We start from the raw sequence: 51,414 nt of genomic DNA, 5'->3' as shown, positions 1-51,414 counted from the left end.
GGGTTCCTTACATCATGTAAAACCTGTGAGTTATTTTGTCCATATATGTCGAAATATTGATCGGATTACTTTAAGGTCGAGTCGGGTCACTTTTTTACGCATATAATTAAAAACCCCTGTCATAGTGATAACTGATAAACCCTTAAAAAAAACCTTGACCATAGTCAACTCACAAACCCTTGAGAAAAACAGAGGAATAACACATTTATAATCATAATAAACTAATGGTGAAACCAAAATGAAGAAAAATCAGCAACAAAAATACTAGTACATTGGCAATTTAATTGTAGTTTATTTTACAAGATCAAAGTAAAGAAATGGATTTAATATTAAATAAATAATGTGCAGTAATTTAATTAAATACGGAATAATTACAAGACGATGATGAAAATTAGTGGGTAAAATGAGAGAGAAACGAGCAAAATGAAAATTCTTCCAGTAAATTTCTTCTTCCCATGATTTATAATTCCCAGATTCCATTTTTTGCAGTGAAATCTTGTTGAAGAAAAAGAAATTCCACCCTAATTACAAATGGTTGAAGTTATTAAGAAGATGAAGGAGGTGATAACTGATAAACCCTTAAAATCCGATCAATAGTTAGAAAAATATCGTCTTGTGTATATCAAGATGGGAGATCCATATTTCCTTACAAAATAGATTGCTAGATTAAGATTATATTGTATAAGATAAGAAAGTAAAGAGCGCAGAAAATGATCAAAACAAGGTCTAACCCCCCTCCCCCAACACACACACACACAAAAAAAAAAAAAACTCCTAATCGGTACAGAATAGAGGTCCCTAACCCAATACACCTCATCCCTTAATGCAATGCCTAAGGGACTACAAACACATTCACCATTCATCTACCTGCATCCCTTAATGCAATGCCTAAGGGACTACAAACACATTCACCATTCATCTACCTGCATCAATGTCCGTCCGTCTTAGTCAACTAAACATTGCCAGAAAATTGCAATAAAAATCACAATAAAATCGTAAATATAAACAACAATTTAATACAGAATTAGAAAGAAAATAAACATATCTAATCCAAAAACTAAAAATCGCAACAAAAAATTTAAAAAAAATTAGAGAAAACAACCAAAAACAGTGTTAGCAGGATTCATTGATTATATCAATCGACTCCAGTTTACGCTCAAAATTTGAATAATTCGGCAAACAAATTGGGTTTTCTACCTTGCATGATTATATCGACCGACTACGATTATTGATTATATCAATTCAAAGGCGAAATTTTACCCAAAAATGTTAAAAAATCTCTCAAGTTTTGATAATAATTATTGCTTAGAAATATCAGGTGATAACTGATATCTAGTGTTAACGAAAAATATCAGAAAAATTACCTGGTGGTTGGTAGCCGACGCATGAAGGACGGCTGAGGGGAACGGAGGGTGGCCGGCGAAGGGTGAGTGGCGGCGGGTAGGACCTACTTTCTCCTTCTCCTACTTACTTTGTTTGACAAAAAATAGAAGTAAAACTAGAACCCTAAAATTACAAAATTGAAAACCAAATCAACGACAAACCCTAGGTTGCGAAGAAATTCGGTAGATTAAGAAGACCACAATGGCCCAAATCTTACCTCGAAGCTGCTTCAATGGAGGTGAGAAAACTCAAAATGCGCTTCAATGGAGAATAGAGAGCACGAGTTCAATGGAGGAGAGATATGGAGATAGAAGGAGGTGCATGCAGCTGCTTCAATGGAGTGAGAGAGCTCAAAAACGGCTTCAATGGAGAAGGTGGGAATTCGGAGGTGGTGGCCTAGAAGAGAAGGTGAGAACGAGCTGAGGGAAAAAAACAAGTTGAAAAATCAGGGGGAAAGAAAAGAAGAAGAAGAAGAAGAAATACGAGAGGCCCGGTTTTTTTTAATGGCACCGGTTCAAACCGGTGCTAACTACTATAGTGGGCATCGGTTTAAGACGAACCGGTGCCAACTCTATTACTTTCTTCGGTTTTTTTTTTATTTTTTTTATCTTTTGGTTGGCACCGGTTTGAACCGGTGCTAATTAGATTAGTTGGCACCAGTTTTGGTTGGAACCGGTGCCAACTCTGAATTTTCTAATCCCGCCCATTTTTTTTGGCACCGATTTTCAAGAACCGGTGCTAAAGGGGGGGTGCCTATTTCAAAATTTCTACTAGTGTGCCTAGAATGGATTAGGAGGTTTGTGATGAAGAGAAACACTGAGAAATGGGATGCAGTGCAAAGGCATGAAAGGAGATTTATGCCTTATGTTGACAAGGTCTTCCAATTTGTGTCAGAATTGGCTAACAAATGTGATGTAATTCCTTGTAGGCTAGACATTTGAGAAGTGGACTATTACAATGATAGATATGTAGTCAATTTGGAGGAGAGAACATGTAGCTGCTTCAGATGGGAGCTCATTGGGATCCCATGTGCACATGCTTGGGCTTGCATAATCAAGAAAAGATTCAGGCCAAAGGACTTTGTTTATGATTTCTACAGCAAGGACAAATACTTAGAGGCATACACACCATGTATCAGACCTATGCCTGGCATGAAACTATGGGAGAAAAGGTCTGACATGATGCAACCCATACCACCTGTGATTAGGAAAATGCCTGGCAGATCCTCCCTCAAGAAAAGGAAGCAGGAAATTGGTGAGAGGGAAGAAGCTGTGGAGTGCCAAAGAGCTAAGAAACTGACAAAGTGCTCAAATTGTGGACAGTCAGGGCATTATAAGAACAAGTGCAAGAATCCACCTCCATCCAAAGAGATTAACTTAGGTGGAAGACCCCATCAATGAGCCCCTGTAATGTATTACAAAGGCAGAAGAATTGGGAAAGAGCTGTGAAAAAGGTATGTGGGGACTCAAGCTGTTTTGTATCTTTTAAGGTAATAAACCATGGTCTAAATGTGTTATAATTTGTTTTAATTTTTTTTCTCAGGGTAAGATTAACCCTCAAACTGGCACATCCACATCACAAACTGCTCCATCTCAGCAAAGCTCACAAGATGCAGCTTCTGGTCCACCACAACCTACTCAACCAACCCCAACATCCCAGCCCCTGCCTCAGACAAATGACACATGGAAGTCCAAGGCAGAACAATCAAAAGCTAAGCTTCCAATTAAGTCAAAAATGAAGAATCACCCAGTGTGGAAGCCATAGATTATGATGTGATTTGGTTTCTTTCTGTTTTTTGTGTTAAGAACAATCCTTATACATTTTGTGGGGCTACATGTACTTCAACCTAATATTACATTGTTGTAGCCTATATTTTATTATGTGTGATGAACAAATCCACTTTGGCCTTGTAATTATTTTGGATGATGAAATGCAAGGTTTTTCAGTATGAATGTGCTCAAAATTTATGCATTGTAAAGGTAGTCATCAAAAGACCATTCCATTTCATTGTCACGACAATATTATTACAACCTAAAATTAATAAAGGTTAGTATTTGCACTCTGTTTACATGCCAAAATCTGTGACATATGCCATATATACAGTGCAAATGAAATACCTATGATTACCTAATTGCCTACTACATCATTTTCCTTCCTAAATACACTAACACAATTCCAATAACAACAACCATCGCCACCTAAATCAGTCCTGATATACCTTCCCCGTCACCTGCCTTTGCCTTCTTCATAGCAGTACAAAGTGTCTTGCATTTCTTGGTAAGTCTTTATTTTTCAATCTCCACCCTAGCCTTTTGGTCTTGAAGCAGGCAAACCTGTTGTTTTAGTAAAGCAATCTCATTTTCATCAGCTTTTTGTCCAACACAAGTTCATTAGTGACAACTCTCTGGCACTCAAGTATTTCTTCATCAATCCATTTGAAAAATTTGCATCCTCTTCTATCACATGCAGCATCATAGAATTTACTAGCCAAAAATCTTCTCCCAGGGTTTTTTGTAGTCCACGACGTCTCCAATTTTGGTGGAATTCCACAATTGCACTTATTTGGATGATATTGCTTAGCGGAGTGATATGAAGAATTGGACATCCTACCAATTACAATGTCAATTAGTAATTAAAATGCTTCATAATTTAATCTCAAATACAAAATAACTGATTCTCATAACTCAATTGAACCCCCAAACCCTAGAAATCAAAACCCCCAATTTTGATTGAACACGTAAACCCTAATTTGAGGCAGGCAGATTTCAACCCTAATTCTTTTAATTGCATTCAATTAAACCTTGTAAACAAGCGCGAAAAACAATGAATTGCAAGGAAAATGTGAAAGATTACCTGAATTTGTGTTGCTTTGCTTGATTTCTTCAATCAGATTTTTTGGGTGGTAATGGAGGGAAAAGAAATTACAGAGGAAGACATAAGGTAGTTGGGGGGAGGAGTTAATTAGGTGGGAAAGTTAAAAAGTGGGCTCCACTAACGGTGCAATTGGACGGAAAACGTTAATGGGTAGTGCTACCCAAACGTTTTCAAACTTGCGGGTAGTTGTAAACAAATAAAAAAAAGGGAAATTTGCCCAAAATAACACGAACTTTGGCCGGTTCGCCAATAATAACACCACCTTTGAGTTATTCCAAAATAACACCAACTTTGGGGGGTGTCTTCCAAAAATGGTACAAAAAAAATGGTAACCGGATTTAGGAGGTAATATTGCTGACGTGTGTTATGTCTTTGCCAGGTTGTGCGTTGCTTCCCCTTAACCATCGAACGTGTAATTAAATTTTGCACACCTAACTCCTGTCTCCCTCTTTAATTCATTTCCCTCCATATTTCACTCTCTTTCTTCGTCTTCGAACCATTTTATCAGAGGATCTCAGAGCATATTCAATTCCTCATTTCGTCATTTCCCTTTGAAATAATCAGAACTCAATTCCGAAATTCTACTGCTCCCAAAGAAAATTGCATTGAAGTGAAGTGAAGAGAAGAGTGAAAAAGTTGCGATCTTTGGTTCCCAAAATGCCCAGAAAGACGAAGAAGAAAGGTTCGTGTTTTTTTAATTTCTTTGTTTTGTTTGAATTATGATTGTTGGGTGGATTTTATGTGTTCTAATTTGAATATGGATGTTCGTATGTTTAATTATGCTGGTAATTGTTAAAGTAGGTTTAATAATTAGGTTGATTTGTATGGTGAATTATGTTGTTCACTCGATAAATTTTCTTGTTAATTGCTGAATTAGGGTTAATTACTTGAGTGTTTGTTTGTAGTCTAATTGAGTTGTTTAATTCTAGGGTCTGCTGCAAATACTCATGTTTTTGATAATGTGACTGTTCGATTCTGGTATGGGGGTCAATTTAAGCATGTTCGTAATGGTGAAATGGTGTATAAGGGTGGGAGTTATATTAACTTTGATGTTGACCCAGATGAACTTTGTTACTGGGACTTAAGGGATTATGGTAGTAAGTGTGGGCTTGCTCATGTGGATGCTTTGTTTTACCAAATGCCTGGGTTAAATATTGAGAAAGGTTTGAGAGTAATTCAAGGGGATGCTGAGGTGTTAGAGATGGGTAAGTTAGCTGTTGTAAATAGGAGTATTGTTGTGTATGCAGTTCAGTTTGAGAGAGAAGTGGGAGAAGGTTCAAATGCTGAAGTTGTGGAAGTTGATGTGGGCAACACAAGTCAGAAAAGTACTTTGTTGAATGCTGACCCCAAAGTTACCATATCCAAAACAACAGGCAAGGTACTTGAGAAACCCCCACCCAAACTGAACAAAAGAAAAAAATTGACCACAAGGAAGGGACCACAAACACAGGTGGTGAAACCCTCATTGACTGAAGAAGATGCTTCCACTTCACCTATAAAAGCATCTACCACATCACCCAAAAAAACATCTATAACTTTACCAGAAAAAGCATCTGACCTTCCCCAAAAAAAAACAAAAAAACAGACTCAACCCCCCTTGAAAATCACTTCAGAAACTCAACCCTTCACTCAAAACCAGTCTCTTCATCTTTCTCAATTCCCATCCTTAGAGTTTGTTTCTACTGGTGAGTTGCCTGATGTTAACACAGATTTCAATGATGAATTTGAGTGGGAGGATGACAGACCAGAGAGCCCTTTGAAATGGAATGAATTAGTTGCTGATGATGAGTCTAGTGATGACAGTGATCCATTATATGATCATGAGTATCAGAAGTTTTGTGAGGGTGGGGAGTTTGAAGATGATGATGAAGATGATTTTCAGTTTGAGGTAGATGAGAGCATAGAGAAAGAGAAGGAAGGTGATTTTAGTCTATCTGACATAGATCTAGAAGGTGAAGGTGAAGATCTAGAACAAACTGATTTCTTTGAAGATGAATCTGATGACATTGATGATGAGATTATTGAAGCAAGGGATAGAGTAAAGAGGGTTAATACAAAGTTACTTGAGATAGTGAAGGGATTGCAAGAAAAAGTTTGTAAGGAGAAGGAGAAGGAAAAGGCAGTTGATGAGGAGAGGGAGTTTGAAGTTGATGAAGAGAGGGAGAACTCAGTTCATGAAGAGGTTGCAAGGGATGTAAACCTAAGTGACTGTGATGAAGATAATGACATTGATACACCACCTGGTAGTAGTGATGAATTAGAAGGGAAAAAGGGAGAGTTAGTGAGCCATGAAACTGATTTCAGTAAGTTTCATTGGAAGGTTGGTCAGAGGTTTGCTAATGCCAGTGACATTAAGGATGCTGTCACTAAGTATGCTGTATTACAGGGTAGAGATCTAAAGTATAGTGTGAGCTGGAAAAACAGACAAAGGTTGGGAGTGAAATGTGTTGGTGAATGTCCATTTTATTTATATTTTTCTGTGCATTCTAGAGATGCAACTTGGCTAGTGAAGAGAGTAGTTGGAAATCACACATGCCATAGGAACATGAATAGTAACAGGCAGTTGAAGTCCAGTTGGGTGGCTAGGCAGTTGCTTGATGTGTTCAAAGCTAGGCCACATTGGCCAGCTAAGGAGATTGTAGACACTGTAAGGAGGTCTTACAGAATGATTGTCAGTAGAGATTTTGCTTACAAAGTAAAATACCATGCACACAAGATGTTACATGGCTCTATGAAAGAGCATTATATGAAGGTGGAGAGGTACTTGAAGGCATTGAAGGAAGCAAGTCTTGAAACAGTGTTGGACTTGGTAGTTGCTCCACAACCTCAGAGTTCTACCCCAATGTTTAGTAGGATGTTCACTTGCTTTGATGGAGTTAAGCAAGGGTGGACAGCAGGGTGTAGGAGAGTGATAAGTGTGGATGCTGCATTTTTGAAGACATTTCTTGGGGGTCAGATATTAACTGCTGTTTCCAGGGATCCCAATGAACAGTTGTAGAAAATGGAATATGGTAGGCATTCCTTGCTGTCATGCCATAGCTTGCATTTATTTTGTGAACCAAGAACCTGAGGTATTTGTTGATGAATGTTACAAAGTTGAGACTTATAAGAAGGCCTACAGTGGTTGTATACCTCCATGTGAAGGTGAGAGGTATTGGCCAAGATGTCCATGCAATTTGGACCCCCCTCCTATCAAGATAGGTCCTGGTAGGCCAAGAAAGAACAGAATTAAGCACCCTCTTGAGAATCCTAAGAAGCCAGGGTCATTGAGTAGGGCAGGAGTAGAAATGACTTGTAGCATATGCAAGAAGAAGGGTCATAACAAGAGAGGCTGCAAAGACAAGGATTCTGTTGTCCCTGATGAACCAGCACCCAAAAGACCCAAGGGAAGACCAAGAAAGACTGCCCCATCTACTGATGTAACCTCACATGCCCCATCTACACAAGCAACCCCAACACCCACCCTGACACAGACTGCATCATCTTCAACTCCTGCAACACAATTTGCCCACCATACTGCTACTGCACAGCCAACTCAACTAGGCAGGGGTGGAAGAATGATACTTGGAGGTCAAGGTGCTAGAAGTGTCAGTCAAAGCAGCACCAGAGGAAGAAGCTCGGCTGGTAGAGGGTCTACAACTACAAGTAGGGGAAGAGGAAGGGGAAGGGGAAGAGCACAACCATCAGGAATTGGGATAATGTTTGCTGATGATGGAAGCCCAATTGTTACAGTAAGAATTAGTACTCCCCCTTTCATTTTTGTGTTTGCTTTGTTTTTTTTTTTTGGAAAATAAGCCAATAACTTTGTAATTTGTGTGGCAGGCACCAAGTACCAGACCAAACACAAGATCTATCTCCCAGATGCAGCAGTGATCAAGTGAAGATCTTATGTGCCCCATTTCTTTTGTACTTACTAAGTATGCTTTTGGTCTAAGTGTGTAATTTGTCAAACAATTTAGTTGTTAAACAATGTTAGAGATCTTATGTAATTAAGTATTGGAAACAGTTGCAGGTATTTTGGAAACAGTTGCATGCATTATTGAAACATTTGCAGGCATTATAACAGTTCTGCCTTTGTCTTTTGATATTGCTGTGGTTGTGTTTTTCAATTTGTGCAAATAATTTGTGGTCTTTTAACATTGCTCTGGTTTTGTTTGTTTTTCATTTTGTGCAAATAATTTGGGAAATTTGTGGTCTTTTGATCTAGCTCTGGTATGTCAATTGTACACTGCTATTGCAATTATGATGAAAATCAATTAAGTACAAAATACAACAGCAAACATTACTCATTAAACATTCAATTAAGCATCCATTAATCAATTACACTGATTGCTTTTTATTTCCACATAAAACATTCAACATACATCCTCATTTCTTCCTTAATCAATAAAGGAAGATTACAACACCAAACAACAACCAAGAAAACAACAATGCTAAGTACAACGTTTTTTCATTCCTACCACACTTCATTAAATCAATCTTCATTACAACTATTTCATTCTTCAACCCTATGATGTCTTCCTCCAATTTTCCTTTCTTTAATTGCAATTTCTTTATTTTCTCATGTGCGATTTTTTGTTCAACCTGTAACTCACCAATTACGGTTTCCTTTTCCAACAACTTCACTTCATAATCTTCCATCTCAGCCTGCTCATTCACCCACTTGAAAAAATCACATTGAGTGTCCTGCATCCAGTAAATATGAACAATAAACAACACCAAATTAGGGTAATTACAATTACATATCCCCAAATTACAATAAACAAAAAAAGATGCAATAAACAAAAAAAGATGCAATAAACATAGGACAATCAATCACAACTTACTGGCCACATAGGGCAGCCGTAGAACTTCATCCCCAAATTAGGGCCTTTTCTCACAGTTTTAATCAAAGCTTCATTCCCACAATTGCAACGAATTTTCGAATTACCCATCCTTTTTATGCTAGAGGATGAACATGATTGGTTCGAAATTGACCTTCTTGTAGCCATTGATTAATTTTTTAAGAGCACTAAAATTGATACAACACGAACGATTAAAGAGAGATGAAGAGCAGAGGAAAACAAAGAACTTGAAGATGAAGAAGGAGCAACAAATTAAGAGAGAGGAAAACAAAGAAACAGAGGAAGAAGATGGAGCAACGACTACTGAGAGAGGAACAACAGAGAATGAAGAAGAAGGAAGAATAAAGGGCTTGGCATTTTTTTCTAACGGTTATAAAGAAGAAGAAAGAACACGTTGGATGGTTAAGGGGAAGCAACGCACAACCTGGCAAAGACATAACACACGTCAGCAATATTACCTCCTAAATCCGGTTACCATTTTTTTTGTACCATTTTTGGAAGACACCCCCCAAAGTTGGTGTTATTTTGGAATAACTCAAAGGTGGTGTTATTATTGGCGAACCGGCCAAAGTTCGTGTTATTTTGGGCAAATTTCCCTAAAAAAAAATGGGTAGTTCTTCACAAATGAGTCTATCTTTCGGGTAGTTCTAGACAAATTTCCCTTTTATTGTTACCGTGTATTTTTTATAGACGTGTGGGTCAGTGGGCGAGACATATGGTCAATCAACATACGAAGTATAAGTAATTGAATAGATACATTTTTTCATTAAAAAAATTGAACATATACATTTGTTTATTATTTATTTTACATTACAAAAACACATATAAATGCACGAATAGGAGTTAGAAACACTCATGAACAAGCTTATTCAAATTTAGAGATGATAAAAAATCGGTCCAGGCCGGGCCTTATCATAATTTCTCATGCCCAAACCCGCGAAAAAAGTAGCGGGCTTGTCGGGCCAAAACGGGCTTTTCTCGGGTCGGGTTCGGGTTTTTAACTAAAATTGCGTTTTTAGGCTTGCCCAAACCCGCCTTATTTTCGGGCCGAGCCGATGTTGATCACCTCTATTCAAATTTAACTAGTTCTTGGGTCCGTTTTATGTACGGGTTGTGCATGTGTTATTATTTATACTGAAAAATTATAAATTACTTGAATAACTTTTACAATCTTGTGACATCTTGTAACGTTACACTTAATGATATTTATATAGTATATATACGTATAAAAAAACTGAATATTAAACTCCTTGTTACGAGTTTACGTTATTTAGGTGATGTTGTTAAAAAAAAATGTTATTTAGGTGATGGAAAAAAAGATTAATTAGAAATTTAGATAGGGCCAATAAAAAGAAAATTATATTATTATAAAAAAAATGTAAAAGGAAAGGAGGATGCGTGGCAGCTCGGGTTTGTGTAATTTATATAGTAGTACTGAAGTATAGATATAGATATTACTCTGATTTCATATTTTTAGTCAAGAAGGAGAAAATTATATAAGGCCTTGTTCAGTTCACCTTAAAAAAATAATATTCAGTAAAAATAATTTCAGTTCAGTAAAAACAAGTTCAATTCAGTAAAAATAATCAGTAACTTTAAAGAAAAAATGTAATAGAGAATTAGTAGAAATAATTTCAGTTCAGCAGAAATAATTTCATTTCGTAAAAATAATTTCAATTCAGTAAAAATTATTTAAGTTCAGCAAATATAATTTTAGTTCAGTAAAAATAATTTTAGTTCAGCAAAAATAAGGTGAAGTGAACGAAACCTAAATCTCAATTCTCAAATCAACACTCTATAATTAAAGACAATAAAATAAATAAAAATTCTAGAAATGAGTTGTATTATACTCCCTCCGTACTTTATTATTTGCTTCACTTTCCTTTTTACGGTTGTATTTTGTAACTTGCTCCATTTCTTTTTTTGCAAAATTTTAACACTATTGCTCGTCAACCGCTTGGGCTCTGCGTTTCAATCTTTTTTTTTTAGGATAATAGTTGAATGGTGTAACCATGCTTGTATGATTGAATCATAAATTATACAGAGTACTTTTTACAAAGCAAAGATTCACAAAATCAATGAAATAATGAAACAAATGGGGTGGAGGTGAGGATCGAAACCTGATCACACTGGGAATACCTTTTTTTTTTTGGAAAGGAAGATCAATTCATTAATAAGAAGCCATACGACATTTATAAAGGAGATCAGAAACAATTAATACTATGAAAATTGAATCAAATAACAATTGTAATTCTATAAAACTACTATCGCGAGTGAGAATTGACATTGATGAATACCCTTGTCTCTTGAATCACTGTCCTCTGCAGCCTTCTTCTACAAGGGGGCCTTGCGATCTTTGGTAGTTGTTTAATTGAACTTAATTGTAGTCGTTGATCTGACAACCGATTCAACGCCGCACGAACCACCATCAACAAAATAGAACTTCCGATGGCAAAAGAGAAATCATCTACACCGATGAAAACCATCGCAAGGATGAGATCTATTATTATAAGCGATTAAAAAGGGATTTTGGGGCTTACCACTGATCAAGGAACTAGTAGTAGCCCCTACCAATATCCACGAGGGAGATCAAGGAGAGAGGGATGAAGGAGAAAAAAATAAGGGAGAAGGGAGAAGGGAGAAGATCGAAAGAAAACCCAAAAAACTAGAAAATCCAGGCAAAAACTAAAAAAATACCCTCCCAAGAAAAAACCTAGAGGGACATTCCTCCACTCCTCGATCCTTATAAGATTTACTCAATTGTGCATAATACATGTATAGTAACAAGATTGCAAATTTCCAATAATACAATTGCTTAGATTCCCAAGATCCTAAATTATATTCTTGAAATAATACGTAGTGTAGTATACTGAGTATAGAGTACTCGGTACGAGCAAACGTAAACGATAAAAATTAGCTAGATTTTTTTCGTGTGCTATTACCTCCATGGACTCCATTAGTCCATCCGTAACATGTGATTGTTACGTACTCCATTCATGAGAGAGTACTTGGTACGAGCAAACAAGTATAAATGTGTGATATTAGTACTAAATTACTAGTATCATAGTATGTGCTTATTTGGTAAATTTCTTGTATTTGTTTAGCAAGGTAAGTAATTTTCACCTGTACTGTCTAATACTATCTATCATTCCTTAAAACGGTGGTGAAATTTCCGCTCTACCATTAAAACTCTAACAATATAATTTTTCGTAAAATTTTAATCTATGTTGTGGACTTGTAAAATATACTCTTTTGATTTCTTAAAGATCGTTTAATTCCAATTTTTTTGTGGTTCTTAAAGCACTTCTTATATTGTTCAATACTCCGTATCCTTATATTTGTACGCCTAAAAATTACTCATCATCCTTTCTAAAAAAAGCAAAAAAAACTCATCATCCTTTCTAAAAAAAAAAATTACTCATCTTTAATTATATTACTCCATATGCCTTATTTATTGAAACGAATCCAACAAGATTGTTTGGGATTATATTACCGTGAGAGTATAAACTATAGATTGGCTGAGTTCGTGTTTCAACATGGGAACCCGTGATTGACTCATTGGTTGCTTGCTTTAGAAAACGACTTGTCATCTTCTTTAACCGAACCCACCACCCCCACCACCAAACGACGTCGTATTTTTAGGCGCATTTTAGCCTTCACACTATAGAGTAGAGTATCATTCTCTCCCCTGCTTTTTTGGCTTTCTGGGTATTTTAATGGAATTGTCAGAAAATACCTCCTTTAAAATCCCAGGTTATAGATAGAATAACATGGAAGAATGAATGATTAGAGTGATGGGTTTCTAATAGAATTTCCGTACTCTGTTGTTTTGTTTCAATTATACCCTCTTCACATTCTTTGTAAAGTCCACTCTTTTTTTACTTCTTTCAGCTCCATTTTCAATTCTGGTAAGTTTTAATTACTGATTTATTTTCTGAATTTTGATTTCATTGGTGAATTACTTAGATTTTTGGAGTTTTATTATAGTTATGGGATCTGTCGATCTATTGTGTTAAATCATTAGATTGATTGATGTATTGGGGGTTTTGAGTTATGTTGTTGATTTGGGGTTTACTTACTGATTACTCCCTGCTTGATTAGGTTTGTAAATTTTGGGTAAATTTGGAAACTACTTGATTAGGATTGAAAATGGGGATTTGTGGAAATGTCCAACTTAAGGAGTTCATTCACATAAGAGGGTATTTGAAATTTATTTCATTTGAACATGCTGTAATGAATTTGTGATGGAAATCTATGTTCATTTTAGGGCTTTTGATGTTGATTTGAAGCTTAATTTGAATTTTGCATGATTGTTCACTGGTTTGTATTCTCTTGACGTGAACAAGAGTTGCATTTTCTGTTGCCTGCGAAATTGCGGCAATAAGATGGGGCTGCTTCTTGCCATTACTATGTGATATTGTTGCACTAAAGCGGTCTACTTTCGTGTCGCCTCTAATGTTAATTGATTAACAGCAATGTATCACTGATTGGTGTTCTGAATGCGGGTGTTTCTTCTAATTTATTTTTTGCTAGAGTATTTGGAATACCAAGTGTTGCTACAATTGCCATTTGGAAGTAAGAATTGCCTATTTTGATTAGTGTTTGAATAAGAAAAGGTGAGAATCATTCGACATACTGGTGTAGTGCTAGGCATTGTAGTGGTTGCTCAAGCTTACACCAACATATATGGCGGTCCATGATCAGTCTCCCTAGGAATTTAACCACCAGTGGGATACTAATCTTTGTTTCAGTTTTTAGGGCTGAATGGTAATGCATATTGTGTGTTTTTTTTAATTGTTCACTTTTTAATTGTGCGCTTTTTTTTTTTTTTTTTTTAATTGTTCACTTGATGCATTATAAAATGTCTTTGATGGACTTCAGAAGCTGTCTAGCATATGTATCAATTGATTATTGTTGGTGGCAAGGGCGCGAGGCCCCTTGGGAGTTGGGGGTGGGGGAAGAGTTAGAAGATGTCCAACCTCAATGTGCCCTGGGGGGGGGATGGATGAGATTGTGAGAATGTGAAATACAATTCTTTCCAAGCACAACTGGGCATACATATTATGTGCTGAGGAACGTATTAACTTTTTTTAGTTTTTATTTGCAGGTGAGGCAAGGCTAAGTTGTCAGCTTGTGACATGGGTGTACCTGGGAAATGGATCAAGGCACTGGTTGGATTTAAGAAATCAGAAAAGTCTCCATCTTCAGAGAAAGATGAAAATGTGGGTTTATTTTCTTCAGCTCTTGTTCTCATTTCTGACCTTAGCCTCTCTTTTTGGTTGGGATGAACCTGCATGTATTTAACTCTAAATGCCTTTAGCCTGCATGTATCTAAAATTCTAAATGCCTTCAAACATAATTTTTAAAAATTGAAAATGCGAGTATTAACTATCTTACCTACCCTTGGGAAGTCAGGAAAAAAGATAGAGAGGATAAGATCTTTGTCCTGTTAAGTGTTAAGTGCTATTGTGCCAATTATCTCTTCTCCTTGCGTGTTTCAAAATAGGTAAGAAAATATTAATGTAAAAGGTTGGAGGAGTCCAAAGTTTGGACAGTTTGAAAGAGCTCATAAATCTTTTCATATGTGTTATTCAGGCTTTAATAATGTGTTTGTGCCATAAAAATTCAGATGTGCAGAATATAGGCACGAGAATGAGTAAAACTGTAAAAGAGAAACATTCTCTACCTTTGGCAACAAAGATCTGATAGCTGATTTTGTAGTTGCTTAGCTGCTAAATATTTATCTGCATTTTTTATTATGATTTCTGTAATCTACTGTATCTATTAGATTGCAGATCATATGACTAGTCATAATTTGCAGTGCAACTATGGCCTGTCTATTTATGACATCGAAATAAATTTGACTTAAAAAGCAAGGAACATCATGGTTTTTTGGTTGCATTTTTTGTAATTGATACTCACTTTCAGTTCAATTACTCTAAAGTGACAAGTAAATAGCATACTGAATTTGGTAATATTGTATGGTGTGTAAGTTATGACTTATGTACTTACTGTTAGTCACACGCCCACATGGGGGTCTGATTCAGATGCTGTGTATGGAAGCAAATTTCATCAATCTATTTTCACAAGCTTTGGAGTTTCACTTCTCTTATTACCATTATTGTCTAATGACACACTGATATTGCAGAGAGCAAGAGCTGTTGGTAAATATCGACATCGTAGAAACCATTCTATTGAGATAGATAATCAAACACTTCAAGAAGAACAAGGACAAAATAATGACCTATCTGGGAATGCAATTCCCAGGCCGGTTTCTGATACTGCTACCTCCCCCTCTACTTCTGTCCAAATTCCTTGTGAAGCTGAAGAACAGCAGAGAACCAGAGAAGAATGGGCAGCCACATACATACAAACTGCTTTTCGCGGATTTCTGGTACAATATTGTTATGCTTCCTTGATGATTCATATGTTTTCATTCTGATTTACCAGAACTCTAATTGATTCCCTCTTCTAATACAAAGAAAGTGAGGATTCCTTAAGATGATACAGTGTGGTGGGCATTGTCTTGGTATGCTGCATCTGGATACATGCTCATTTTGGCACCAACTGAAACTCCTTGCATATTTCTGAATACTAATTCTCTTATAATCCTTGCATCATCTCGAGATCAAAATTTTGAAACTATGACTGTTTGATGCACCCTTCCATATTGGCAGATATGCTCTACTGCTGCTGTTGTAATAGCCCTAGATTGCTGGCAATTTAGTTCAAACTGTTTGATACACATATAGGTGATCATTTTGATCTCTGAAATTGCATTAATAGGCCTGGTTTGTATGCGTAGAGGAACTGAAGGCTTGAAGGAAATAAGAATGAGAATAACTTTTCCCCTCTTTGTTGGATTTGATTGCTCAAGGATCCTTGTTTAGAAACTTAAATATGACAAGTAGTAGGATCCAGTGTGTTGAAGTAAGTTTTGCTTGATAGAAAGATGTTCCTGAAGATGTATGCATCTAAATGTGTTCTGTGGTCCTACAATTATTTCTTGAACACGGGTAATTGTCGTTGTAAAAGAGAATCTTTAGTGCCTACCAAATTCAGCTTCCCGGTGTGGCAGTGTTTTAATGCCTCAACTAAGTATCCATGGTTAACTGTGATTCTTGTGTTCTATATCAGGCTAAGAGAGCTCTGAGAGCATTGAAAGGATTGGTAAGACTGCAAGCACTTGTTAGAGGGCATGCTGTGAGAAAACAAGCTGCTATAACTCTACGCTGTATGCAAGCTTTAGTGAGAGTTCAAGCTCGGGTACGAGCAAGGCGTGTGCGTTTGGCTTTAGAAAGTCAAACCGAACAGCAGAAAGCTCATCAACAACTTCTACAGGAAGCACGTGTTCGAGAAATAGAGGTGATTACTTGCTCCATTGTCAACGACTATTATCTCTTTTGTTGCTTTGGGACTGTGATCTGGAAACCTTAATTCTTCTCCGGGGTGCCATCATTACCTTGGATTAATTTCATGCTTTTATAGCACAAGATTTTCAAGCATGGTATTATAATATACATGTGGGTAACTAACTCTATCCAACATTTGAAAAAAAAAAAGCAATTTGGGAAAGCATAAGAAGTGAAGAAGGCAGTAGCTCACAAATTCATTACAAAATTTTAGTTATTTGTTCCCTTAAGTTTGGAATATTGCCAGTAGATTCTATTTTGCATACTATGGCGTTTTATAGTCAGTGCTTGGTTTTTGGTAAAGCATGAAGCGTTTTGAAATAGTAGGATGTTTACGCGTCAGATCGGGCTGAAGCATGACTATATATCTTACTGAATGTTTATGAATTCAGGAAGGATGGTGTGACAGTGTTGGCTCTGTAGAACAAATACAGTCTAAGTTGCTAAAGAGGCAGGAGGCTGCTGCTAAGCGTGAGAGAGCAATGGCATATGCCCTAGCTCATCAGGTATAACTCCATTGATAGTGTAACTGATTTTCTTAATGATTTTTCCTTATTGGATTGGTTGTAGAATAATATGAAATTGCCGCCGTCTTTAATTAGCTTGTGAAAATGCTCATGTTGTTAAGAATGAGAGTAGACAACATGAAGCATGATAGTTCCAATTTGGTCCTGCAGCCATGCCACCAATGTTTATTTTGAAAATCTAATGTGCTTGTAATTTCGCAGAGTAATAAATTACCCTTTAGAACCAATCTTTTCCAGTTAGTTATACTGTGATTCGAAAGAGAACAAAAAATCAGGGAAAAAGGTCAATTCGGTTATGTTAGATGGATATAGAAATTAATTTAAAATCTGGGAAGGGGGATGGGATGCGGTGTGGGATGGAGTGAGGTGCAGAAATTCTATTCTGCTGGTGTTATGATAGCTGACAGAAAGTTTACCCTCGGCATAGAAAAACAATCAAATTTGTTATTTGCTTGTGTAAAAGTTACTAATCATCATGTGGTTTGCTTGGTGCTTTATTTCAGTATCTTATTTAGGTGATTAACCTTTGGGTTTGGATCTGATGTAGTGGCAAGCAGGATCAAGACAGCTAGCTGCTGCCTCTTCTGGCTTTGAACCAGACAAGAACAGCTGGGGTTGGAATTGGTTGGAGCGATGGATGGCAGTCCGTCCCTGGGAAAACAGATTCCTTGACATCAATCTGAAGGATGGTGTGAAGATACTTGGTAATGAAGATGCTGAAGGTACCAGTGAGACTAAATTACAGCCGAAATCTTCTGGGAGGAAGCCCCTGTCAGCGAATCTCCCTGCACAAAAATCCACCCCATCTAACTCTGATGAATCTTCGACTGGCAAGTCTGCAAACACCCAAGACGTATCCAATTCAGTGTCAGCTAAGCTTAAATCCAAACAAGTTCGTGAAGTCCCCATTGAAGAAGCTAACTCAAGACCTATCGCTGGCTCACGATCCCGCAGTAACCCAAAAGAAAGAATGATAGTACAGGATGCAAAGCCCAAAAAGCGTTTGTCTTTGCCTAATAATGGTACGTTGGTGCTTTCTTAAACTATGCATCTCTTATGATGCCATCCACCTCTTTCATCTACCGATGTGTACCTAGTCATCTTTATCTTAATATCTGTGGGTAGATGGTCATAATAAAAACTTAAAAAGCATAGGCTGTTCTTTTCCTAATTGGAAACTAGGGCTCTATAGTCCTGTCAAAAAGGAAAAAAATGGAGTACTAAATATAACAATTGATCCCTTCTCAACCACTTAATTTAAGTGGGATTATTTATGCACATATCTTTTATAGATGGAGTTTATACATATTGGTTTCTTTAGTAAACATTGACGCGTGTGTGATACTAAAATACTTGACCAGGAAATCAAGGAGCGCAAACAGCCAAGACAGTTGCTAAAATTTCTGGTAAAAAGAATCCTGGCACACGACAGCCAATCAAGGATAAACCAAAGTCGGATGGAGTTGCTGTAAAGTCTGCCCAACAGGCCATCGATGTTTAATCCGACTGCACTTGTGATATAAGAAGGCCATCTTGTAAGTTATCAGCTCTCTCATTAGTTGTAAATATAGTGTGGCATGTAGCATGATAGGAGAGGATGATCTTATCCTACTACTTCTAGTGGAACTCCTTTGAGGCTTTGTGTAAGCGTTATAGAGAATATAAGCTCATGCCCTAATATATTGAAATAAATATGGCGAGGACATGCAAGTTTTTTTTTTTTTTTTTTTTCTTTTTCAAGGTGTTATATTTTGTGCAATTTTTTCTTTCTTTTTTCCTGGTGCATTGTAGTTCTAGTTGGAAAATTGTTGTATAATTTATCATGTGTAATATGAGTAAAATTAGTCTTTGAATCTGTCCTTGTGTAAATTTATCTGGTGGTGTTCAGTTTTATACTTTTATGCAGTTTTGCAGCTTCATCAATATTTTCCAGCAATTTCCCATGTACAACAGATTGTACAATGTACATGGTGCAATTAAGGCTGTATATTTTCCATGTGCTGTTTTATTGTATCTTGTTAGTACACGGACCCAAAAAATAGCTACGGTTATACCTTACAAGTTACTAACAATGGTACAACCAGTTATACGATAAAGACCCTCTCCCTCGTGAATATCAAAGTTTTTTTTACAGGATTGGCAATACGGAGTATAAAGGAGGCATCAATGATCAAAAAAATTTGTGCATTATTTTAATGAATATCGTAAGTGGAAAACATATTAAAAAGGAAAAATTCATGGGAACAATCCCATCTTTAGGTCATTCTTTTTTAATAATCCCACCCTTTAGATTAATACTAGATGGAAGCCCATGCGATGCACAGTTTTTTCATCTAAGATTTTTAATTATTTGATTTATTATATTTAATAATTTCAGACAAAATTACAAAAGTTTAATATTAATTTTTTTTTTACTGTAATTTATAATGAATTTATTAAATATAAATAAATTGTATATATAATATTTTTTCCGTTGTATAAAATCTTTAATGTGAAATGAGTAAAACATATTTTGTAATTTATAGGATGCTCAATGAGTAAAAACATATGAGAAGTTTTCTTCTTGGTCAACAAAATCAGTTCATGTAGGAGTAAGATGCTCAATTATCTATGGTTGTACGTACTCTATGGATGAGTAAAACATCTGTGTTGAAATCTTTACACTCGGATATGTATATAGATCTTGTTTGAATGGTTTCAATATAAATTTTATTAATATTCACTTTTTATAATTTTTACAATGTTGATTATTAATCGTTAAAATTGTATGTGGACAAGTGTGATATACTATACAAGAAACGCGTCAATAAAAAAACGAAAATAGTAAATTTGTAAGTATCATGGCCTATATTAAGGTTTAGTATGTACTTCCGTTTTTTTAATTAGTTGACATCGTTTGACTTTTACACTATTCACAAACTACACTTTAATTAGCTTTTGTAATTTATATGAGTAGCTATGATAAAACATATTTTGTAATTTATAGGATTAGTTACGATAAAACATTTTTTGTAATTTATACGGTCAAAAATTTTGAAGTTTGACCCATTTATTTGCAATGGGGCAAAAAAATAGTAAAAAAAAAGATTACTAATCTAAAGATTATCCCATTTAAACAACTGCTCGGAGTAAAAAATATGCAGCACTTAATTCAAAATAATATTTCTTAAGCTGAATATTTTTATAACCTATCAATCAACTACCACTAATAAGCAATAACTTTCTAAATACTTCGTATATTTATTTTAGGCAACTTCTCTTATATCTTTTGAATAGCAGAATATAACGACCCCTATTTTCTAAGAAATAAAGTTTCCTATTCGTTGTCATATTCCAAGTATACAATCCTATTAAGGTTTGACTGCTTCTTTATTAGATTAATTAATTAATAATAATTTAAACCCTATATTATTCATCTATTCTTGTATTTATATAATAATAATAACAATATAACGTTTACCTCTTCCCTTCAAAAACCTTAAACCTTTGATTCTTCCGCCTTCCCCTTCACCAGAAACTTTAACAATGACCGCAAAGCAATTTCACGATTTTCTAGCGGAGATTAAATTTAAGATTTTTGATCTAATTTACACTATTAATCGAAATAACACCGTTAAAGAATTTCAAGATTTTCCAAAGGATGTTCAGTATAACATCCTCAAAAGATTGCCGGTAAAGTCTCTTATACGGTTCATGTGTACCTCAAAATCCATATATTCCATTGTTACTGATCCAACTTTCGTGGATTTATGGCATACCACTTCCGATATGGAGTATCATATCTATTCTCGTTGCACTTTCTACGACGAACAAACATTTTTGCTGTATAAACATCTGTCCGGTACAGGTAATGCGATCACATATAAGAAGGAGTTCACTAATGTCCCGGTTGGTGGAAGCCATTATGTTATTGGTTCTTGTCACGGATTGGTTTGTTTTGCTAATGTTTTTCATCATCAAGGTTTAACCCTAATTTTTTGGAACCCGTTTTTAGGTAAATCATTAAGCATCCCTATTACCCATCTTACTGCCAATATACGATCTCGTGCATTAGGGTTTGGGTATGATAGGCGGTCTTTAGATTTCAAAGTTGTTAGAATCGGTGTTCTCCCTAACGACAGCAAGCATGTTTGGGCAGAAATCTATACACTCCATTCACATACTTGGAAAATAGTACACGGATCAATTTCACGTCCGGTATCAAAAATTATGGAGCAAGGAATTTTTACAAACGGGGTTGGGGTTATACACTGGATTATGGAAATTAAGTCTACACGTAAATATAAAGGGCAAAACACCACTGAGTATGTTATAGTGACATATAATCTAGCCAAAGAAGCTTTCGGAGAGATTAAAGTTCCGAAACATATTTTTCATAAATACATGTACCTAACCAAACTTGTTATAAGCGGAGAGGAGAAGCTTGCAATATATCACAACGATAGGTTTTGTAAATTGTGGGTGATGGAAGAGTACGGCGAGAGTGATTCTTGGAAGAAAATTTTTGGCATCGATTGTGGAGATGCATATGGGAAGGTGTTAACTAGTCTAGCTAACGGCAATATTGTGGTATCAAAGAGTGATGGAAGTTCGATATTATATAGTCCAAAAAACAAATCTGTCCGTCCATATAAAAAAGAGTTCGCCATGCTCGATTATGTAGGGCCTTACGTTGAAAGCCTTGTTTTTCTAGGGCAACAACGTCTTGGAGGATCTTGATGCTTAGTAAGGAAGATGGTGAGGTCTTTGGTGACTAGATGTTATCTACAATCGTAACTGCAACCATGCTTGTTTACTAGAACCTTATTAGTGGTATTTATTTGGATTTCATAATCAATTTTCATTGTGTAAACACAAATTTTAAATATGCAAAATATAGATTCAAAACAAGTGCAACAAAATATTGATTTTATTAATTTGAGAATATTGGGTACAATCTCTAATTTTGTCCTCTGATTCGATCTCCACTTTGACATAATTCACGGATTGACTTGATTCTCGAACGAGGGCTGTCGAAGCTTGATCTCAATCGAAGATTTGATGCAGAACTTTGACTTATGTTGATGTAGACCTTTGACTGTTCGTTGTTGATGTAGACCTTTGACTTGAATTCTTGATTGAGGGCCGACGAGGCTTGATTTCGATCAATGACTATTTGATATAGAGGTTGAACTGGTATTCATGATGATTTGAAGTCCTCCTTTCCTTTGTGTTGAGGGCCGTCGAGGCTTGATCTCTTCCACGGGTGATCTTCTAGAGTAGAACGACACGTCGAATGCTTGTTGTTCTTCTTCTAGGTTTTGAGATATTTTCTCTGGAAAGGTTTAGAGTATTTGATGAGAGGTTTTCTCTGGAGAGGTTTAGAATATTTGAGAGGCTTTTCTCTGTATTTTGATTCTCCTTGTTTTCTCTAGGATTTCCTCTCCTCTCCTCTCCCAAATGAAATAGGGAGAGCTCTATTTATAGAGTGAGACACCCTTAGGGTTAGGGTTTGATGTGTATTGAATTGGATGTTGGACTTGACAATAAAACCAAACTAAAATGGGTTAATTTAATATATTCACCCAAATTAATTTACTTTAATTAAATGTCAATAATAAATGAGCCAATAGTTTGACCTTTGACTCACATAATATCCAACGTGACACTTAATTAAAATTTTCATGCCTACACATTGTCTATAAGATTTGGTGTCTTTAACTTTACTTTTTTGATGTATTGCTATACTATTATATGTTAACTAAGGTTTGGATTATATTTTTATTATAATTGATTATTATAGCTTTCAAGGCCTTGTTTGGTTGCACCAAATTTATGTAGGCACTTAAAATTCCTAGGAAATGTAATATTGATGTGTTGTTGGTAACCAAAAAAAGTCTTCGTATCAGTGGTATTTAGTTTCTATTCATGATTTTATTGTTACAATAAAGGTTTATGTCCTTTGTTTGATGATTTTCTTTGTGTATTTTTATAAAAGTATTTTTCATGTGTTGATTATAATTTTTTTTTATTTATTGTTAGGAAGTTCAAATTCAATGGAATTTAGTCAATCTAATCGATAATTCAGGGATCTTTAATTTTAATGCTAGTTTCTCAACAGTTTGATGCTTAATTATTCCTCTAATTTTTACACGTCCTAGCGTGTAGCTTGTAAATAGTAAATAGTGTATGGGTTTGGTTTCAGAAGTTAGTACCACACTACTACAAAAATGGCCAAAGAGACCTATAATAAGAGACCTGTTGGTTAATACAACATGTCTCTAAAATGGCAAAGGCCCCACATAAGATAGAGGGACGAAAATAAGAGACCTGTTGTTTTGCTGACTGGTCTCTTATGTGCATAAGGTTGGCTTTTCTTTTTTTTTTTTTTTTTAAAAAAAAAAATACCTTTTCCCTTCTTAATTCTTATTCATTTATATAGTTCATTATTAGTCATATGACTCTCTCTTTCCTCGTTCCCCCTTATATGCCTCTTTCTCTTTCACCTTCATCAATTGACTCACCTCTTAATCTCTCATTTCATTTCTCTCTCTCTCTCTCTCTCTCTCTCTCTCTCTCTCTCTCTCTTTTTTAAACTCCCAGAGCGATTGATCGCGCCACTAAATCCTCCTCATTAACGGCGCGCTACTGCATCCTCCTCCTACGCCGGCATTGCCTTAAATGTCAATTTTGACCATAAAAACTCTAAATCTAAAGTCTTATGGTCAAATTTACTCAAATAATTCTACAATTGAATTAGTTTTGGAAAGGTATGTTTCCATATCAATTTAATACTGAAAAGTTTTTGGGTTGGTGACTAGGTGTTTCTATGGCGGTGGTTTTTGAGTTTATTTATTTATTTAAAACAGGTTGTTTTGGTTTAGATTGGGTAATTTTTTGGGTTTTTCGTGGGTGGCTAGGGTTTTACGGGGATTGGGGTTGCTTTTCACTAGGGGTTGGTTTTCACGGGGTTGGGGTTGGATCGGTTTATTACGGTGGTGGGGGTGGTTTTTACGGGGTCGGGATGGTTTTCACGAGGGTGGGTGTGGTTTATACGAGGGTTTTTGGGGTGGTTTATACGGAGGTTAGGGTGGTTTGTACGGGGTTAGGACTTAGGGTTAGTTTATACGAGATTGGTAGTTTTGGGTTTTTGTACAGGGTTAGGAGTTTTTCTACGGTGGTGTTAAGTGAGGTTAAGGTCTTTGTTATTGATAATATTTTCTTGGTTTTTTTTTTAAAATATTAAATTGAGTATATTATTTCCTTTGCAGTTTGGCTCAATTGATTTCTTGAAAATTGATGATTTTTCTGGGTTTATTTTGGATAACAGGATTGATTTAGGTGCCTAAGAGTTGATTTTGGTGAAGGCTGCAAATGTGATAATATATGTTTAAATTGATTTATCCCCTTAATTTTGCTATTAATGATGTTCCTAGGTGAAAAATTTGATGTTAGATTGTGACAAGATTTATAAATTGAAATGCATTTAGCTACGCAGGAAGAGGAAGCTAGAGATGATTTGTTGCTAAATCAGTTGGTAAGGTTGTGTTTATGTTGTTGATGTCTAGTTTTTAAGAATTATAAGTTTTTTAAAAAAAAAAAAAAAATTGATTCTCTTAATGGTGTACAGGAGGATGACCAATTCAAGAAACTCGCTTAGCTAATGTATGGAGGGCTAAAGAAATTACCAAGGATGTGTTGAATTCACTTGCTGCATAAAAATGATGGGAATGTTGTTAGTTTTGGTAACTTGTAAATTATTATTTCCATTAGTTATTATTTACTTGTAATTTATTTCCATAAATTCTCTTATGTTAAATTATTGTTCGTATATACTTGTAAATGTAACTACTAGTAAATTCAATAATTATATAAGTTTATGTAAATTTATCTAATTGTTTGGTTATGCAATTTTCAATTTTAGTAGAATAATTACAAAATAATAAATATATATCGTCGGATTATTTTAAAATAAAATAAAATAAAGAGACCTGTTATCTGACAAAATAGGTCTCTTTATGGCTCTCAAAGAGACCTGTTGTGTTAAATAATAGGTCCCTTCCCCTTCTTAAATGTATGATGTGTATACATGCAAAGAGACCTGTTACCTTACTTAACAAGTCTCTTATTGATTACAAAGAGACCTATTCAGTTGAACAGGTTTCTTTTGCAAAGAGACCTATGAGCTCGACCTCCTCTAAATAGGTCTCTTATGTCATTTCCAATGGGTCTTTTTGGCCTTTTTTGTAGTAGTGCCACTAACTCTAGACTACCTAAGTCCCTAATCTTTGGGCTATTTTATAAGTGGTAGTCTAGTGGTAGTTGATTTGCGCTTATTCATATTGTATATTTGTATGTCAGATAGATACTACTCTGTAATATTGATATGATATATGTTGCATATACAATTACGGAGTATTATCAAATGAGATATGAGTCATGATATCATTGCATTATATAAGACAAGTTTTATAAACCTTAAAAGAATACCACTACCTAAATTTGATAAAGATGTTCGAAAAGGCGGGAAGTCCCCAGCATAAGAACTAACGTAAACCATAGGAACATGAACTAAAATCAACATGATCTCAACATGAACAGGAACTCAGATCAGGCAGAATATGGAGTAAAACAACATGATCTCATCACAATATAATCCGGACAAAACATGACTCATTGTAGTAATAAAACTCACACAAAACACGTAATGAAGAATATAAAAACCAAAGCATGGACTCAAGTCAATTAAAATCAGAAGCTGAAATTAAATTAGGGTGAAGAAAATTATACGCTGCCTATTCGCCCAGATGGATGAAATTTGCGATCATGATACTTGAGAAAACCGAGGTATGCTGGATCAAATTGGTCCTCATCAACCACAATCCCAGATGTGATCCTTTTGTCGCCATCTTTTGTTTCTTCAGAAGGGAAGATCATTTTGGTTGGGGGATTTGCCACCTTTCCTTCCCTATAAGCCTCCTCATACTAATTTTGGTGGTTTAAAGGTGGGACTTGTCGGTTTGACAATTGGCACGCTAGAATGCCAGATCTCTTCCGAATCCACCACCTTTTCCTCCCCCTTTGCCCCCTGAATAGAGTTGAGGGCCCTTCCCAGACATTTGAATGAAAAATCAGACAATACCTCCCTAGCTTCACCTGATTTGTAAAATCCAAGAGGCCATGTTGGAACAACAAGTGTGTAGTGTGTGAATTTTGTGAAAAAACTCAAAGTCCCACATTGGTGGGAAATGAGAGTTTTACTCTCTTTATAATATAGAGAGTGGGCTAAAGGGGTGTGGCCCTTGGGCTACCCACATTTTGTGGAGAGGGAAGACCTATATGGTAAACCATCTATCACACACACGCGGGCTGGGTCGGGTCGGGTCGGGTTTATTAAATAAACTTATTTTTTGGACAAGGCTAATTGCGTGATTAGTTCCTTGATTTTTGCTAAACGTTTTTGACTGATTACATTTGACCGTTTTTCAAAACTGATTAATGGAGCGTTAATCATGCAAACGTTTTCACTGATTTTTTGCTAAACGTTTTGCCACGCATTAATCTTCTGTAACCGTTTTGAACGTTCAACTTATGACCGTTTTAATTGCGTGATTAGTGCCTAATTAAACAGCAGCAGTTACGTTGCAATTTTTCCTATAAAAGGCGTGTTGATTTCCTGTTTTTTATACACAACGAATACAGAAAGCAATCTTCTTCTCCTCTCTATTTTTCCTCACAAAAACAAAACCCTCGAGCAGTTTCTTTTCTTTTTTTGGTGTTTAGTTGCCCGGTGGTTTTGTGCAGTTCCACCGGTATAATTACAATAGAGGAAGGCTGTTTTATCCTGGGGAACATCCGGTTGTTGTACGAGCTGCTTGCACAAATTAAAGGGCAGTACCGTGAATGTTCTAAAGAGAGCGACATAGTCCGCGACTCAGTCTATTTCCCGGTAACTTTGTTCTGTTTTTATTGTTTACAGCAGTTCGGTTAATAACAGGCCAAGGTTGTAATACTCCGTATTTTTATATATAAATTATTTATTTTAATTTTTTTTATAAATTAAAAGATTCATTTCATTTTAAAAGAAATTAATTACTTACGGTAAGATGAAGGACCCTGATGAATTGGCACCCAAGCAAATGTAGATCGATTAGGCTAATGTTAAACCTGAATAACTGATCATTTGTAATTGAAGGTTTTATCTAGTGATAAAAACTAAGATACTTCATTTAAAATTTATTTTGACAATTGTGCATTTTGTGAAAATAAATAAATAATTTGAAATACTTTTGTATATTTGGATTTTTTTAATATATAGTACAAACTATTTATAATATACTAATATTCAATAAAATTATGTATAAATTATATTGATAGAGTTACACTATAGAATTTACCACACAAAGATGTCAATAAAATCAGTTGTACCGTACAACCAGGCACCAGCTATCATATACAGAGACACAGAGTATTTACTCACTTGCATGAATTTTTGCTCATTTGCATACAATTAGCATTATCCTATTCATTTGCATACAATTAGCATTATCCTATTCATACGCATGGATTTTTGCTCATTTGCATACAATTAGCATTATTTTTTTCCTATTCATTTGTACACCATGAACAATTTTTAAAATTTAAAAGTGGAGGAAGTGAAAGTTTATGGGAATTTCAACTTTTCATAAAATATGGGAAGTAACCAAGCCTCCCCTTGATCATTCAAAAATTATGAGACTTTTAAATTTTCATATTGCCAACCAAACAAGTTTAGAAATTTCATTAGGGAAATAACTTTTCATAAAATGCAATTTCTTACGGCAATTTAATCCCCATGTCAATCAAACGAGTTCAAAAATACAGTTCGATATTTGATTTTTTCAATTAAAATTGGCATACCGTCTTACAAAATTGGTCTTACTAAGACGATGCTACACAAATGTTTATGGTAATTGAAACGAGATAACTCTAATACAGACGGAGTAACTAATAAGGGTTAAAAAAAAAAAAGGTAAAAAAAAAAAAAAAAAAAAAAAGGAAAGAGCAAGTAGGGGGCAAAAGGACAAGAAAGGAAAGTTATGATATCATCAATTTATTTACTTCCTCCCTCCATTCCTATCTCTCTCATTTTTTTTATCCCTCCACCTTCCTTTTTCCTTTCTTCCTTCCAACTCTTGAACAAATCTTCCCTTTTTTTCCCCCTTTTTTTTCCCAGAAAACCCAAACAACCCCTCTTCGTTTTCTCTCTCTTCTTCACCTTTCACTCTCCTACTTCCACCAATCTCTAATTAACAAACAATCAATCAAACCCCACAAAAAAAATTCATAAATTGATTCATCAATTTCCCCAATCTTTATTCAATTGAATTGAAGATTGATTGTCAAATTCACCAATGTTTTAATCAAATTAAATCCCCTTTTCTCAAACCAAAATTCACCCAATAATAATAATGGTCCGGATGTTGCAATCCCACTACATTTTGATCTTCTCTCTAATCTTATCTCTTCCAATGTTCTACTTCTTTGCTCCTCATTTTCTCTCTCCTCACCCTCGCCAACTCCCAATTCCTCGCCCAGATGAACTGGAAGATCTTTCCCTCTTCAATCGTGCAATTTCATCTTCATTGTCTTCGCCATCTTCGTCTTCAACCTTTTCGTTTTCCAGATTAGGGTCTCACAACCCAACTTTGAAGATCGCTTTCCTGTTCCTAACACACACTGATCTGTTCTTCTCACCTTTGTGGGATCGTTTCTTCAATACTAGTTCACCTAAAGTGTTCAACATCTATGTTCATGCTGACCCAGATTCTCATCTCAAAGACCCAGGTGGGTTTTTCAATGCTAGATTTATACCAAGTAAGCACACTGAACGATCTTCTGCTACTTTGATTTCTGCTGCTAAAAGATTAATGGCAACTGCTATATTAGATGATCCTTTGAATTTCTATTTTGCGTTGGTTTCTCAATCCTGTATACCGTTACATTCGTTTGATTATGTGTATAAGACCCTTTTAGGTGGGGGGATTAAGGGGAATACTTTCGGGTTTCGACATGTTCGTCATAAGAGCTTTATTGAGATTCTTGACAATGAGACTATTCTTCCCTCGAGGTATGTTGCTCGAGGGAAGAATGTGATGATGCCTGAGGTTCCTTTCGATCAATTTCGGGTCGGGTCACAGTTTTTTGTGTTGACTAAGAAGCATGCTTTGATGGTTTTGAAGGATAGGAAATTATGGAGGAAGTTTAGGCTTCCTTGTTATAAGACTGAATCTTGTTACCCTGAAGAGCATTACTTCCCTACATTGTTGAATATGAAAGATCCTAATGGTTGTACTCAATATACTCTTACAAGGGTTAATTGGACTGATAGTGTTAATGGACATCCTCATATGTACCGTCCACCTGAGGTGTCGCCCGAGTTGATCTATACTCTCCGGCAGTCTAATTATACTCATGATTACTTGTTCGCGAGGAAGTTCTCACCCGATTGCTTGAAGCCTTTGATGGATATGGCTGATACTGTTATCTTCAATGACTGAGCTATTTTGTTTGTGATGTCTGGTGAGTGAGCAATTTCTTTGCTTTTCTACACTTTCTAAGTCCTTTCATCTGCTTGTGTACGATTTGATTTGATTTGATTTGATATAATTTACTTTGTGCCTTTCATCAAAATGAGAATTGTTGGACTTGCATCATAATGTAGGATACTTATTAGTTTTTTTTTAATAGGAATACTTATTAGTTAGTATAACTTAAATACTGCAAATTTCAATGTGTATTGCTTATCAACAAAAAAGAAACCAATGTGTTTTGTTTAGGATTAGGAGATTTTATCTTCTAGATTTATGTCACTGGCTGGCGTGCTGTTCTAGTGTAGTTTGATGTTGCTTTGATGTTGAGTAGCTGGAAAATGTGACCATTTTGAGGAAGGCTTTAGGTCAGGGTCACTGCTTGTATAGTTAGTGTTTAGAACCTTGGATGTAAGGTACTTTGCAAGTGAACTTGAAGGATTGTCTTGTGGAAGTATGGGATCTCTGCAGGGCTGCTTTTAATTTATGGCTACTTAAATTGGAAAATACTCAATAGCTTCACAGCAACCATGATAAAATGATATAATTAGAGCATTTGGAAATTCTTTTATAATGTCGGTGACCATAGAATTTGCATCTGCACAATTTTCAGCTAGTTGCATTAGGTTGTACAGGCTGCTTGCTGTTGGTTGTCGTCTTTCAGCAATTACTTATTGTAGTGTTTAGCCATTTTTGACTACAAATTCAATACAACTGTAGATAGAAAATTAAATGGAGCACGGTGGTCCATCAGATGTGAATTAGACGTGGCTTAATTGTTTTTCTTGCAAACTAACTGATAAATGACTAGCTCATTCCCCTTTCTTACCTGAGCTATCAATCCTGGCCCCACCTTTTTCCGCTTTCACTATTATCCTCCCAAAGGCGGCCCTCCTAGAGTTTTTGAACCTATTCTCAGCTTAAACTTACATGCTTTTTCTTTTTAGTCTTTGGGTGTTCATTTTGATCAGTGTTGCTTTGAAGCAGTAGTTTCTTTTTTACTCGCTTAGTAATTTGCAAATGATAATGTTTTGAGGAGTTCACCATTAAGCTTCTTTGCATTAGATTGTGATTGTACAGGTTGTTTGTCATCTTTCAATTATTAGTCAAAATAGTGCTTTCTCACAAATGATGACAAATTAGCATAGCTGTAGAGAGAAAGTAGAGGGGGGAACATAGTGGTCCATTAGATTGCTAACAAGACATGGATTTCCTGCTTTCCTGCGAGCTGACAGATAACTCATCTATTCATTTCTCTTTTCATTTGTGTGTAATATCGTTAGGAATAATTCTGACAATTTTCATGATCTTGCAATTCAACCTCTTAGTATGGAATTTATAATGAAAATCAAATACTTGGAGTGAAATTGCATGACCACTTACCATATACATTGGAATAGAATTTTGTCAGAAAATTACACTAACTCAATATCGTTATCACATCACTATACATCACCGCCAATCTTTAATTAGTCTAATACATTACATGCTCTTGATCTTAAACCATTTGGTGTTCGTGTTTATCCGAGTTGCCCTGATTATGTTTTGGCCAATTCTTTTCAGGTCTTAAATTTTGCTTTCTTGAATGGGGAGAGGATCTGTTGTAGCAACACCTTTGAGATGCTTTCCCTTGAGCCATCAGTATCTTGAAGCCGCTCAACCGGAGAATCAACTGCCAACAGCAAAATTACCCTGCTGGTATGTTGGTTCAGAAATGTCTTGAATTATACAATACCACGGCAATAAGAGCTAGCTTGACGCTCTTTGTTGTTAGAAGTGCTAGTTTTTTTCTGTACATAAATGGTAAAGAATGTGTTTGTACCATATCATATCAAGTAGCATGAATATTCGACAGGGTTGGGGCTATCGACCTTTGTTGATATGTAGTGGAATTCGAAAGTCCTTGGCTTAGCCTGTCTGCTCGATGTAGGGGTAGAAGAATTCAAATTTCCGTATGGCTTTCTATAAGATATGCTCAATCAGTGTTAGAATGATGCCTCAAGGCCTCAATAGTAAGCTTCGTTTTGGTTTCTTTATCTTTCTGTTCAATGCTCTCTTCTTTTGACCCTATTTTTCTGGTCATTTCAACACTTTTGACTAATATGTGAGAATCTCATGTTGAATGATATAGCTTATTTTATTACAAGTTGATATTTTTTGTAAGATGTTGAATGAAATCTCTTTTTAAAGTCGCATTAGTTTCACCAAATATAGCTATCAGTAGACTAATTTAATAATTTCAAACATACCCTACATTTGGATGTTTGTGTTTTGTCAATTACTATTGTTGTTTTTGTAGTTATCATCCTTAACTAATACGGAATAATCCGTAGTAGTTGATGTGAAAATTTAATTTTAATGATTTAATGATGCTTAACATCACTTTTATACATCCCAAATCAGGCCCTGTTTGATTGGGTGTAAAATGTTTTCAATGGAAAATGATTTTCCATGAAAAACCTTTTCCATTAGAAAATGTAATTTCCTTCACATTTTCTCTTGTTTGGTTATATGTAAAACAATTTTCCAATTTAAAGAAACTAAAACTAATATTAGGTGAGACAATCTATCAAACACTTTGTGCTCATGATAAAAACATGTAAATATATGAATGAAAATAAAATTTGCAGCTAGTAGATTGCATCTAATAACAAATTTCCAAATTATAATCATCTTTAGAAAATTTAATCATATCAGAAAAATAATTTTGAATTGATGAATTAACAATTTTTGTGCAAAAATACCTTGAAATAATCAAAATATGGGCAAAAAATACCCTAAAATAATCGAATTTTAAACCAAATTAGACCCTATATCAATAATCAAGTCAAGAAGGGAGAGAATATTACCAATTTGCAACAAGAGATCGAGCGAGGAGATCTATTTGAGTTTGAAGTGTAATGAGAACTGGAGAAGGGGAAAGATCGAAGGAGAGAGGAAAACACGGCTTCCCTTCTAATTTGGGGGAAAACAATTTCTTGTATAAAGGAAAATAGTACTCAGCCCAAATTTTTTTTTTCATATCTGGCCTAAACCAAACAATGTAAAATAAGGAAAACAGGACCTTAGTGTTAGAATAATGTTTCCAACCTTCCAGGTTTCTTTTAACTCTTATCATGTGTTTAGAATGTTTTAGCTCTTGATTGTGAAGTACCCTAATCATACTTAATATGCAATGATGTGGTTTTGTTTTCTTAAAAGTACCCTAATCATACTTAATATGCAATGATGTAGTTTTGTTTTCTTAAAGTAATTGTAAATTGATTTACTCTCCCTTTCGAACTAGTGATGTTTATTGTTTCCGAAAGTCTTTTCTTAAAGTAATTATAATTGTTTATTGTGAAAGTTATTTTCTTAACATTTCTCTATATATATTCGATGTTAAAAAGCAAAAACATCTTTTAGTATATTGGGCTAAGGTACTCGTAGTATGCTTAATAATAATATAATAATAAAGCTCTAAATAATTAAATTTTGAATTTCCCATACTAGACATATACGAAGTACTTGTAGTCGTAGATCTATATATTTCTTTCAAGTTAGGAAGAAGAAATGAGTATTAGAATTAAGATTTTTGTATAAAATGTTGAAAAATTGGTCCATAACATTTCTAACTTGTAGATCTATAGACTATAGTACATGTGAACCTAAATGAAAAGGTGTTACACAAGGATGGAAAGTGGGGCTAACAACTATAATGAGGTTGACATATATTTTTGGTTTTGATATGCCGAGCAGCCAAAAGGGTACTACTATAGTTTGGTGAGTTGATGACAACTGATGATAACAATAAGCCAACTACCCGTTGTCAAAAAAAAAAAAAAAAAACAAACAAAAGCCAACTACCCAATCTTTTAATTAATCATATAATTAATTTATAATTGATTGAATCATCATCACTAATCAATCAAATATAACGCTTTTATAAAGAATACCAATGCAAACAATCTGCTTTTAAATAATTTTCATATTATGAGAGAATACAGTGCCACCTGCCCTTAAGAAATTTTGTAAAGTATAATGTTTCATCTTTGATTAGTTCATGCATGAAGTATTTCATTATCTCCTTTATTTGCTATTAATTATAACTTGGTTCAAATGTGATGCTTCATCTTTATATTTGACTCTTGATCTATAGTAAGTACTAAGTAGTATCATTAATTTATTTTTTTAATTGGAAAATCGCGAAATCGATATAAAATGATGATTCTTAATCACCTATTAATTTTTCCTTACAGTTTATTTCTTCTACTCCGTAGTTTCTTAAAAGAAAATGTCAAGGCCAATAAGTAGAAATTAGGTTCACACCCACTTCTTATTGATTAGTTTTCACTCGTTAAAATTTTCCATACTTATTCTATTTTATTATTATTACATAGAAGAGTTTAATGTGAAATCTTGTAAGATATGATGTGTACACTCATATATTATCACTACTTATATGTTATATAGATTCCATAATACTACGAATGTATAATTTTCAAAGGTCTAGCTTTGAAACTATGATATGGAAGTGTGAAAATTATGATAATCTAAATTCTAGTGAGTGCTTGGACTTTTACATTAGCAGCATATTCAATCATTCACCAAAGTTAAGCAGCAAAGCAATTTGGGATATGATCATCAATAATTTTTCTTCTCACAGGAATCAAATTGAAGCCCATTTTGAAATATACATAGAGCATGGGCCTACTGACCTATTGAGATATCAGCCTTTGGACTATGTCATCACTAAACTGCTTAATACCATTACCCCTTTGCCTTACTTTGATAATTGGTCAACATCACTTGGATGTTACGGAGTACTTCATCCATTTCAAAATAATTAATATAGTTTAACCTATTCTTTATTCAAGTGCTCACTTTGACTACAGTTTTTTTAATTAACGTGTCAAAAATAAATGCTAATATCCATCGTAAAATGTTGTTAAATAGATGTTAATATAAAATTTCATACTCGTAAGTTTTAGTACTTAATTATACATTATTTAGGGTTTAAGTAGTGCGTTAAAAAGTAATTGCTAATGAAGTTACGCCTATTATGTTTGCAAGTTTGGAATATTCATTGATCTACATCAAGCAAGATATTCAATCTCTTCAATTAAAAAAATTTCCAAGGTTTCTTCTTTTACATTGTCAACACATACAAGAATATGCCATTGAGAAATTGGACTTTGTGAAAGTCCTTAAGAAATAGAAAATGAAAACCAAAGACTCGTATCAATGGATTGAACACTTTGTAAATATCAAGTGTCTTCAATTGATGGTGAAAGCAAGTCTTGCATTTCAAGCAGCCGTAATGGTCTTCATCATCAACATTTGTACATTGTAGGTGACGATACCAGGGATTGTAAAGAATAACGAATCGTGGAGTAGATATCAGCTAAAAACTAATCAGGAAAGTCTTCATCATGGTCTTCAAAGGACTTGCAAGAGTCATTCATGAAGATACATTGGTGATGTTGAAGTAGACAGTTTTCTGTTGGTAACTATTCATAGCATAATCAACTTGGAAGTGGCCAAATGGTGATTTGAAGCGTAAGCCATATCCTATCCCAACTCCACTTCCCGGTTTTCCTTGTCGCAAGGCTGGGTTTCCTGCCATATCCAACCAAGAAAGATGTAAATTGCCAGCAAAGTCTAAGTTTGCAGAGAAAAGTAATGCAGCTTCAAACAAAATCTTCGCTTATATCTATATATCAGCGAGCAAGCTCTGAAAAAGTATAGGTTAAATGCTCCAAGATAGATAGAACATACCAGGAACAAGCCGACCAGAACCCAAATCAGATCCATAATCTAAGAAAATTGCACCTTCTAACATTTTGCTCTGGAGATTAGAGAAAGGGAAAATTTTAAGGGCTACATAGAACATGCCAGCAACTCAAACACAAATCAAATTGTCAGAACATGCAATTATTCCGAGAGAGATAGAGAGGGAGGGGGGTGTTGGATTGGCATAAAACTATTCAGGAAGGTAAACCACAAGTAATTCTACCAAAAATATTTGAGAGCAAATTTTCTCCTAATATCAATACAAAATTAGGGCATATGGGAAAAAAACGCATAGAAAGATAAAAGCTGGCAGACACAGCATAGAAGAGGCTTAGATGTTTCCATGATTCCTTCATTGCAGAAAAAATGTAGGAACGCACCAGATAAAAGTTTGAAGCAAAAATAGTAAAAAGTCATGATAATAAATCATACACCCTTTTGCCACCAATTAAAAGTCCATGTAACATTGTATTAGGGAGGCTCTTTAAATGACGGCTCATATAATCAAGCTAATTGAATGTCAACTTTTTTTCTAACTCATAATTGGATGTTACTTAGGACTTTAGGAGTACTGGCTGATCTAGGATGATCCTGAACGTCATTAAGCTACATGAAATCAGACAGCAATTACAATATTCTGGAACTGTGGCACACATAAGGTCCAACCAAAGTACGAGAATGAAACGTAAAGCCTAAGGCCTTAAGCAGAAGAGGGGAAAAATAGGGGTCAAATTGCACTATATGACAAATTGACAAGAAATCATTCAGGTGACTTAATTGCAAAACTGCCAGCGAGTCAGCAACACGGTTTATAAAATAGCTATAGAAACACCTCATATGTTTTGCTAAGTGCGAAAGTAAATACTTACCAACGGGAACGTTAAATCACTGTTGGCAACCAAACATGATCTTCCAGTTCCAACAGCACCTTCACCGTACCCTCTAACACTACCAAGACCACCAATAGCAAATGCTTGGTAAGGAGCCATATCCCCCACAATGGAACCTCCCGTGATACTGTTGAGAATTTCATGTAATTAAAGATGAGAAAATAATATACAAGCATCTATACATGCATTCCGTGTTTCAGAAATGAACGCAAACTAAAACTTTAACAAACATGGGTGCAGAAATTATACTGTCCAACGTGATCAAGATTCTGATGATTCAAATTGTGGAAAGGAGTATTATGTAACTGCAATTGAGTACAGACTAGTCTAGCTCAACCTTTATCAGAATTCAGTAAATAATCCTATGTCAGACTGTCAGAGCAAATATCAGAATCACAACGATGTTAAAGATGTGTATTATGCGAAGAAGCTTAACACCAGCTCTAATGAAATGTTCTAGATTTAGAGGGGAGACGACACTAATCAGTAATAGAGGGATTGTTAGAGCTCGGTCACTAATTGACATTGCCAGTGTAGGACAAGAAACATGAACAGAGGATAACTGCAACAAAAAAAAGGAACAGGATTTAACTTTCATATTTATATTACGATTGCCAAAAGGAATTATATATATGCAAATATATGAATTCAAAGTTTACTTCAATTCTTTACACTCAAATAAGTTGATAAATCTCTAAAATCTAAATGATTAAATTGCATCCCTGAACTATGTCATTAAAATTCTTTCTTCAACCTCTGCAAACATAAATTACAACTCCAATAGTTCCTATATCTCGGTCTCTCCCTCACTTCCTCAGCTGATGAGAGCCGGTAGTTGAACTCTTCTTGTTCCCTCTTCTTATAAGAAATTCATATTCCTTTATCTCCGAGTTTCTAAGAGTTTCAGCAATAGCAACATATAAAAGTATCCCAGGTACATATGCTCACCTTGTCAATAAAATAGAAGGCCCAAGTTTGATACCCTTAGTGCCAACAAACTTGAATCGGTTAAAAACAAGCCATTTGGACAAAACTGGGATTCCTTGTTCTATCTGCAAGCTGAACTGAAATAAAAACAAGAACAATTAAGTAATATGCAGCAGAACCTCATATCTCATTTCCTTAAGTGATTTGTGGTAAGAAGTTCACATCTTATGTCATAAGTTGAGAATATTACACGACTAAAGAAATTATCATTTGCCCTGGCATAACGAGTTTCTTGTTTTAACACCACCATACTATCATGGGTGCCTCCGCTGCACACAGGACATTTTGAAGGGATAGGAAAAACAATTGTCAACATTAGTGCCTTGGAAAGCATACCACTAGACAAGTTTAAATACAAAATTAAGTGGATAATCTCAATAACCTGCAAGTCACCGGAAAACCATCAAGATCTCGGTTTATAGGGCGTCCTTCATCGCTCATAGGACGAACATGCTGCACGAGGTACACATTTGACAAAATTTTCAAATAAAAAATCGTACTTGATATCACAGATGACTCAATTTTTAATACCCAAAGCAAAAATTTCAATTTGTGGCATGATACCTCACCTCAAATTTTACACTGGTTGTACTGCTCCAGTTGGAACTAGCAGGCTCACTCAATTCTAAACCCACGGAGGAGCGACAGAGATTTACACCCCCACTCCCAGATTGTGAAAAGTTATCGGCGGGCAAACCATGAACTCCAATCTCAGGTGAAATAGAATGCTGATTTTCCAGAGAAATATTTGCATAAGAAATTCCACCCAACAAAATTGCTTAAATGGTCTAAAAATGCTGATTGCTGAACAGTATAATAGCCTAAAGAAACAAAAGTAATTCGCTACTCGAGAATTTTAAAATCGTCTTCCAACTCGAAAACTATGATAAGCAGTGATCAAACCTGAACCACAACAGACTGCTGAGGAAGCCATTCAGGCCTGGGCCTCCTATAAGCCACCACAACATTTGTGTCATACAATCCTTTATCCCAAAACACATCAAGCTTCTCACTTCCACCAAATAAATTAGGGTGCTTAATACATAAACTGCCATAAAAACACATATTCATTTCATAATCTTCCACAAATTTAAGCATATAATAATCAAAGCTTTTAACCTCCAACATTCCAAGTTTTATAATTTATTACCTCCCAATTACTAACGAAAGAGGACCTCCAGAATTCCTATTGCAGAAATTGAATAAAAATGCATATTAATAACATGATCAATTAATTAACAAGACTAAATTTTGTTGGTATTAATCTGAATTAAGAGATAAAGATGGAAACCTGAAAGGGGGCAGCATTAAAGCAGCGCATAGCTTGTGACTCAAATCTACATTGACATCAATTTTGGCTGACGAACAGCAAAATTATAGAATATAAGTACCGAATTGAAAATGCTGAATACCCAGTTCATAAATTATCCATATTAATTTAGCAAAATTAAATAAAAATAAAAAAATAAAAAATTGAGAATTGAAAGTGAAAAAGAACTGACCTTTACCAGCATGGATGCTCTTCTGAGCTCCCATGAATAATGTCCGACAACAATCATGAAAAAATTGGACCCGAAAATATTGAATTGAAGGCAAGCAATTGCGGTATAGAATTATAAAGGAGATGATAAAGAAAGAAGAGAGGTTGTGTTGGAGAGTTGGAGTAGTATATGGGTTAGAAGTTGTCTCTTTCTTTCTCCTTGGGGTTTCCAACTTCTTGAATTGTACTTTCTCTATTTTATTTTCTAAAATTTCAATTGCTTTTGCATAATTCAAACGGAGTAAATCATAAATTAAATTTGACTTTTTTTTTTTTAATTCCAAGGCAAAAGCTTACAAACATCTCGAGGACATGGGATAAGATAAATAAAAGTAGAAAGATTAAATTAAAATGAACATTAATTACACTAATCGATGCGTAATTTTGTCATATATTTCTAAATTGATACCACTTTAGGTAATATTTAAATGTTTATCCAACGCCTCGGGAACGTTCGTTAGTAAGATCCTAACTACAATAGTATTCCCTCAATTTGTAAGAATTATTACTGCTTGAACAATGATCAATTAATGTTACTATGCAAGGATTCTAGTGATCTCATTTTGTATCTAATTTCCAATTTGTTATTACTCTTATTAAAGTTTGAAAGGGGTCATATTGATAATTGAAAAGGTAGACTATGTTCTATTGGACTTATTTTTTAGTCTTTTAATTTAGTTTCATTCAATTTAATTCAGATACATTAGGTTCCTAATTTTTCAATTATTAAACTATAAGTACCAATCTATCTAAGAAGGAACTATGATGGACAATTACAAGTATTTGGCTCAAAATTAGTAATTTTTGAAGGATAAACCAATTTAATTGGCAAATGAAGATTCATATCACCACTTCATACTCCATTATGATATACTATGTACAATCCTTATTTCTAGCCTGGTCTTAAAAAGGTGCAAATTTAGGCAATCCAAAAAATACATTTTTATTTTGACATTTGAACCTAGGTTGAAAATTCCGCTTTAACCCAACAAACTCGACATTTTTTGCGAATTTGGGCATAGAGTTTATGCCATGGCCCGGGCCAGCCCAAAATTTAATCTCTTCTACATGCACTATTCACAATTCGCACAAAAAACAAAGTTCGCAAACTAATTTGGTGGCAAGGATTGTACCTTCTAATCTTGAGGTTGGGGTTCAATCCCACTAGGAACACTTTAAGGGTGAAGATCTCTTTACCCTTCCCCTCACTTTTAAAATATCTGACCCGCAAATACCGTTGAGGTACAGTACGGGTCCTTCTCCTTATTTAAAGTTAGCAAATCGGGCAAACCCCACAAAAGCATGAACTCAGCACATACGTGGGACTCAACCGAGCTAACTCGGAACTCATAAACTCAGTTTATTTTTCTCCCAACTTCTATTCTATTCATCTACTACCGCTGAAACAGGCAGCCATTGCCAAACCCAAAGAAAGGCGCCTCCTTTTTGCATCCTCCTTCAGTACAAGAAAAAATTTGGGAAGAAATATACAGATTTTTTTTTATGGGTAAAGGAGAAAAAACAGGGCTAGGAAGAGCCCTAGTTAAGCACCATAATCATGTTGTTCAACAAACCAAAGAAAAAGGTCGCTTTTACAAAACCCATAACAAGAAAGCCCTAATCTCTGTTACTGATGTTTCCGACATTGATGCTGTTCTTGAACAAGCTGATGAAGCTGACCGTGTCTTCACCGCTGACAACCCTGTTCCTCAATTACTCGTTGATTCGTATGTCCTTCCTCTCTTTATTAATTTAATTTTCCTGTTTTTATCATATTTGTTTTAATTTTGTGTTTTTTCATGTTGATGGTGTAATTAGGGATTTGAAAATAATGTTTTTTTTCCATTTGGATTTAAGGGTTTTTAGGAAAGATAAAATTTTGATGTTTATTGGGGATTTTCTGATATGGGTTAAAGGGTTTTTGGGAAAGATAGAATTTTTATTTATTGGGGATTTTTGGGACGTTAACTGCTGAAATTTATGTTTTTCTTGAACTAATTTGTATCGGTAAATAAAGTTTATGGCATTTCTGGTTTAGGTGGAAATGTTGTAAGTTTGATGAGCTAGGTTTGAAGTGCAGAAAGAACAATTTCTTTGTCTTTTGAATGCATATTAGGTTAGGTAGAAGATAAGCTCCTTATCAATTGATTTGACTAATAAATCGTAGTAACTCGCGAATATTTGTGGGGATAGGGGATGACGGGATGTGGATAGTTTGTAGGTATAGTGTTGATTTGTAGCCCATCTAGGTGTGGTTCAGAGCTTCTGGTAATTTTGAATGAGGGATTAAAAGTGTTTGCGTTGTTGAAGTAGCTCGATTTCAGCTTGTTCTCTTTGAATTATTATTGAATGGATTCCTTCTGGTAATCAGTACAGGTGCTGTTCTCCTCAATGTTATATGGTTGATATCTGTCATGCATAGGTGTCAATTACTGGTAATGAAATGAATTGATTGTTGTTAGTGGTGACTTTTTACCTAGGACATTCACTTGGGACAATCCGTGTCAAAATATACACACAAATTGATCAATGAATGTCACTGCCTCCCGGATATGAGGCCTTACGGAAGTTATAGTATTCAGAATCAGGAACACTTGAGTTTTCAACTCTTGAAAATTTTCTATTAATTTTATTGATTTTTTCTACTGTCATTTCTAGTATGCTCACTACTACTGCTATTGTCTAGTATGTTGAGGTCAGCCTTGTGGAAAAGCTGCTTTGCTGATCTATCTTTGAATTGCATTCATGTCGCACTAATATCTTTTGGTTTTCCAATGATGGATCATATTATTTTTTCTGTATGTAGGGACTCTAGTTCAAGCATCACTGCCTTGACACCTGATCAAATGAGGAAGCAACAGAAGAAAGAGGAGGAACTGCATGCTGGCAGCCTTCGTGTCCCTCGAAGGCAACTACTGTCACCTACCTCGGAATAATTTTTTTTGTTCTTATTCATGATTGAGTTTAAGTGAGCTTTGTTTTTCCTCTGTAGGCCGCCATGGACTGCTGAGATGACAGTAGATGAGCTTGATATCAATGAAAAGCAAGCCTTTTTAACATGGCGTAGAGGCCTTGCCAAGTAAGTTCCATTTTAGTATTTATTGTGCTTCTGCTTGAAGTCTGTAATTAGATCAATAGATGTCATATTCCTATTGTATAGTTAAAATTTCACCTAGCAAAAGAAGGGAATAATGTCTTTTCCATATCTTTGAAAATGCTCAGTACGTGTAATATATATTCTTCCACTGAACCATCTCTTGCATGATGTACTTTGTTCAAACTAATCTGCCCCATGTTAAATGTGCTTTACAGCCTAAAATGCATAGGAACTTTCATTTATCAAATTGCATAATAGATGCGAATTGAGTGTATCCAATATGCCTAGGATTCATATTATGTTCAGAAAATCATTCTCTTTGTTCAACTAGCCAGGTGAAGACCTCGTTGATATAAGCTTTAAGGTTGATTTAGAAAATGCTCTACATTTTGAACCAGGTTCTCTTTCTCTTTGCCTTGTTCACCCTCCCCTGCCTTGTTTTTTTAAACAAGAAACTGACTTGATGCCCCTGAATTTTATCATATATCTTTTCCTTAAATTTTTAAGCCCTTCATCCCAATCCCTTCTAGAGTGCATCATTGCTGGTGTCCTGGAGAGTGAAAGAGAGATGCCGGAGAAGAGGTTGAGTTTGGTGCTGGAATGAAGGAAGCTGGACAGAAGAGAAGCAAGTTTGGGGATGGGGAGTGGGGAGTTAGGTGGGGAGGGTGTTAGGGTAAGAGGCATAAGTTGAGGCTGAGGAGCTAAAAGCAGAAGGGAAGAGAAGTCTAGTGGGGGCTGGGGAGTGAGAAGTGGAGGTTTCGAAGGGAAGAAAAAGAAGAAGTTGGGGGTTGTGAGAAGTATGTTGAATAAGGGAAGCCAGGTTGAGGTTCGTGTGGGTTGGAAGAAAAGGTTAGATTGGAACATTAATGGTGAAGGTTTGGTTTGGGTTAAGGAGTTATGAGGGTTATTAATGAGTAAGGCATGTAAGGCCGTAAGGGTGACTTTCAACATACAACTAAGAGGTTAGGGGTGAGGCGAAGGTCAAGTAAGGACGGCAAGGTTAGATAAGGACATATATGATAAAGGTAAGGGTTAAGGATTAGATAAAGCCACTAGTAGTTATGGGTGGTTTTGACTCCTTTTGAGTACGAAGCACTCAATCCTTGGCTTTTTGTTGTTGGGGATATGAATGACATAATAAGTCAGTCAAACTATGTTGAGCAAGCTATTTAAATATAGAAGTATTTTTTAAGTTTATTTTCAGAGGACCATGTGGTAGTTCCTTGTGAGATTCTGTTATATAAAGGATCTTCAGGGAGTATTCTATCAACAGTATAAATTATGGTCGTTTGTTTTTGTAGTTAAAGCCAACTTCTTGTCGCTGGAACATTTCTTGCTGCACTGTGGTTGTACTTTGATTAAATTGATGGAGTATGTAACTAATATTTGTGGAAATAATCTTGTAGACTTGAGGAGAATGAGAAGCTTGTCCTTACTCCATTTGAGAAGAATTTGGATATATGGAGGCAGCTTTGGCGAGTGGTTGAACGTAGTGATCTGGTAAGTGTGTTATAAGTGTCAAAGCTTGCTTGGGAAAAAAAAAAAAAAAAAAATTGGTATTCGAATCTTCATTAAATGATTTTTTTTCTTTTTGTGGTCATATAATGTGGGTTTCTTTGTAATATTTTATGGTTTGTTTTTCAACGTTATTTGACCTACTGATTTTTTAATTGCTGTCAGATTGTTATGGTCGTCGATGCTAGAAACCCTCTGTTTTACCGTTGTCCCGATCTTGAGGTATCATACCTTCACTACTGAACTGTTTGTGTGTACTTATCATGAGCTATTTGTGCCCACTTTCTGATTTTTATATTTTGCTAAATGTCCCTTCCAAAAAAAAAAAATTTGCTTAATGTATTTTTTTTTTATTTTTTGTGCTTTAGGCATATGTGCAGGAGGTTGATGAGCACAAAAGAACAATGCTGCTTATCAACAAGGCTGACCTTTTACCATATTCTATCAGGTTCTTACCTCATAAATTTTGGTGGGTTTTGTGCCCTTGTTGCATTTCTGATTATAAATGGTCTCGTTATCATGTACAGGCTAAAATGGGCAAAATACTTCCATGATCATGGAATACTCTTTGTATTTTGGTCAGCTAAAGCTGCTTCTGCAGCTCTTGAAGGGAAGATGCTTAGCATTCCAAAGCATATGCAAGAAGATACATTGCAAGAATCAGAAGATGTTGATACAAAGATCTATGGCAGGGATGAACTGTTGGCCCGCTTACAGTTTGAGGCAGAGGAGATTATGAGATTGAGGAAATCAAGCCCTGAAGCTGCAAGTTCCTCTCATTTTCACTCCTCAGTTGGAAATGCCGGAGTGAGTTCAGCATCAATTGGCGTGACTGTGGGATTTGTTGGCTACCCTAATGTAGGAAAGAGTTCAACCATCAATGCTTTGGTAGGAGCAAAGCGTGCAGGTGTCACCAATACTCCAGGGAAGACAAAACATTTCCAGACTTTGATAATATCTGACAAGCTTACTTTATGTGATTGCCCTGGACTTGTTTTCCCGTCCTTTACAAGCTCGCGATATGAGATGATTGCTTGTGGGGTTTTACCTATAGATCGAATGACTGCACACCGAGATGCGGTACAGGTGGTTGCAGATAAAGTCCCAAGACATGTAATTGAAGAAGTTTATAAGATCACTTTGCCGAAACCCAAGCCTTATGAGCCTCAGTCTCGCCCTCCATTAGCAGCAGAGCTTTTAAGAGCTTACTGTGCTTCTCGGGGGTATACATCTTCAAGTGGGCTGCCCGATGAAACTCGGGCTTCTCGTCAAATGTTGAAGGACTATATTGATGGAAAGCTTATGCACTATGAGCTACCTCCTGGGGTGTCAGACGAGAACAGAGAGAAACATATAGCTGCTACTGCTTCGAGCTTGTCAGACATCGAAGAATCTGAATCCTCTGATGCAGAAGATTCATCTGTTGAATTTGAAAATGGACCGAATCTTCAAGATGTAATGGATGATCTTCAATCCTTTGATCTTGCAAACGGCCTAGCCACAGATAAAGCTAATGGAAAGAAAAAGCCTCCAAAAGCACCACACAAGCTCCATAAAAAGCCACAGAGAAAAAAGGATCGATCTTGGAGGGTTACAAATGATGGTGGTGATGGGATGCCATTGGCAAGGGCCTTCCAGAAGCCGGTGAATACTGGCCCGCATAATCCTTAATGTGAGGTAACTTTGAATGCCACGAATATAGTACAAGATCACTCTGGTTTTGAACTGCTTGTACTAAGTGCTTGCTACATCAGTCTCTTAACGGGACAGAAATGGACTTGTCGAGTTGTCGTGATGGGATTGCTCAGGGTAATAGTTTACTGCGACAGTCTAAAATGGTGACACAGATTGCCGTGGAAGTGTATGGTCTGTACGTAGTGTCAGCCTCGGATAACAGTGGTTATATTTTGTAGTTTTGACTCCCTTTCACACCTTAGAAACGATATAGTATTTCCTGGTTGCTTATTGCTCTTTAAAATTTGATTGTTCATGATTTATTTATGATTTAGCTGCAATCTTGAAAGCCAAAAGTAGAAGTTTCATGCATGCCATGGTCTATCTCTTGGATTTTTGTATGCTGCATTGCCAGATTTTCTGCTGATAGAGCGCGACCAAACAGAATTCAAAAAATTATAATGACAGCAAAAAATTATACGACCCTCACACAAGTCACAAACACATATTTGAATGTTGCAAATTACTCCGTATTTATGATCATATGTATCTTGTGACAGTTGGCCCTAAAAATCTGCCAAAACCCGAGCAATTTTCGGGCCAGACTTCATGTGATCGGGTTTAATATAAACCTCCGGCCCAAATCACCGCAAAGCTTACCAACACAATCGATCCTCCGATTGGCTTAGTCTCTTAGCGTCTTACTATGTTTATGACGAAATCTACAAATTTTGGGAAAGATAAGACAGCAACAATATACTCCGTAGTAACAGTAGTACTCCATGTGCATTTGCTCAACATGAAATATGTGGGCATGTAAGGGAAGAAAAGGAAGTGTGGTCCCAAGTCAATATTAGTGGGTTTAATTAAATGAATTGGAGAGAGAGGGAAGTACTTAAAATTAGATTAACTCTTCAAGTGGGGGAGAGGGTGACAATAAAGCAAACTCATTTCCCACCAACTTTACAGTTGTACAAGGTCACCCAATTTTCTGAAAATTTTAAAATTTTAACACTTTTTAAATTTAGTACCCCAATCCTCCTGGAACTGTTGCCTCCTTCAGCTGGTGCTCGGGTATAACTCATGCACACCGTCTCCGGTGTGTCAGGCGCCTGAAGTGGGGCTAGAGGAGGTGTCGTACACACAACGACCGGGGGATGAACTCCTCTTCATCATCATCGGAGTTAATTGGGGATGGGTTATGATAAAATTGAAGTTTATCCTTCGAAAATTCATAATCCTCACTAGTTAGCTCTGAATCAAATCCACCCTTACCATAGATTCGTGGGTCAATTTTTTTTTTTTTAAATTATTGAAATTAAAATTCATGGTAATCAAATCTGGGAATAAACTATCAAAAACGTACAAATACCCACACTACGAAGGAGAATTACACAAGGATAGATTTTAAGAAAGAGATTTCTACAGAAAAAAAAATCTGGAATTGTAGAACCAAATTTAGGGTTTATCAACGGAGGAGAGAGAAATACCAAATGAGTTTAAAAAAAAATAGGGTTTTTACTTTTATAAGGGTGGTGAGAAAATAGAGGTAGTTGGGGGAGATGGGAGTGAAATTAATGGTAGAAGAAAATTACAGAAGAAGATAGATGGAGAGGACATTATTTTGAACGAGGAGAGAGAAAACATTGACCAGAAGAGAGAAAAAGTGAAGTGATAGAGGAGAGAGAATAATTAGTGGGTTGGAGGGAGCTCTTAGGGGAAATAATACCGTGACATGGCTGGGCTATAAAAATTAAATAGAAAATAGAATGGGACAATTAATAAGGGGCATCCATTTATGGCAATTGGAGCAATAAAAAAGGGAGAGGGGGAGTAACAATGTAACATCCATGTGGGCAAGCAGCCATGCAGAACTCCACTTTGTACTCTGTAGACCCAGACAGACAATAAGCGAAAAGCCAAGATCAAACTCCATTTAATTTGCTTATCAAACTATGTACCACAATAGTACAATGTACGGATTATTAATTATTCTAGGAAAACTCCCATTATACTAGTAATATAGCATTACCTTTCTTACCATATGAGGCATATTCCCTGTATGTTTCAAATCTTGCAAAAAAACATTTGTTTAACAAATGCCAAAATATTATCACTTTGTAAATATACTTCCAAGTTTGTAGTTCGTAGTTAAATTAAACTTTATAAGGTAATCTAACACTATTTATATACAAAGATATCCTTGATTATTATAGTAAATAAAGATTGAATTAAAGTCGTTAATTAATTTTGATAATAATCTACAAAAGTTTCAGCTGGCTGTTACAGTATCCCCCAATAGGGTAAACATAATGTTTCTATAGATTAATGCAGCTAAACAGGAGGTAAAATGTTGTAAAAAGTTCAGTTTCATTTTGATCTCTTTCAAAGTTCATTTCTTTAATCGTCTGCTCAATTAAGTATTTCACAATTTGATAGAGAGGAATGATTAAAAAACAGGTAGTCCTGTTCGTTTAGTTCGTTTCCCAAGATCGATCTTACATTAACATTCCCTACTAAGTGTCTGACTAAATACAAAAATTTCACACAAAATTCCTCTTGCCATCATACAAATGCCAAGAATAAACCAAGCCCTCAAGGTAATCTAATTCAAAAAAAACACAAATTCAGTACAAAAACCTATGGCTTATAATCCTAGTAGGTGAAACTAAGTAGGTTTCCTCATGTTACGCCCAGCACGAATTACTTCATCAACAAGCAACAACTGAGATGCAATTACAGGCCTGCAATAACCAGATAAGCAATCAGCTAAAAAAAATAAAAGGAAGCAAAGACATGCTTTTCAATATAAAAAGGAAAGAGAGATGGATATACCCTGAGTTTAAAATTTGGCGCTTCACAGAATAGTTATCAAATATACCCTCCATCTGTGGGTCAATGGGCTCCCCAGTGTGCTGATTCAATCCCACGACATTTCCTCGATCATGCTCTCCCTGGAACAAATGGGACATAAATCCATTTAGTTGCTCTATTTTGAGTCATCAACTTGTCATAAACTAACTAAATTAGCTGCAAGCAAACAAACATGAGGCTAGGATACCTTAAGGGAAATAATCACATCTTGCGTATCAAGACCAGCATTTTCAGCGAGGGTCTTGGGGATCACCAGAAGAGCATCAGCAAATGCTTCCACACCGAGTTGGGCACGCTGTACACAATAAATAAAATAATAAGATAAGATGTGGAAGACTTAGGGGAGTTTAATCTACTCAAGATATTGTCAGCCTAATTATATTACCCCTTGTACAGTTTTCATAACTTCATTAACAAGATGTTGCCTTGCTGCAACCTCAAAAGCTCCAGCTCCCTAAAAGACAAGGAACCATATTATTCCAAGTAAGAAGTGTGCATTTAGTAAGGTATAACAAGGTAAGAACCATGACTGCGCAGAATCATATTGCTAATGCTCAATACAGAGTTTCCAGGTAAAATGGGCATGACTGCTAAAAACATACCAATATGACAGATTCATCTTCAATGGTGTTTTTTACCCCCCTGAGACCATCACGAACAGCATCCTTTATCTGGGCAATGGTATGGTCATTGGGACCTGTTGGTGTGAAACAACAGGAAGAAAAAGTTGAAAATTAAAACTAATTAATAACTAGTTCAAGAATCATGCAAAAACCAACAACATAAAAGCAGTAGTTTATAGGATAGAACAAAATCAATTGGATGGATGAGATGAAGGGATATCACAAACCTTTGATAAGAATTGTACAAGAATGAGGGTTCCTGACATTTTCAACAAATGTGTACTTCTCTTCTCCAAGGACATGTTCATACACCAATCCAGCCCATCCAAGGACATCTGGTGTCATATCATCAACTGAATTAACTGCATCCCCTCCACAAGCCAAGATCAACCTTTCCATGTTCCTTCTCTTTGCTCTACGAAGGGCGATTATCTACCAAAATAAAAGTATGTAAGAAACATTCTACACAACTAGGCCACCTACAAAACAGTGAGGTGGAAAAGAACTGAACACTAGCCTTGAAAGCCAGCAATGAAAGAGCACCAGGAATAAAAAGAGACTGCCGGGGGGGGGGGGGGGGTGTCTTAATTGTCTGCCTAACGAAGGTAATAAGTTCTTAAACCCTAATCCTAATCAGTGAAAGTAGCCAGTAGAGGTCCTATGACATGCATAATCCTACAAAACAGAAGTCTATGCATAGATTTTGCCAGGGAACAACTGGAATAAAGGCAGCATTTTATAATGAATCTGATCCGTGTAGAGAGAAAACCTTGAGTTAGAACGTTAGCCACAATTCTCACAAAATTCTATCTGATTTTACAGCTACAGCAAGTTTAGATTACACGAAAAGAAACAAATAAGCAAATTCAAATGGTGAGAAAACTTACTCCTTCCCTTGCCAGCATATCCAGAGAAGGGGGGTCGATTCCTTTTTGATTAATGACTACAAAGTTATTCTCAGTTCCTGCACAAACCTACAATCAACAATAAATGTAAATTACATAACCAAATCCTTTATGGATGACAGCAAGAAAAAGCATCCAGGAGCCAGGATACTTCTTTTCTGCTACAAAGAATTGATGCCAGTGTGCCACCAAAGGCAACTTGCCATTAACAAGTGTATTTTAAAAAAAATAAAAAATTAAAAATTAAAAAAAAGAAGCAAGAAAGACAGAAAAGCAGATTAGACATCAAGAGTATTACCTTATTCTTCAGTTCAACGATTTTCCTCACTCTCTCATCGACAGAGCGCCTTTCAGCAGCAACCATAGCCTCCCTCTGCTCTGCATTTGAGTAGAAGAAGCCTGCATTTACTTCACTGCATACAACACAATTTTCATGTTACAATCTAAGAGATACAATAAATTGCCTTATCAACATAAACAAAAACAAAAAATTTATAACATCTTCTGCTTGAATACATAGATAAAGGCAGCTATTGCAATCACGTTAATTCTTAGTACAATACATAGTATTAGTCAACCTAGAGCCTTAAGAATTTGACCAGAAAATTGCTTAGTACAGTATTAATCACCCTAGAGCCTTAAGAAAACGACTAAAAAAGACTTTTAGACAGTAGTACTTTTAAGTGCACTGTGCAGAATGCTGTTGGCAAGTTTTTGTATTTGGATTATAATAATTTGAACAAAATGTCGAGCAAGATTGCCCATTTGCTCCTTGCTTTTGTAATAAGACTACATGAACCTAGCAGTCCCCCGGCCCTTCTTTTCTCTCACATACAATTTAAAGAAAAAAGGGTTAGGTAGGCATCAATTAAGTAATCAAAATCCTCTGATATAGCCAAATTTCAGAGCAGCAATGAGCAAGGCACACTGTTACCAAGTGGCAGTTTTAGAGTCAGACTATATTGGCTTTCTAACAATAAATAAAAACTTCATGTAGAACTACCCCTAAGAACACATAGATCTTCAACCTTTAAGATAAAACCAGCCTATAGGTTTCATCTATATCAACTAGAACAAAAAAAAATTGCCAAAAAACGGATGTCAAAAATAAAAAAAAATAAAAAAAAGAGTACAACTCATAATCAGAAATCCTTCCAGCTTCAAGTATGAAATGTGCTCCACTGCCACACCATAGATGCTATAGAAATTAAGACAAAACACTATTACCATGCTCTCTTAGAGTGGAGGTATACCTTTTCTCATACTCCAGTGATACATTACAGGTCAATATGAAACAATTCTCTGCTCTTCGCTTCATATCAGGATGCCTCGAACCATGATCAAGGACAAGGCCCTCAACCTATATGGATGAACATAAGCCTCATAATATTCCAATAAAACATGTGCCAAACAAAAATATTTACACAATCAAATGGACTACACCATATATTCAACTCAAAAAGATAAAAAGCTATCTATTCCAGTAAATATATAACAAACGCCTGCCAGGCTACCACCACACATTGACAAACACAAATTGAAAACACCCAAAGGTAGTCCCTAGCAACTACTTATGTCAGTAGAAGAATAGCTTACTGAAATTTAATCAGCTACATAGAAACAGTAGCACATTGAAATTTGGAAGCCATTCTATAGATTCAAATAGATATGGCAAGTTGAATAGAAGAGAGAGAGAGAGTACAAAAGGCATACCAATCTAGTGTCAACATCAAATTTATGGCGCATGTGCATTATCTCCACCATAAAGAGGTCAATTGGTTCCTCTGGCTTGCGGATGCAAAGCACCTACAAGAATCCATGCATTTAGAAACCCAAATACTACTTTTTCAGTCACATAACTCAAGAGCATTCAATCTATTTAAAGAATGCATACAATAGAGACTAACCGCATTTACAACGATTTCTGTCAACTGATCTGCTAGGGCTTC

At 35.6% G+C, this 51,414-nt stretch overlaps 9 protein-coding genes across 9 annotated transcripts in view; 6 read left to right on the top strand and 3 right to left on the bottom strand.

Moving 5' to 3' along the window:
* The first annotated feature begins 4,310 nt into the window (after window positions 1-4,310).
* LOC110688570 lies at window positions 4,311-7,255 on the top strand. The gene is made up of 2 exons (XM_021865339.1): window positions 4,311-4,939; window positions 5,187-7,255. Exons 1-2 carry the CDS (start codon window positions 4,915-4,917, stop codon window positions 7,253-7,255), a joined length of 2,094 nt encoding a protein of 697 aa, XP_021721031.1. The 5' UTR covers window positions 4,311-4,914.
* Window positions 7,256-7,265: 10 nt separating this feature from the next.
* Window positions 7,266-8,134, top strand: LOC110688178. Its single transcript, XM_021864885.1, has 2 exons — window positions 7,266-7,988; window positions 8,080-8,134. Exons 1-2 carry the CDS (start codon window positions 7,266-7,268, stop codon window positions 8,128-8,130), a joined length of 774 nt encoding a protein of 257 aa, XP_021720577.1. The 3' UTR covers window positions 8,131-8,134.
* A 488-nt stretch (window positions 8,135-8,622) lies between these two features.
* Window positions 8,623-9,266, bottom strand: LOC110688179. Its single transcript, XM_021864887.1, has 2 exons — window positions 9,084-9,266; window positions 8,623-8,943 (listed from the first exon to the last, which is right to left on the bottom strand). The coding sequence occupies exons 1-2, from the start codon at window positions 9,246-9,248 to the stop codon at window positions 8,641-8,643; spliced, it is 468 nt and encodes a 155-aa protein (XP_021720579.1). The 5' UTR covers window positions 9,249-9,266; the 3' UTR covers window positions 8,623-8,640.
* Window positions 9,267-12,765: 3,499 nt separating this feature from the next.
* LOC110688177 (protein IQ-DOMAIN 1-like) lies at window positions 12,766-18,963 on the top strand. Its single transcript, XM_021864884.1, has 7 exons — window positions 12,766-13,009; window positions 14,209-14,323; window positions 15,250-15,495; window positions 16,239-16,466; window positions 16,906-17,019; window positions 17,588-18,062; window positions 18,402-18,963. Exons 2-7 carry the CDS (start codon window positions 14,240-14,242, stop codon window positions 18,539-18,541), a joined length of 1,287 nt encoding a protein of 428 aa, XP_021720576.1. The 5' UTR covers window positions 12,766-13,009; window positions 14,209-14,239; the 3' UTR covers window positions 18,542-18,963.
* A 1,602-nt stretch (window positions 18,964-20,565) lies between these two features.
* On the top strand, window positions 20,566-21,759 carry LOC110688569 (F-box/kelch-repeat protein At3g23880-like). The gene has a single exon (XM_021865338.1). It carries the CDS (start codon window positions 20,566-20,568, stop codon window positions 21,757-21,759), a length of 1,194 nt encoding a protein of 397 aa, XP_021721030.1.
* Window positions 21,760-28,140: 6,381 nt separating this feature from the next.
* Window positions 28,141-31,734, top strand: LOC110688176. Its single transcript, XM_021864883.1, has 2 exons — window positions 28,141-29,580; window positions 31,152-31,734. Exon 1 carries the CDS (start codon window positions 28,470-28,472, stop codon window positions 29,556-29,558), a length of 1,089 nt encoding a protein of 362 aa, XP_021720575.1. The 5' UTR covers window positions 28,141-28,469; the 3' UTR covers window positions 29,559-29,580; window positions 31,152-31,734.
* A 2,912-nt stretch (window positions 31,735-34,646) lies between these two features.
* On the bottom strand, window positions 34,647-39,152 carry LOC110688174 (outer envelope protein 80, chloroplastic-like). The gene is made up of 11 exons (XM_021864882.1): window positions 38,740-39,152; window positions 38,529-38,595; window positions 38,388-38,423; window positions 38,141-38,285; window positions 37,807-37,965; window positions 37,620-37,690; window positions 37,428-37,506; window positions 37,199-37,314; window positions 36,230-36,377; window positions 35,346-35,415; window positions 34,647-35,186 (listed from the first exon to the last, which is right to left on the bottom strand). Exons 1-11 carry the CDS (start codon window positions 38,771-38,773, stop codon window positions 35,029-35,031), a joined length of 1,083 nt encoding a protein of 360 aa, XP_021720574.1. The 5' UTR covers window positions 38,774-39,152; the 3' UTR covers window positions 34,647-35,028.
* A 922-nt stretch (window positions 39,153-40,074) lies between these two features.
* Window positions 40,075-45,435, top strand: LOC110688173 (GTPase LSG1-2-like). The gene is made up of 7 exons (XM_021864881.1): window positions 40,075-40,504; window positions 41,584-41,685; window positions 41,770-41,856; window positions 43,281-43,374; window positions 43,555-43,611; window positions 43,758-43,837; window positions 43,917-45,435. Exons 1-7 carry the CDS (start codon window positions 40,281-40,283, stop codon window positions 45,058-45,060), a joined length of 1,788 nt encoding a protein of 595 aa, XP_021720573.1. The 5' UTR covers window positions 40,075-40,280; the 3' UTR covers window positions 45,061-45,435.
* A 2,009-nt stretch (window positions 45,436-47,444) lies between these two features.
* Window positions 47,445-51,414, bottom strand: part of LOC110688172 (T-complex protein 1 subunit zeta 1-like) — a 6,619-nt gene continuing 2,649 nt past the window's right edge. The window contains exons 5-15 of the mRNA XM_021864880.1: window positions 51,373-51,414; window positions 51,179-51,271; window positions 50,719-50,825; window positions 49,764-49,878; window positions 49,448-49,534; window positions 48,788-48,992; window positions 48,540-48,634; window positions 48,323-48,391; window positions 48,125-48,232; window positions 47,899-48,017; window positions 47,445-47,807 (exon numbers count right to left, since the gene is read on the bottom strand). The exon at window positions 51,373-51,414 is cut by the window's right edge and continues 6 nt beyond it. Coding sequence (XP_021720572.1) covers window positions 47,732-47,807; window positions 47,899-48,017; window positions 48,125-48,232; window positions 48,323-48,391; window positions 48,540-48,634; window positions 48,788-48,992; window positions 49,448-49,534; window positions 49,764-49,878; window positions 50,719-50,825; window positions 51,179-51,271; window positions 51,373-51,414 — 1,116 coding nt within the window. The 3' untranslated portion in view covers window positions 47,445-47,731. The remainder of the gene's footprint in view (window positions 47,808-47,898; window positions 48,018-48,124; window positions 48,233-48,322; window positions 48,392-48,539; window positions 48,635-48,787; window positions 48,993-49,447; window positions 49,535-49,763; window positions 49,879-50,718; window positions 50,826-51,178; window positions 51,272-51,372) is intronic.

The sequence above is a fragment of the Chenopodium quinoa genome, unplaced genomic scaffold (genome assembly GCF_001683475.1).
Source record: "Chenopodium quinoa cultivar QQ74 unplaced genomic scaffold, ASM168347v1, whole genome shotgun sequence".
Classification (NCBI taxonomy): Eukaryota; Viridiplantae; Streptophyta; class Magnoliopsida; order Caryophyllales; family Amaranthaceae; genus Chenopodium; species Chenopodium quinoa.
Note: the sequence above shows the minus strand (reverse complement) of the source record. Positions and strands in the feature narration are given on the sequence as shown.

Bases quoted from the DNA above. Each gene is read 5' to 3' on its own strand.
- LOC110688569 (XM_021865338.1), top strand. From the start codon at position 20,566: ATGACCGCAAAGCAATTTCACGATTTTCTAGCGGAGATTAAATTTAAG.
- LOC110688178 (XM_021864885.1), top strand. From the start codon at position 7,266: ATGGTAGGCATTCCTTGCTGTCATGCCATAGCTTGCATTTATTTTGTG. The intron at 7,989-8,079 runs GTAAGAATTAGT...TTTGTGTGGCAG, and splicing joins ATGGAAGCCCAATTGTTACA to GCACCAAGTACCAGACCAAA.
- LOC110688174 (XM_021864882.1), bottom strand. From the start codon at position 38,773: ATGGGAGCTCAGAAGAGCATCCATGCTGGTAAAG. The intron at 38,424-38,528 runs GTTTCCATCTTT...TTTCTGCAATAG, and splicing joins TTAATGCTGCCCCCTTTCAG to GAATTCTGGAGGTCCTCTTT. The intron at 38,286-38,387 runs GTAATAAATTAT...TTTTTATGGCAG, and splicing joins CTTTCGTTAGTAATTGGGAG to TTTATGTATTAAGCACCCTA.
- LOC110688173 (XM_021864881.1), top strand. From the start codon at position 40,281: ATGGGTAAAGGAGAAAAAACAGGGCTAGGAAGAGCCCTAGTTAAGCAC. The intron at 40,505-41,583 runs GTATGTCCTTCC...TTCTGTATGTAG, and splicing joins CCTCAATTACTCGTTGATTC to GGACTCTAGTTCAAGCATCA. The intron at 41,857-43,280 runs GTAAGTTCCATT...ATAATCTTGTAG, and splicing joins TGGCGTAGAGGCCTTGCCAA to ACTTGAGGAGAATGAGAAGC.
- LOC110688176 (XM_021864883.1), top strand. From the start codon at position 28,470: ATGGTCCGGATGTTGCAATCCCACTACATTTTGATCTTCTCTCTAATC.
- LOC110688570 (XM_021865339.1), top strand. From the start codon at position 4,915: ATGCCCAGAAAGACGAAGAAGAAAG. The intron at 4,940-5,186 runs GTTCGTGTTTTT...GTTTAATTCTAG, and splicing joins CAGAAAGACGAAGAAGAAAG to GGTCTGCTGCAAATACTCAT.
- LOC110688179 (XM_021864887.1), bottom strand. From the start codon at position 9,248: ATGGCTACAAGAAGGTCAATTTCGAACCAATCATGTTCATCCTCTAGC. The intron at 8,944-9,083 runs GTAAGTTGTGAT...TACTGGATGCAG, and splicing joins ACGGCTGCCCTATGTGGCCA to GACACTCAATGTGATTTTTT.
- LOC110688177 (XM_021864884.1), top strand. From the start codon at position 14,240: ATGGGTGTACCTGGGAAATGGATCAAGGCACTGGTTGGATTTAAGAAA. The intron at 15,496-16,238 runs GTACAATATTGT...GTTCTATATCAG, and splicing joins CTGCTTTTCGCGGATTTCTG to GCTAAGAGAGCTCTGAGAGC. The intron at 18,063-18,401 runs GTACGTTGGTGC...ATACTTGACCAG, and splicing joins TTTGTCTTTGCCTAATAATG to GAAATCAAGGAGCGCAAACA.